General features: G+C 39.3%; 1 long non-coding RNA gene across 1 annotated transcript; it reads left to right on the forward strand.

Moving 5' to 3' along the window:
- Positions 1-3,491: 3,491 nt before the first annotated feature.
- Positions 3,492-24,155, forward strand: LOC103875684. Its single transcript, XR_004176023.1, has 4 exons — positions 3,492-3,582; positions 7,799-7,987; positions 11,771-11,936; positions 24,129-24,155. It is a non-coding gene; the product is annotated as an uncharacterized LOC103875684 (long non-coding RNA).
- The last annotated feature ends 47,934 nt before the right edge of the window (positions 24,156-72,089 follow it).

Genomic DNA, 72,089 nt, shown 5'->3' on the forward strand with positions numbered 1-72,089 from the left:
TGATTGCCCTGGCCAGAACTTCCAACACTATGTTGAATAGGAGTGGTGAGAGAGGGCATCCTGTCTTGTGACAGTTTTCAAAGAGAATGCTTCCAGTTTTTGCCCATTCAGTATGATATTGCCCATCCCTATTTTCTAAGTTCAGTAAATAGATTCTGAGCATGTGAGGTATCAGGGTCTGGGCTGGTCCCACTGCCCTGTCCTATCATGCCCATGGTGGGAGCATACGTGGGGTTGGTAGCAGGTGGTGAGAATGGGTTTCTCTAATTCCACTGGACTGAATCCTCCTACCTACTAGCACCTTGACTTCACTCTATGGACAGTCTTCTTCCCTTGTTCACCTGCCTAGTTGTCCATGTACTTATTTGTCTTCCTTTCTCCCATTTTGCAGAAGACAACAGGAAGCAGCTCATTCATCTAAGAAGACATTCTGTGTCAAGGGGTGCACATGTGCATGCGCGCACACACACACACACACTTTAGGAAGATTGTCCAATCATGTTTACACTAATGTGAATAAACTGAAATCCCTAAAATGTAGCATTTACCCTAAATATGAATTTAAATGACACCCAGGGAGGAGGAGCAAAGGTGATCTGTGTACATGGATGAAATACTGCAGTGATGGTTACTGGGTAAGTAGATCTAGTTTAAGGGCTGTAGGTTGGAAAAATAGTGGCACCAGTAGGTGAAAATGTGCCAAAAACAAATTACTGAACTCTGTAGCTTTTTTTCCTGGGATCCTTGTAGGAGCAAGTAATCTAATAAAAATAATATATGATTTCAATGTGATTTGGGATACAGTCACACAATGTATGACATATGTATGTGAATTAGTTTAATACAAAACTATGTAAATAAGGGATTTATTTAATACTATACTGCTCCTTGATAAGGAGATTCACTACCACTGTGTAGACTAGTGCAGATTCAGACTATGAACCAAAACTTGGCAATTCCCACAGTTGCCATTTGCCGAGTCAGCATTGAATTTTTATGTGCAGCCTGTAAAACTCACCTATAAAAGCAGTCAAAATCTAACTTTGGCCTTAACAGTACAATAAAATCCAAATAAGCCAAATTAAGTTTTAAAATACATGTTGATATTTATAAAATATGATGTGCAATCTATAAATTGACCCAAACCATCTAACCAAATAAAGCTGATCTAATTTAGGAAGATCTGTTCAGCATCCTGATTCTGTTCTTAGACAAGTGAAAACATGGTGGAAAAAGATAGCATTTTGCTCAGACAAAGCACTAACCTAATACATGTTATTTTCAACCTAACTTCTCCTAAAGGAGGAGTAATTACATATGTTAGTTTTCAAGTTTCTCCTTTTAGGCTATGAGTTATCTGTCAAGTAAGTATAAATATACACAGTCAGTCCTCTATTTCTGTGCATTTTGCATCTGTGGATTCACCCAACAGCAGATCAAAAGTATATATATTTTTTAAATGAATGGTTGCATCTGTACTGAACATGTACAGACTTTTTTCTTACTATTATTCCCTAAACAACACAGTATAACAGCTATATATATAGCATTTACATTGCATTAGGTGTTACAATAATCTAGAGATATTTTAAAGTATACAGGTGGTATGTGTAGGCTATATGCAAATATTACACCATTTTATATCAGGGACTTTAGCATTTAAGGATTCTGGCATCTGCAGAAGGTCCTGGAATCAACCCCCCATGGATACCAAAAGATGACTATACAAGGCATCGACTAATTTAATTAAACAGGGTAGGTGCTATCAGTCATCTATAATATTACTAATTGGCTCTGACTTCTCTGTCTAGGTGTTCTGTATGACACACTATGCCCCAAACCAAGCTTATTATCTTGCTCACTTTCCAAACATCCTGGAGATGTTATCTCCATCTGCCTGCACTATCTCAACTGAATTGCTCAAACTGGGAGCTTTGGACTCATTCTGGATTCTTCCTTTCCCTCTCTCAATATACTCAACCAACCATTGCATATTATCAAATGCCTCTTGCATCCATCCCCTTGTCTTTTCAACAATACCGGTATAGACTCCAATCGCATCTTTCCTGAACTACCCAAGGAGCCTCTGACTGGTGTTCCCCTGCCAGTGCATTCTGTATAGTACCCCCCAAATTATCTCAAGCATAGATGTAATTGTTTGGGTTCTCTGATACCCAGAGAAGAAAGTAAAAACTTATTAGATTTGCTAAGACCCTTCATGATCGGGCCTAAGATAAATTTCATTATCATCTGCCACTATTTTCAGCAAGCCCTGTGATCTAACCACAGCAGGCTACTAGACACTTCCCTATGCCACCCAGGCTTTGTTTGATTTAGTTGTGTCCTCTGCCTAGAATGCCATGTCCTCTTTTGTCCAGTGGAAAACTCCCACTTATCTGTCTAGGTTCAGATCAGGCATCATCTCTATTTTGTAGTTTTTCACGACCCCCAGTGGCCCCTGCTTCCATCCACCTTTCCATCAATGTTTTCATGTATCTCTATTTTGGTACTGATTACATTCTTAAGGCAAAGCTGATATGCAAACATTTGCACTGTGGCCATCCATACTAGCTGTATATAGCCAGTCTCCATTCTGATTAGTGGGTACTTGTTCAGCACAAGTATGAAATAGTATGAATAACACCCCGATTGCTGGCATTATTTCAAATCTATCTTTACCATGATGGCATGAGATTAAGGGCAAGGGCTGTGCTTTATTCATCCTATTTCCAGGGACTGGTATAATATCCTCATATAGTTGTGCCCCTTATATATTTGATAAAATGAACAAAATGTAGACAATCAGTCTTTATAGTCATTCTTTCTAAAACAGAATTACTTTTATCTAAATAATTATGAAATTTGCCTGATCTGTACCAAAATTATCATCAACCTGTTTAATGATCGAAGCTACACTATGGATTTGGTAAGTTCAGAAGTCAGATATAGTAACCTCTAGTTTGGGTAATTTCATGACTTTTCTTCTTTGAACCTGGGTGGGAAAAGCCTGGACTTTGAAATCAGACAAACCTGAAATTGAATCGAGAGCAATCTCTTAAACCTATGAGACTTTGGTAAGCTATTTAACCTCTCTGAGATCTATTTCTTCTTTTTCAAAACAGAGAAATGGATACTTCCCTTACCAGGTTGTTATGAGAACAAGTAAGACCATGTGTTTAAGGACATGGCATATAATCCCCCATGAACAGTAAGCTTTTTAGCCTACTTGGAACTAATGTAAGTTAGTAGAGAAGCTTTCTATTCTGAACAGCAATCTCTCCAATCAAAAGAGAGGAGGAAAAGGCAGATAAGGCGTATATTTCCTGGAAGCATCCTGTAGCAGCATACATAAGACATCACAATGGACTGCATGTCTGTTATTATGAGTCAGTGCTGACTGTGCTGCTGCGAAATGGTCACATGACCGGGGTTATATACTACGGATAAACTAAAGGCCCTGGGCAGTGCTTTGTCAAACAGGAGCTACTGTTATTTTATCTCCAAAGCATCTGTGTTTAAAACATCTGGATTCATTTTCAATGGAGGCATCTCTTTTGCTGATAAAATATGAGGAGCAACAAGGTAATGTAGTTGGCAAGTCAGCTGTCAAGATTGGTAATGTTATCATAGTTATGTTGTTGCTCTGACTCTTTGAACCTATTAGGATTAGGAAAAGTGATTCTGAGACAAGAAGTTGAGCACCCCCAAATCACAGAATTTAATAATGAAGCCCTTATGTTTCAAATACATTACTCTTTTGATTAAACTTCATTATCATAGGTATCCAATTCTGACATAAAACTGACAAAAATAATTGATATTATGAAGAGTTAAATCTAGTGAGAAAATACACACTTGTGTGTTGCTTAATGATGGGTGTATGTTCTAGTTCTGAGAGATGCATCATTGGGTGATTTTGGTTGTGCAAACACCACAGAGTGTACTTATGCAAACCTAGATGGGATGGCCTACCACACAGCCAGTCTATATAGGATAGGCTATTGCCCCAGGCTACAAACCTGTATAGCATGTTACTGTGCTGAATACTGCAGGCAACTGTAACACAATCTAAGTATTTGTGTATCTAAACATAGAAAGACTACAGTCAAAACGTAATATAATGTTATGGGACCACTGTCATATTTGAAGTCCGTCATTGATCGAAAGATCATTATGCAGGACTTGGCTATATTTACTTTTATTTACACCTGACTTCCTTTATTCCTCCACTTCTATCTTATCCTCATCCATGTGGAGGGACAAAACCTGGTCTCATTGGTCCCACAGCCAACAGGTCTGAAATGTTTCTTCACTGAGGAAGAGGAAGATTATATGGTAACTCCATATGAATTTGCAAGATCTAACTAGGATGCCAGAGTGAACAAAAAAAAGAATTCCAGGCAAGATCTTGGTGCGGTTTCTTCCCTTCACTTCCAAGTACTGTCTGCTTCACATATTCTACAGCCACAAATAACCCTGTCTATGTATCTGTGTCAACAGAGGACAGTCGTGACAGGGGATATTATGAAAAGCTGACTTCCAAGCTTATCATCCTATGATGTAATAATTAAATTAAATCAGCTGTTATTTTTCATACCTGTTAATCAGTAAATTGCATACAAAGTTATAACTCACTTTAGATAAGTCTGTCTCCAAATGGTGATCTTGCTCAGAAGCCTATAAAGAACCAAACAAAACACTTAGATCATGAGAAAAGTGGAATATTCAACAGGAGACCTCAAAGTGCAGAAACATTAAAACTTCATGGCCTCTGAATAAGTTTCTGAAGTTGCAGATGGCTTCTCATGAAACCATACATCTGGAAAAATTTTTTTTTAAAATATGACAACCTAAATTTTGTATTTAAATAAGACTGTCAATATTCTATAAGCAGAGTTATGTGAAAAATCATTTATATTTGATTTACATAATCATTTTTATAGTATCTGTTAATTATAGAATTTTAGAGTTAGGAGATAGCTTGCAATGCTAACTTTGAAATGCACACCAAACCTATACCTGAAAACCGTTGTCACATAATATATAATAAGTTATTTAAACAGTTTTATTTATTTATTTATTAGAGAGTAAGTCTCACTCTGTTGTCCAGGCTGGAGTGCAGTGGCATGATCATGGCTTACTGCAACCTTGACCTCCAAGGCTCAAATGATCCTCCCGCCTCAGCTTTCTGAGTAGCTGAGACTACAGGTTCATGCCACCATGCCTGGATAATTTTTTAAAAAAATTTTTAGTAGAGCCAAGGTCTCACTATGTTGCCCAGTTGGGTCTTGAACTGCTGAGCTCAACCAGTCCTCATTCCTTCTGCCTCCCAGGCAACCACACCCAGCCAAAAATATCTTTAGCCAATATAGGAACACAGATTTTATTTTTACCCTTTTTAGTCCCCTTGCTCCTATTTGAGGTATCATATCTCATTCTTAAATGTGCCTTGGATTTCCCTATATCATTTTGAATCTCAATGATTGAATTCTAATATTTTGTCCTTGTAATCTTGTACCTGGGTTAATGCACCAGCCTCTGCTGGTAGAGGGAGCCACAAGTGCAGAGATCTGAGATAGGACCTGGCAAAGAGCCTACCAAGGCTGGGAGAGGGAGCAAAGAGAGTGATGGGGACGTGCTCAGGTAGTGATAAGAGATGAGTGAGAAGCGATGGAGAGGCCAGAGCCTCAGGGTCTTATCAGTACAGGGGGAGGACTTTGACTTTCCTCTGAGAGAGAAAGAAAATCACAAGCCAGGGAACCTTGAGCCAATGAGTGTCACGATCTGGCTTGTGTCTTTAAAGGACTACTTTGGCTTCTGTGTTGAAATTAAGAGAATAAGAAGCAGAGAGACCAAAGAAGATGAGACTGCTTCCATCATCCAGGGAGAGCCTATGGCACCAGCCTCCAGAATGTGTTGATGGAAGTGATGGGATGTGTTCAGACTCTGGATATAGTCTGAAAGCAAGTCTGGCAGAATTTTCCGGCAGCTTAGATATGAAGTGTAAGAGGAAAAGAGAAGACAAGATGACTCTAGGGATTTAGACCTGAGCAACGTGAGGAATTGAGCTGCCAATTTATATATATCAATAATATATGTGATTAATATATATGATGTATACAATATATTTACGATTTTTCTCACTTAAAGTACAATTGAAACAATCAAAAATTAATTGTGAGGTAGGCTAACTGGTTGACCCAAGGTTGTTTTACTAAGAAGGGACAAGCTTGGCCTTGAGCACTGCTCAGTGTAACCACTGAACCTGTTCTCTTCAAGCTGTGGCACATCAGCTCCTACACACACCTTTGGTTTTTGGTCAGCAAAAGTCCCATATGATGTTTTGACTTTCAAGAATTGACTTCTAATGCACAGATTTTATATGCTTGAGGACATTTGATAGACCTAATCAGGTATGCAGAATCCAGGTTGCCAGCTCTAGTCCGGAACTCCAGAACTCCAAGGCTCCCATCTTGCAAACGTGACTACATGTAATGCTTTACCAAATAGTAAAGAAACGCATTTTAACAACTGGTTTGACATCTGCAAAGAATGATTCCCTTTAAAATACAACAGGGTTAAAACTTATTTGGAGACTTAAGGAACATAAAATCGTAGCTTCAAAGTCGATTATATCATGATGGTATTATTTGCATTTGTTTTCTTTTGGCCACCTGGAAAATGTATATTTTCATTATAGACTGGGGTCTAATGCTTATTCAGTAAGGAGTATTTTTCTTTGGCTGAAAAATACAAATTTGGCCCTAAATGTGAGTTCTAAAATATTTTATTTATTTATATCATATTTTCGAACTTCTTTGTCTCAAAAGAAATACTAGTTGAAACACCTCTCAAGTAAAACGGATTATACTTGCTGAAAGCATTACTGGTTTTTATTTAAGTTGCTGATTTTTTAATAAAGGGTCTGACCTTGAGGACCGCTGCCAGTTGGCAGAAAGCACAGAGGAGATGAGAAGAGAGCCTGGGGCCAAAATAAACACCTGAGTCTGACAGTTGTGTCCCATGGACTCTTTCATGTGTCTGTAAGACATTCAGGGTCTTGAATTTGAACATTTTTTCATAAAGGCTCACCCTCAGCAAACTCTCTGCTATTCCAGTTTCATTGGCAGTCTAAAAAATCTGGCAGCATCCTTGGGTTCTGCTTGTTAAGACTTGTGAAATACTATGGACTTGGGCTGCAACCTTCAGCTGAATTTAGATGTAGGAAATTAGCAATTACAAAGTGTTCTTTGTGCCAAAAATCACATGCCGCTGCGATTACCTTACTCTGTGATGAAACAGGTCATTTTAATCCTTTGTAGTAGGTGGAACATTATGTACTTGACCAACCAAAAGGAAAAAACTTCTTAACTCAAGGGAGATATTTTCAGCAACCACATGTAGGCTTATGCACATAATAGGAAAAGTAATCCTTTTCCCCCCAGGTAAAACCTTTTAAAGTAATTTTGAAATGCAATTGGCAAAACCCTCTTCACTTTAATAAAAAACTTTGTAAATTTGCCAAAGTTTAATACCAACAGACCACAGTAAACTAGGTTTCCAACAGCCAACTCAAAAGATGTGATGTCTAATTAGGAAACTGTGTTTTACCTGACCTTTAAGTTATTGCCTCAATTATCTTTTTTTCATTGGTGAGTTATGCATGGCTGGGGTGACACAAGGTTCATTTTTTTGTGATGTTGATTAGCATGGGTGATTTGTATGATTAGTGAATCCAAGAATTCTATAACTGAATGAGATCACAAACATTAGCTAGTTCAACCTTCATATTTTACAGATGAAGAAACTAAGTCACAGAGGATGAACTCACTTGCCCTCAGTCATTGGTGCCGTTGGTGACAATTAGGTCTGGAATTCAGTTTTCCCATCTCACTGTCTTGAGGAGAAGGAAAAGGCCCAGTGTTCTATGTCATTTGGATGTTGGTATCTCCCTTTCTGCTTGTAAGGATTATCTAAACCTTTGGAGGTAAAGCACTAGGGGAAGGGTAGTGTCAAAGGCAGTAGACTTTATACCGTAAAAGTACTATTTTGATTTTTTTTTTCTTGTTTTAATATTTTTTTTCTCTTCCATTTGTTTTATGATGAAAACTCCCCATGGTGATACCTCTACCTGCTCAGCTACTCAAGCCAAAAACCGAAAGCCATCACCCCATCCACTAGATCACCAACTCTGAACCACTCTGCTGCCTAAACAGCTCTCAGGTCCTGCTTCCCTTTCCATTCTCACCAACGCTGCCTTCATGCAGCCCTTGTTATCTCCCACTGAAATATTGCAGTAGTCTTTTTATTGGTCTCCCTTGCTTCCAATGTCTTAGTTCTTAGTAGCAAAAAGTGCCAGTTGTCCTCCACTTTCATTTTTTCTCCTCCCAGTTTACCTTGCCTTTGGGTGTGACCATGTGACTAAGTGCTGGCCAATGGGAGGTAGGTTGAAAAGTCATGCGGCACTTTCTGAAGATCTTCTCGGAAAGACCATTGGCAGGCACGCTTTGCCCTCTTTTGCTGTGTCCCTGCTTAAGCTTGCTGCATGGATTGTGGATACTGCCCTCCTAGACATTAGATTGAGGCTGACATGGCAAGCAACAATATAGGAAGGGACTGAGTCTCCCATATGACGGTGAACTGGATCTCTGGACTAGCTTTTTTAAGCAGTGAGTTACTGTCAGTCAAGCCAATCCTAACACTGACTGTACAGCTAGTGATCTAAATTCCACAACATCTTGAAGGTTATATTCCTAAAACACAAATTCCTTGACAAACCACACAGCATGCCCTTTGTGACCTGACTTAAGACTTCCCTGTGGCTTCCTCTCTCTTCAGGCTTCCCCTTGTGATTAAAGCTCCAGCAGCATTGAACCACATGTAGTTCCCTTAACCCACTGTAAGCTCTGGCTTTTGCCTATCCTGTTTCTCTTGGCTGGAAAGTTTCTACTCAATCTTTTAAAACCATCTTGGATGGCTCCTTCTTCTGTGATGTCATTTCTTAACACACAGAACTCTAATAGAGTGAATTTCTCTCGCCTCTATGTGATTTTCACCTGTTCTTGCTTCTATTATTGCCCTTGTACTCTATGTTGTCTATACACATGTCTTCTTCCTGGACTATTTTCTGTGCCAGTTTGTTCTATTATTACTATAAAGAAATACCGGAGGCTGGGTAATTTGTAAGGAAAAGAGGTCTAATTGACTCACTGTTCTGCAAGCTGTGCAAGAAGCATGGTGCCAGTATCTGCACAGCTTCCAGGGAGGCCTCAGGGAGCTTTTGCTCACAGCAGAAAGGGAAGCAGGAGCAGGCATATCATATGGCGCGAGGAGGAGCAAGAGAAAGGTGGGAGGGTGCCACACATTTTTAAACAACCAGATCTCATGATAACTCACTCACTCTTGTGAGGACAGCACCAACGGGATGGTGCTAAACCACTCATGAGAAATCTGCCCCCCATGATCCAGTCACCTACCAATGGGCCCCACCTTCAACACTGGGGATTACATCCCAACAAGAGATTTGGAGAGGGTATCCAACTATATCGACTATAATCCATTGAAAAAGAAATGACTATTTTTTTCTTCTTTCTTCCTTTTTAATGGTTAAGGGAGGGCATATTGCCTAGGCCCTCAATAATTGTTTGTTGAACTGAAGTTATATGAATTAAATTCAGAGCGTATTTTAGGAAAGATCAGAAACAAGAAAGCTAGGTGAATATCAGTAAATTTTTTAAGAAATTAACTCACTTATATGTAATTGGCAATGTCCTTGGGCCCTAATTATTAATATTTACCAAGCACCATGGTCTTGGGCAGCAAATTTGTTTACTTATAACTTATCTAGTTGTTTCATACTAAGAACCGGAAGTTCTTCTAAGGTACATAGTTAGGCTACTGGTATTAAGGAAAAAAGAAAATAAAAGAACTGGCCATGGCTCAGAGATAGTAAATGTGAAGTGTGGGTATATAAAAGTTATTTACTGATTATACTAAATGGAAAATGTTCAGGAATAAGGTAGCAATAAAACAAAAATAGATCTGCTACCATAGCAACTCACTAGAAATTTAATCATATCTCCCAACTCATCTGGAATTAACATGGAGAGATTTGTAAATTGGAGTAAAATGGAAGACATAAGTGGAATTAGATGAGTATTAGTTTGTTTTAAGTTTATTTAAGTTTCAACTGAGATAATACCATGTAAATCTGAGTTATAGGCCAAGCTGAGCTGTAGGGCTAAAATAAGACGGACCACAAATTCTGGACACTTTAAGATGAGTTATGAAATCATGCTAAGTTTCACAAGTATAATATTGATGTAAAGAAGTAAAAACCAAAAGTATAAAAATAATATACAGTTCAAAATGGACCGCATTAAACTATATTGTTCAGGGATGTATACATAGTAAAACTATCAAAAAAGCGATTGTCAAAAGAAAATCAAGGTAATGATTCCTTCTAGAGCAAAAGATGGGACTGAATTAGCAAAACATGTGGGGTTTCCAAGGTCCTGGAAATATTTATTTCTTGTCTTAGGTTGTCCTTACACAGATATTTCCTTTAAATTGTTTATTAAACTGTACATAGATGTTTTATGTATTTTTGTACATTATTTCACAATTAAAAAGGGAAGAATGCCTATATATCAATAAGTAAAAGTCAAATACTCAGAAGAAAATAGGAAAAAAATCAGAACTCAATGTGCTTTAAATGTAGGAAACATGCTCAACATTATTAGTAGCCAGGGAAATTCAAATTAAAATCACAATGGGGTACTATTTAATACTCATAAAATATGTTTTAAAAGTCACAATAAGATGACATCAAGTCTTAGTAAGGCTGTAGAGGAACAGAAACTCTTATGTTGCTGGAAGTCAAATTAGAAAACAACTAGGGATTATCTAACAGAGCTGGAGACATAGATACCCATAACCCAGCCATTACTGTCCAAGGTACATGTACAATGATGTTCATAGCAACATCATTTATTATAGCAAAGTTCTGGAAACAATCCAAATGTTCATCAATAGGAGAAAGAATGTCTATGTATATAACAATCAGAAATAACTTAATTAGAGTTGCACACACCTACATGAATGAATCTCATACACATGTTAAAGAAAAGTCATTGGGAAAAAATATGTGTTTTACATAAAATTAAAAACTTACAAAATTATATGCACACATATATATGCACGTTAGGGATACACACAACAGTGGTAAAACTGCAAAGGAAAGCAAGGAATTGATAAATAGAAAATTCAGGATAATGGCTGAGATTGCCTTTTATAGGGGCTGGGATTGGGGATGGAGGGAGACACAGGTAACTTCAAGACGTAGTTAATTCTGTATTTGTTTTGTTTCTTAAGCTGGGTGGTAGGTATGAGTTTGCTCATTTTACTTGTTTTAAAATTACACATACTTTACATATACTTTTCTCAATATGTTATCTATTTCATCTTATATTTTTTACATTAAAAATTAGGAATCTGATTATTGTTTTGATGCTCCAGACAAGCCAAATTTCCAGGAAGGGATGATAAGATTTAAAATCTTCATGGTACAAATATTCTCCACAGAATAACTATAAAAATGCTTTCTTGTCTACAAACTAGGCTGAAGAGAGTGTAGATGGTACAACTTAATTATTCATTGTGTAGATCTCTTAGAACCAGTTACTCTGTGAGTATCTGCATTTGCAGAAAAAGAATTATCCACCAAGGCTGAGTTTGAAGTAGCCACCACCTGTCTCACCCCATTTGCTAGGTACAGGGAGTTGGCACATTTGTGGGAATTACAATCTCAGAGAAGGGGCAGAGCAAGACAGTGGAAGAGAAGTCTCCACCAATCATGCCCCCTACAAAGACACCAGTTTAACAACTATCTACATGCTATACACAAAGGAAGCACCTCTATAAGAACCAAAAATCAGGTGAGTATACACAGTGCTTGGTTCTAACTTGATATTGCTGAAAGAGGCACTGAAAAGCTAGGAAAAACAGTCTTTAATCACCGACACCAACCATCCCCCACTTCCTGGCAGCAGCAGTGTGGTGAGGAGAGTGTTTCAGTGTGCATGAGAGAAGCAGATCACAGCATTTGTGAGGCATTGAACTCAGTGTTGCCTTATTATAACAGAAAAAAAAAGACCAAGTCTATTGGTGCCCACCCATGGAGAGAGCATTTAAAGCAGCCCTAGCCAGAGAGGAATTTCCCGTCTCAGCAGTCTGAACTTGAGTTCCCAAAAGCCTTGCCACTGCAGGCTAAAGTACTCTGGGGCCCTTAATACACTTGAAAGACAGTCTAGGCCACAGAGACTGCAACTCCTAGGTGAGTCCTAGTGCTGGACTGGGCCCAGAGCCAGTGGACTAGGGGGTCATGTGACCTACTGAGACACCAGCCAGGTGTCTAAGGAAGTGTTGGCATCACCCCTTCCTTAGCCCCAGGCTGCATAGCTTGTGGCTTAAAAAGAGACCCCTTGCCTCAGCTTGAGGAGAGGAGAGGGAAGAGTATGGAAGACTTTGGCATCTTGAATGTCAGTCACAGCAGGATAGAGCTGTGATAGGCAACTCAGCCCACGGCAGGATAGAGCACCAGTCAGAGTTGTGAGGCCCCCTTTCCGGGACTTAGCTCTCGGAAAGGGAGGACCCTCGACTGGAAGAGAATCTGCTGTATTGAAGGGAAGAACCTAACCCTGGAAAAATTCATCATTTGCTAACTGAAGAGCCCTTGGGCCCTGAATAATCAGCAGCAATACCCAGGTACTATGTTGAGGCCCTTGAGTAAGACTCTAACACTGGCTGGCTACAGTAAGACTTAGCACATGCTGTAATGGCTACAGAGTGAGAGTCCTTCTACTTGAGAAAAGTGAAGGGAAGAGCAAAGGAGACTTTGTCTTGTACCCCAGGTAAGAGCTCAGCCACAACAGGGTAGAGCACCAAGCAGGCTCTTGGGGTCCCAGATTTCAGGACGTGGCTCTTGGATGGCATTTCTGGACCTGCCCTAGGCCAGAGGGGGTTACCAGGCAAAGATTCTTGTTTTCTTCCCTTACTTTTTCCCAAGTGAATGGAGTGTCTCACTCTGTTCTGAGCCACGTGGAACTGGGGGTGGTATGACATAAGCACCCCTGTGTCTAGCACCACTAGCACTGCACTGGAAGGCAGCATTCACCACAAGGTGGCTGAAGAGCCCTTGGGCTTTAACAGCAGTACTCCATGTGGGCCTGTGGTGGTGTTGGCCACAGGGTGAGGCTCCTCTGCCTTTAAAAAGGGGATGGAAGAGGCGGAAGGACTGTGTCTTGTGGTTTGAGTGCCAGCTCAGCTGCAGAACAATATAACAAAACACTGGATAGACTTCTAAGATTTTTGATTCTAGTCCCTGGCTCCTGGATGGCACCTCTGAACATGCCCAGGGCCTGGGGAAACTCATCACCATGAAGGGAAGAACATAGGCCTGGCTGGCCTTACCACCTGCTTTTATAAAGCTCTGGGGCCTTTAGCAAATATAGGGCATAGCCAGGGAGTGGTTACAGCAAGCCTTAGGCAAGACCCAGCTGTGTACTGGCTTCAGGTGTGACCCAGCACACTCCTAGTGGTAGTGGCCACAGGGGTGCTTCTGTCACACCACCCCCAGCTCCTAATGGCTCAGAACAGAGAGAGAGAGAGAGAGAGAGAGAGAGAGAGAGAGAGAAACTCTATTTATTTGGGAGAAAGTGAGGGAAGAGAACAATAATCTGCTTGATAATCCAGATAATTCTTCAAGATCTTGTCTAAGGCCATTAAAGTAGTACCTCTATGAGTCTGCAAGAACCTCAGAGCTATTGGGCTTGTGGTGTCTCCTAAAGCAGATACAGCTTAGATTATAACACTTAAGTTCTCTTAAATATCTAGAAAGCCTTCCCAAGAAGGACAGGTACAAACAAGCCTAGAGTGAGAAGATTACAAAGAACACTTAAGTCTTCAGTGCCCAGACACTGAAGAATATCTACAAGGATCAACATCATCCAGAAAAACATGATATCAGAAGGAGAGGATCATGGTGGACAGGAGGCAGAACTAGACTGCAGCTCCCACTTGAATGGACAGAGCAGCATGTGGAGGCTCGCATCGTGAACTATTGCTCCAGAATGACTGCAGACATACATTAGGAAAGCCAAGAGAGCCCACAGAACCTCTGAAGGAAGTAGATTGCTCCTGCAGGACTCGGGGGACACCCCAAATACTGTGAGTGCCCAAACTATGGAAGTGGGAAAGGGAGATCATTTACCCTGGAACACACACCCCCACTAGGAAACCTGAAGGTCTAGAGTATGGCAGAAGATTCTGACCTTACCTTAAGTTGAATCAATTTAGAGAGCCAAGCAAAATACAAGGGTAGAGGAAGCAGCGGGAAAAGCCCTGTGGACTCACTGGGTACCCTGGCAACCATTTCTGCCCTGCCTCACAGGGGACCTTGTGGAGGGCAGTCAGAGGCACTGGAAAAAGGCCACAGGGAGAAGGAAACCTCTAGCTGAACTTTTTAACAGTTTGAACTGATTGAGAAGTCTCCTGGCCAGAACTCAGGGAAGGATATGAATCCAGTGTGCAGACTCCACAGGCCTGGGAAGAACAAACATCCTACTTGGTTTTGCAGCTGCAAAGTGGGTAGCCTGGGACAAGTTCTCAGCCCTGCTTGCCCACTGCCTGAAAACAGACTTGTGCCATTGTAGGGGTGGGGCCACAGTGGGAGTGAGACCAGCCCTTTGGGTTGCATGGGAGCTTAGTGAGGCCTGTTACTGCCAGCTTTCTCCCACTTCCATGACAACTTGCATGACACAGTAAAGGCAATCATAATCCGCCTAGGAACATAACTCCATTAACCTGAGAATCTTACCGCCAACCCCTACAGCAGCTGCAGCAAGACCCACCCAAGGAGAATCTGAGCTCAGGCATGCCTTACCCTGCCCCCACCTAATGGTCCTTCCCTACCCACCCTGGTAACTGAAGACAAAGGGCATATACTCCTGGGAGTTCTAGGGCCCCACCTACCATCATACTACTATAGCTAACGCTTTATTGAAAGCTCCAATCCTGGCAAGAGGCCAACCAGCAGAAAAATAGTGCATTAAGCAACCAAAGCCAAGGACCCTCACAGAGTACCTTTTCGTCTCCTGCCACCTCCACCAGAACAGGTGCTGGCATCCATGGCTGAGAGATCCACAGATGGTTTACATCACAGGACTTTGTGCAGACAACCCCCAGTACCAGCCCAGAGTCTTGTAGAATTGCTAGGTGGCTAGATCCAGAAGAGAGATAACAATCACTACAGATCAGCTCTCAGGAAGCCACATCCCTAAGAAAAGGGGGAGAGTACTACATCAAGGGACCATCCCGTGGGACAAAAGAATCTTAACAGTCTTGAGCCCTAGACCTTCCCAAAGACACAGCCTACCCAAATGAGAAGGAACCAGAAAACTAACTCTGGTAATATGACAAAATGAGGTTCTTTAACACCACCTAAAAATTACTCTAGCTCACCAGCAATGGATCCAAACCAAGAAGAAATCCCTGATTTACCTGGAAAAGAATTCAGGTTAGTTATTAAGTTAATCAGGGAGGCACCAGAGAAAGGCAAAGTCCAATCTAAGGAAAAAAAAGAAACACACAAGAAGTGAAGGGAGAAATATTTGATGAAATAAATAGCATAAACAAAAAATAATCAAAACTTCAGGAAACAATGGACAACACTTACAGAAATGCAAAATGCTCTGGAAAGTCTCTGAAATAGAATTGAACAGCCAAAGAGAGAACTTCAGAGCTCAAAGACAAGGTCTTTGAATTAACCCAATCTAACAAAGACAAATAAAAAAGAATAAGAAAATATGAACAAACCCTCCAAGAAGTCTGGGATTATGTTAAACGACCAAACCTAACAATAATTTGTGTTCCTGAGGAAGAAGAGAAATCTAAAAGTTTGGAAAACATACTTGGGGAATAATCAAGGAAAACGTCCTTGGCCTTGCTAGGACCTAGACATCCAAATACAAGAAGCTCAAAGAACACCTGGAAAATTCACTGCAAAAAGATAATTGCCTAGGCACATTGTCATCAAGTTATCTAAAGTTAAGATAAAGGGAAGAACCTTAAGAACTGTGAGGCAAAAGCACCAGGTATCCTATAAAGGACAACCTATCCAATTAACATTAGATTTCTCAGCAGAAACCCTATGAGCTAGAAGGGATTGGGGCCCTATCTTCAGCCTCCTCAAACAAAACAATTATCAGCCAAGAATTTTGTATCCAGTGAAACTAAGGATCATATATGAAGGAAACATAGTCTTTTTCAGACAACTAAATGTTCACAGAATTTGCCACTATCAAGCCAACACTACAAGAACTGATTGAAAAAAGCTCTAAATCTTGAAACAAATCTTGAAAACACATCCAAACAGAACATCTTTAAAGCATAAATGTCACAGGACCTATAAAACAAAAATACAATAATAATAAAAAAAAAAAACCAAGGCATACAGACAACAAATAGCGTGGTGAATAGAATGGCACCTCACATCTCAATACTAACATTGAATGTAAATGGCCTAAATGTTCCACTTAAAAGACTCATAATTGCAGAATGGATAAAAATTCACCAAACAACTATCTGCTGCCTTCAAGAGACTCACCTAACACATAAGGAGGCACATAAACTTAAGGTAAAAGGGTAGCAAAAGGCATTCCATGCAAATGGGCACCAAAAGCTAGCAGGTGTACTATTCTTATATCAGACAAAACAAACTTTAAAGCAGCAGCAGTTAAAAAAGACAAACAGGGACATTGTATAATGATAAAAGAACTTGTCCAAAAGGAAAATATCACAATCCTAAATAAATATATGCATCTAAAACTGGAGCTCCCAAATTTATAAAACAATTACTAAGAGACCTAAGAAATGAGATAGACGGTGACACAATAATAGTGGGGGAATTCAATACTCCACTGACAGTACTAGACAGTTCATCAAAACAGAAAGTCAACAAAGAAACAATGGATTTAAACTATACCCTGAAACAAATGAACTTAACAGATGTATAGAGAATATTTTACCCAACAACCACAGAATATACATTGTATCCAAAAGCACATGAAACTTTCTCCAAGATAGACTATATGATAAGCCACAAAATGAGCCTCAATAAATTTTAAAAAATTAAAATTGTGTCAAGCACTCTCTCAGACCACAGTGGAATACAACTGGAAATCAGCTCCAAATGGAACCTTCAAAACCATGCAAATACATGGAAATTAAATAATCTGTTCCTTAATGATCATTGGGTCAAAAATGAAATAAAGATGGAAATTAAAAAATTCTTTGAACTGAATGACAGTTGTGACACAACCTATCAAAATCTCTGGGATACAGCAAAGGCAGTGCTAAGAGGAAAGTTCATAGCCCTAAATGCTTTCATCAAAAGGTTTGAAAGAGCACAAACAGATAATCTAAGGTCACATCTCAAGGAACTAGAGAAACAAGAACAAGCCAAACCCAAACCTAGCAGAAGAAAGGAAATAACAAAGATCAGAGCAGAACTAAATGAAACTGAAACAACAACAGCAACAAAAACATACAAAAGACAAATGAAACACAAAGCTGGTTCTTTGAAAAGAAAAACAAAAATTGATAGACCATTAGCAAGATTAACCAAGAAAAGAAGAGAGAAAATCCAAATAAGCTCAATTAGAAAGGAAATGGGAGATATTACAACTGACACCACAGAAATACAGAAGATCATTCAAGGCTACTATGAATATCTTCACATGCATAAACCTAGAAAACCTAGAGGAGATGGATAATTTTCTGGACAGATAAAACCCTCCTAGCTTCAATCTGGAAGAATTAGATACCCTGAACAGACAAGTAACAAGCAGTGAGATTGAAATGGTAATTTTAAAATTACCCACAAAAATAGGTCCTGGACCAGCAGAATTCTACCAGACATTCAAATAAGAATTGGTACCAATCCTATTGACACTATTCCACAAGATGGAAAAAGGGGGAATCCTCCCTAAATCATTCTGTGAAGCAGTATCACCCTAATAACAGAACCAGGAAAGGACATAACCAAAAAATAAAACTACAAACCAATATCCCTGATGAATATAGATGATAAAATCCTTAACAAAATACTAGCTAACCGAATCCAACAACATATCAAAAAGATAATCCACCATGATCAAGTGGGGTTTCATAGCAGGGATACAGGGATGGTTTAACATTTGCAAGTCAGTAAATACGATACACCACATAAACATAATTAAAAACAAAAATTACATGATCATCTCAATAGACCCAGTAAAAGCATTCAACAAAATCCAGCATTCCTTTATGCCACATTTACAGTAGAATAATATATTCAGCAAAAACATTCTTCAAACATGAAGGAGAAATAAAGGCTGCTCCAGACAATCAAAAGCTGAGGGATTTCAACACCAGATCTGTCCTGCAAGAAATGCTAAAGGGAGTACTTCAATAGAAAGAAAGGATTTCGATGATCAAAAAGAAATCATCTGAAGATACAAAACTCATTGGTAATAGCAAATATACAGAAAAACACAGAACATTCTAACACTGTAACAGTGGTGTTTAAGTTACTCTTACACAGAAGGACTAAAGGACGGACCAATTCAAAATAATAACTACAACTTTTCAAAACATAGACAGTACAATAAATGTAAACAGAAAACAAAATGTGAAAAAAATGGGGACATAGTTAAGGCACAGAGTCTTTATTAGTTTTCTTTTTACTTGTTAGGTTGTTTATACAACAGCGTTAAGTTGTTATCAGCTTAAAATAATAGGTTATAAGATGGTATGTGCAAGCCTCATGATAATCTCAAAACAAAAAACAGATAATGGATACACAAAAAATAAAAAGTAAGAAACTAAATTATATAACCAGAGAAAACAATCTTCATTAAAAGGAAGACAGAAAAGAAAGCACGAAAAGACCACAAAAAACCCAAAAAACACATAAAATGGCAGAAGTCAGTTCTTAGTTATAAATAATAATATTGAATGTAAATGGACTAAACTCTCCAATCAAAAGATATAGAGTGGCTGAAACACACCTCACGTATAAAAACACACATAGGCTACAAATGAAGGGATGGAAAAAGACATTCCATGCCAATGGAAACCAAGAGAAGAGCAGGCAGAGCTACATTTATATCAGACAAAATAGATTTCAAGACAAAAATCTGTAAGAAGAGACAAAGAAGGTCACTATATAAAGTGGTCAATTCAGCAAGAGTTTATAACGATTTAAAATATATATTCACTCAAAACTGAAGCACCCACATATACAAAGCAAATATTATTACAGATAAAGAGAGAGATAGACTCCAATACAATAATAGCTGGAGACTTCACCCCACTTTCAACATTGGACAGACCTTCTGACATAAAATTGACATCAGACTTGATATACACTGTAGACCAAAAGGATCTAATAAATATTTACAGAACTTTTCACCCAATGGCTGCAGAATACACATTCTTTTCTTCAGCACATGGATCATTCTCATGGATAGATCATATGTTAAGTCATAAGACAAATCTTAAAACTTTCAAAAAAAATCGAAACAATGTCTAGCATCTTCTATGATCACAATGGAATAAAACTATAAATTAATAATAAGAAAAATTTTGGAAATTATACAAATACATGTGATATGGTTTGGCTGCGTGTCCCCACCCAAGTCTCACCTTGAATTGTAATAATCCCCACGTGTCGTGGGAGGAACTTGGTGGGAAGTAATTGAATCATGCTGTTATTGTGATAGTGAATAAATCTCATGAGATCTGATGGTTTTATAAAGGGAGTTCCCCTGCACATGCTCTCTTGCCTGCCACTGTGTAAGACAACACTTTGCCATTCCTTTGTCTTCTGCTATGATTGTGAGGCCTCCCCAGCCATGTGGAAATGTGAGGCCATTAAACATCTTCCCTTTATAAATTATCCAGTGTCGGGTATGTCTTTATTAGCAGCATGAGAACAGACTAACACAACATAGAAATTAAACAATATGCTCCTGAATGACCAGTGAGTCAATGAAGAAATTAAAAAGAAAATTGAAAAATTTCTTGAAACAAATAATGGAAACACATATACCAAAACCTGTGGAATATAGCAAAAGCAGTACTAAGAGGGAATTTTTTAGCTATAAGTGCCTACATCAAAAAAAGAAGAAAAATTTCAAATAACCAGTCCAATGATGCATCTTAAAGAACTAGAAAAGTAAGAGCAAACCAAACCCAAAATTAGTACAAGAAAAGAAATAATAAAGATCAGAGCAGAAACAAATGAAATTGAAATGAAAACAATACAAAAGATTAATAAAACAAAAAGTTGTTTTTTTGAAAAGTTAAACAAAATTGACAGGCCTTTAGCCAGACTAAGAAAAAAAGAGAAGATCCAAATAAATTAAGTCAGAGATGAAAAAGGAAACATTAACATTGATACTGCAGAAATAAAACAAATCATTAGTAGTTACTATGAGCAACTATATACCAATAAATTGAAATATCTAGAAGAAATGGACAAGTTACTGGCCATATATAACCTTCCAGGATTGAGCCAGAAAGAAATCCAAAACTTGAATAGACCAATAACAAGTAACAAGATTGAAGCCATTAAAAAAAAATGTCTCCCAGTAAAGAAAAGCTCAGAACCCAACAGCTTCATTGATGAATTCTATCAAAAATTTAAAGAAGAACTAATACCAATCCTACTCAAACTATTCTGAAAAATGGAGGAGGGAAAACTTCCAAACTCATTCTACGAGGCCAGTATTATTGATTACTATTGTGTCTTCGCTAGGCAAAGACACATTAAAAAATGAAAACTACAGGCCAATATCTCTGACAAATACTGATGCAAAAGTCCTCAACAAAATGTCAGCAAACCAACTTCAACAACACATTTAAAAGATCACTCATCATGACCAAGTGGGATTTATCCCTAGGATACAAAGATGGTTCAACATTTGCATATCAATCAATGTGATACATCATATCAATAGAATGAAAGGAAAAAAATGATAATTTCAATGATGCTCAAGAAACATTTGATAAAATTCAACATCCCTTCATGATAAAAACCCTTTAAAAGCTGAGTATAGAAGGGACATACCTAAACGTAATAAAAGCCAAATACGACAGACCCACAGCTGCTATCATTCTGAATGGGGAAAATAAAAAAGCCTTTCCTCTAAGATCTGGAACACGACAAGCATTTTACCACTGTTATTTAACATAGTACTGGAAGAAGTCCTAACTAGAGCAATCAGATAAGAGAAAGAAATGAAAGGTATCCAAATTTGAAAGGAAGAAGTCAAATTATCCTGGTTTGCAGATGATATAATCTTAAATTTGGAAAAACCTAAAGACGCCACCAAAAAACTATCAGAACTGCTAAACAAATTCAATAAAGTTGTAGGATACAAAATTAACATACAAAAATCAGTAACATTTTCATATGCCAACAGTGAATAATCTGAAAAAGAAATTTTAAAATAATCCTGTTTATAATAGCCAGAAATCAAAATTAAATACCTAGACATTAACTGAAGAAGTGAAAGAGTGCTATAATAAAAACTATGAAACACTGATGAAAGAAATAGAAGTGGACACCAAAAAGTGGAAACATATTCCATGTTCATGGATTGGGAGAATAAATGTAGTTAAAATGTCCACGCTACCCAAAGCCATTTATGGATTCAGTGTAATCCATATCAAAATACCAATGACATGCTACACAAAAATAGAAAAAACAACCCTAAAATTTATATGGAACCACAAAAGACCCTGAATAGCCAAAACTATGCAAAGTAAAAAGAACAAAACTGGAGGAATCATGTTACCTGACTTCAAATTATACTACAGAGCTATAGTAACCAAAACAGGATGGTACTGACATAAAAACAGACACATAGATGAATGGAATAGGATAGAGAATTGAAAAACAAATCCACATACCTACAGTGAACTCATTTTTGAAAAAGGTGCCAAGAACATACACTGGGGAAAAGACAGTCTCTTCAATAAATTGTGCTGGGAAAACTGGATATTCCTATGCAGAAGAATGAAACCATATCCCTATCTCTCACCATATACAAAAGCACAATCAAAATGAATTAGACTTAAATCTATAATCTTAAAATATGAAACTACTACAAGAAAACATTGAGGAAACTCTCCAGGACATTGGTCTGGGCAAAAATTTCTTGAGTAATATCCCAGAAGCACAGTCAACAAAAGCAGAAGTGGACAAATACGATCACATCAAGTTAAAAAGCTTCTGCACAGCAAAGGAAACAATCAACAAAGTGAAGAGATGGCTCACAGAATGGGAGAGAATATTTGCAAACTGTCCATCTGACAAGAGATGAATAACCAGAATATATAAGGAGCTCAAACAACTCTATAGGAAAAAGTCTAATAATCTGATCAAAAATGGGCAAAAGATTTGAATAGACATTCCTCAAAAGAAGACATACAAATGGCAAACAGGCATATGAAAAAACGCTCAACATCATTGATCATCAGAGAAATGCAAACCAAAACTACAATGAAATACCTTCTCACCTCAGTTAAAATGGCTTTTATCCAAAAGACAGGCAATAAGAAATTCTGGTGAGAATGTGGAGAAAAGGGAACCCTGGTATACTTTTGGTGGGAATGTAGATTAGTACAGCCACTATGGACAACAGTTTGGATATTCCTCAAGAAAATAACAATAGAGCTACCATATGATCCAGCAATCCCACTGCTGAGTATATGCCCAAAAGAAAGGAAATCAGTATATCAAAGAGATATCTGCACTCCCATGTATGTTGGAGCACTGTTCACAATAGCCAAAATTTGGAAGCAACCTAAGTATCCATCAACAGATGAATGGACAAAGAAAATGTGGTACTATACATAGTGGAGTACTATTCAGCCATAAAAGGAATGAGATCCTGTCATTTGCAACAACATGGATGGAACTGGAGATCATTATGCTAAGTGAAATAAGCCAAGCATAGAAAGACAAATATTGCATGTTCTCACTTATTTGTGAGATCTAAAATTCAAAACAGTTGATCTTAGAAGTTAGAGACTAGAGTTACCAGAGGCTGGGAAGGGTAGTGGGATGGTGGGGGTTGTGGGAGGTAGGGATGGTTAATGGGTGAACAAAAAGATAGTTAGAAAGAATGAATAAGACCTAATATTTGATGGCACAACAGGTTGACTATAGTCAATAATAATTTCATTATACATTTTAAAATAATTTAAAGAGTATATTTGGATTGTTTGTAACTCAGAGGATAAATGCTTGAGGCGATGGGGATGGATACCCCATTTTACATGTGTTTTTTAAGCATTGCATGCCTGTATCAAATCATCTCATGTACCCCACAAATATATGTACCTACCTACTATGTACCCACAAAAATTAAAATAAAAATTTTTTTAATCCCAGAGAAGATTCCATTCTAAAACAAAGCTTTTGGAACACAAGATACAAGTTTATAAAGAAAGAAAATCAATACGCAACCATCACCTTATGCTTCACAATTGCTGCAAAATAAGTTAATCCTTTTCTTTGACTTATTTAATGTATTTATTTACTTTTTAATCAATATATAATAGTTGTACATATTTTGGAGGTACATTTAGTATTTTGATACCTGTATGTGTAATGATTATATCAGGGTAGTTGGTAAATCCATTACCTTAAACATTTATCATTTCTTTGTGTTGGAAATATTACAAATATTTCCTTCTAGCTATTTGAAATGTACAATAAATTATAACTTTTCTACCAAAAAGTCTTAATGCCTACTTTATAATGTTATAAACCATGTTTTAGGTTATAATGCCAGAAAATGTGATTATGTCTAACCATGCTTTTTTAATATTTAGAAATTTTTCTTAATTAATTAATGGTACCAGAAAGAAGGGGTACTGACTGGGCTATAATTTAATATCTTTTAGCCTCTTCATAAATCTCTCAGAAAAGCATGAAATCAGACCTGTAATTAGACAGCATAACTCTGGTTGCAACTTGTTAATTTTAAATTTTTATTTTCTTTCTTTTATTTCTTTAGGGGGCATGCACCCAAAGAAAAAAGAAAGAAAGGAAAAAAAATCTCAACCTTCCTGCTAACTGTTCTTCAATCACATTGTATTGACTTTCTTCTGTTTAGGTGGAGAAGGAAGGGGACATGAGAAAAGGGCAAAGTAGCAGAAAGCCCAAAATGTACCTAGTGGGAAATAATTGATTTTTTGTTAAATCCCCAAGTGCTGACATGGTCAGGAAGTCATAGGACTTCCTTTTCTTGGCAAGTCCACAACTGCCTCAGACCCACATGAAAGAGCTTTCTCTGGGAATTTTTCTAAAGGGCTTTTAATTGCGGACAGTCAAAGGATCCAGAAGTTTACTTCTCAAGAAACACCAAGAGTAAAAACTCTTACTTCTGATCTGATGTAACTGCCGTTAGACTCCAATACATTTGGATTTTTCTGGAGGCTACAGTTAAGCATGTCAACTTGTGATACGACTTTTAGTCCCTGCTAATTTCAGTCAGTGGAGAACTAAAGGCAGATGGGAAGAGGAGAGAGAGAGAGAGAAAAAAAAAACAATCAGCTAAAACAAATGAATAATTCATGCTTATTTTTCAATGTTAGTTGCTCTGGTTTTCTTCTTGTTTTATCTAACCTATTCTAACAGCCCTTCCTTTGAATTTTATACAATGCACGTTTCTATAAATTCATACTGAAAAACATCTGGAGCACTGGCAGCAATTTGCCAAACAGAAACCTGCAGCACTGGAAATGTTCTGTAAGACTATAAAGTTCAGGAAGAAATGGTAGAGGTGAGTGGTAAAAATTTCTGATACATCACAATAAGATGTTCCCCTTGTGAAGGTTTGCCAGGGTTCATTGCTTACTTCATTGATGATGTTCTTAATTATACTATCTTCAACTTTGTGGAGCACTTGATTTAGTGTCAGTTAATTTCATAAGAATATAACCAGATGTACAATTCCTTTAATATTCAAAATTCTATCAGGAACATGTGTGCTGAGTATCTCGATAGGAATGTTGCAAAAGTGTTTGAAAAATAGTTATCTACCCTTTTTTTAAGATGGGATCTTACTATGTTGCCCAGGCCAGAGTACAGTGGCTATTCACAGGCGCAATCCTACTACCAATTAGCATGTGAGTTATCTACCTTTTGAAGTCTGGTTTTAAACACTTTCTTACAGAACCAGTTTGACATTGGTATATCTGACTGTTTGTACACATAGTCAATATGGGGATGAGGAGGTATTTTGTATTATTAATTATGAAATAAGTTCTAGGACCAGATTAATACACCTTTTTTTAAGTTGGAAGGCCTCTAAGAGGTTAGTGTAGTATTTTCATTCTAAAGAAAAAGATTTGTTGAAAAAGTAAAGAAATTCTGTTTTACTAGGTCTTACAGGGGATCTAATAATACAGAGACAATTCCTATCCTCATGAAGCTGACATGCTAGTATGTAAGATAATAAATATACACAAATAACATAGGGTAGAATAATAAGGGACTTAAAATGCATAAATGAAGTCTGCAGTTTTGGAATGGAACCTATCTATTTGTGGTGGTATCTGAAGTGGGGAGAAGGGAAATTTTTCTCAAAAAGTGACATACGATTTGACCGCTGAAAAATGGCATGAAATTTTAAATGGGGAAACTTCAAGTCAGGGAAATTGTAGATACGAGAAATACCAGGGACACATATGAATATTGGGAGGGAAAGCTGGACGAGTGGATCAGTCTTACATGTCAGGCTAATAAAGAGCTATGCAAACAAACAAGCAAGCAAACAAAAAGAACTTCATGACTGAAAAGAATCATATTTGTGAATCAACCCTATCATACTCCCACAAAGGCGTCTAGTTTAAATGGCCACCTCTAGTGACAGAGAATCTGCTACCTCTTGAGAGTACCTGTCCCAACTTTGTTTAGTTCTATTTTTTCATTATATTGACTTAAAATCCTTTTTCTTACTACTCTCACTTCTTTGTTTAAATTCTACCACTTATGGCTGCATGGGACAAAAGAAATCCTCTTCCAAAGGACAATTACTCAAGTATTGAAGTCAGCTTTAAACATTTTTAAAACCATGGTTCCTATGGCCAGAATGTCTCTGTTTATTTAACCACTCATTATAGATAACATGATCATGGATCTTTCCCCATTCTCTTCACTGTACTCTAATTAAACTCAGTGTTTCTTACATACCTCTTTAAGCGAAATACCTCCATTGGACACAGTTCTGATGACATTAAGTGCAGTGGATCAGTCTACTACCTTTTTTATTCTAGATATTGTAGTATAACTGACAAAGTTTATGACCACCTTCATCTAGATTCTTTTTTCTTTGCCTTTTTTAAAATTTTACTTTAAGTTCTAGGGTACATGTGCACAACATGCAGGTTTGTTACGTATGTATACATGTGCTGTGTTGGTTTGCTGCAACCATTAACTCATCATTTATATTACGTATTTCTCCTAATGCTATCCCTCTCCCATCCCCCCACCCCATGACAGGCCCCAGTGTGTGATGTTCCCTGCCCTGTGTCTCTCACTGTTCAATTCTCACCTATGAGTGAGAAGATGAAGTGTTTGGTTTTCTGTCCTTGTGATAGTTTGCTCAGAAGGATGGTTTCCAGCTTCATCCATGTGGCTACAAAGGACATGAACTCATCCTTTTTTATGGCTGCATAGTATTCCATGGTGTATATGTGCCATGTTTTCTTAATCCAGTCTATCACTGATGGACATTTGGGTTGGTTCCAAGTCTTTGCTGTTATGAATACTGCCACAAGACACATACGTGTGCATGTGTCTTTATAGTAGCAGGATTTATAATCCTTTGGGTATATACCCAGTAATGGGATGGCTGGGTCAAATGGTATTTCTAGTTCTAGATCCTTGAGGAATCGCCACACTGTCTTCCACAATGGTTGAACTACTTTACACTCCCACCAATAGTGTATAAGCATTCCTATTTCTCCACACCCTCTCCAGTACCTGTTGTTTCCTGACTTTTTAATGATCGCCATTCTAACTGGTGTGAGATGGTAGCTCATTGTGGTTTTGATTTGCATTTCTCTGATGGCAAGTGATGATGAGCATTTTTTCATGTGTCTGTTGGATGCATAAATGTCTTTTTTTGAGAACTGTCTGTTCATATCCTTTGCCCACTTTTTGATGGGGTTGATTTTTTCTTGTAAATTTGTTTAAGTACTTTGTAGATTCTGGATATTAGCCCTTTGTCAGATGGGTAGATTGTAAAAATTTTCTCCTATCCTGTAGGTTGCCTGTTGACTCTGATGGTGGTTTCTTTTGCTGTGCAGAAGCTCTTTAGTTTAATGAGATCCCATTTGTCAATTTTGGCTTTTGTTGCTTTTGCTTTTGGTGTTTTAGACATGAAGTCCTTGCCCATGCTTATGTCCTGAATGGTATTACCTAGGTTTTCTTCTAGGGTTTTTATGGATTTAGGTCTAACATTTAAGTCTCTAATCCATCTTGAATTAATTTTCATATAAGGAGTAAGGAAAGGATCCAGTTTCAGCTTTCTACTTATGGCTAGCCAATTTTCCCAGCACCAGTTATTAAATAGGGAATCCTTTCCCCATTTCTTGTTTTTGTCAGGTTTGTCAAAGATCAGATGCCTATAGATGTGTGGTATTATTTCTGAGGGCTCTGTTCTGTTCCATTGGTCTATATCTCTGTTTTGGTACCAGTACCATGCTGTTTTGGTTACTGTAGCCTTGTAGTATAGTTTGAAGTCAGGTAGCGTGATGCCTCCAGCTTTGTTCTTCTGGCTTAGGATTGTCTTGGGCTCTTTTTTGGTTCCACATGAACTTTAAAGCAGTTTTTCCAATTCTGTGAAGAAACTCATTGGTAGCTTAATGGGGATGGCATTGAATCTATAAATTACCTTGGGCAGTATGGCCATTTTCACAATATTGATTCTTCCTATCCATCAGCATGGTATGTTCTTCCAATTGTTTGTGTCCTCTTTTATTTCATTGAGCAGTGGTTTGTAGTTGTCCTTGAAGAGGTCCTTTACATCCTTGTAAGTTGGATTCCTAGGTATTTTATTCTCTTTGAAGCTATTGTGAATGGGAGTTCATTCATGATTTGTCTATTTGACTATTACTGGTGTATAAGAATGCTTGTGATTTTTGCACATTGATTTTGTATCCTGAGACTTTGCTGAAGTAGCTTATCAGCTTAAGGAGATTTTGGGCTGAGACAATGGGGTTTTCTAAATATACAATCATGTCATCTGCAAACGGGGACAATTTGACTTCTTCTTTTCCTAACTGAATACCCTTTATTTCTTTCTCTTGCCTGATTGCCCTAGCCAGAACTTCCAACACTATGTTGAATAGGAGTGGTGAGATAGGGCATCCCTGTCTTGTGCCAGTTTTCCAAAGGGAATGCTTCCAGTTTTTGCCCATTCAGTATGATATTGGCTGTGGGTTTGCCATAAATAACTCTTATTATTTTGAGATACGTTCCATCAATACCAAATTTATTGAAAGTTTTTAGCATGAAGGGCTGTTGAATTTTGTCAAAGGCCTTTTCTGCCTCTATTGAGATAATCATGTGGTTTTTGTCTTTGGTTCTGTTTATATGCTGGATTACGTTTATTGATTTACGTATGTTGAACCAGCCTTGTATCCCAGGGATGAAGCCCACTTGATCATGGTGGATAAGCTTTTTGATGTGCTGCTGGATTCGGTTTGCCAGTATTTTATTGAGGATTTTTGCATCGATGTTCATCAGGGATATTGGTCTAAAATTCTCTTTTTTTGTTGTATCTCTGTCAGGCTTTGGTATCAGGATGATGTTGGCCTTGTAAAATGAGTTAGGGAGGATTCCCTCTTTTTCTATTGATTGGAATAGTTTCAGAAGGAATGGTACCAACTCCTCCTTGTACCTCTGGTAGAATTCAGCTGTGAATCCGTCTGGTCCTGGACTTTTTTTGGTTGGTAGGCTATTAATTATTGCCTCAATTTCAGAGCCTGCTATTGGTGTATTCAGGGATTCAACTTCTTCCTAGTTTAGTCTTGGGAGAGTGTAAGTGTCCAGGAAATTATCCATTTCTTCTAGGTTTTCTAGTTTATTTGCATAGAGGTGTTTATAGTATTCTCTGATGGTGGTTTGTATTTCTGTGGGGTCGGTGGTGATATCCCCTTTATGATTTTTTATTGCGTCTATTTGATTCTTCTCTCTTTTTTTCTTTATTAGTCTTGCTAGCGGTGTATCAATTTTGTTGATCTTTTCAAAAAACCAGCTCCTGGATTCATTGATTTTTTGGAGGGTTTTTTGTGTCTCTATCTCCTTCAGTTCTGCTCTGATCTCAGTTATTTCTTGCCTTCTGCTAGCTTTTGAATGTGTTTGCTTTTGCTCCTCTAGTTCTTTTAATTGTGATGTTAGGGTGTCAATTTTAGATCTTTCCTGCTTTCTCCTGCGGGCATTTAGTGCTATAAATTTCCCTCTATACACTGCTTTAAATGTGTCACAGAGATTCTGGTATGTTGTATCTTTGTTTTCATTGGTTTCAAAGAACATCTTTATTTCTGCCTTCATTTCATTATGTACCCAGTAGTCATTCAGGAGCAGGTTGTTCAGTTTCCATGTAGTTGAGCAGTTTTTATTGAGTTCTTAGTTCTGAGTTCTAGTTTGATTGCACTGTGGTCTGAGACACAGTTTGTTATAATTTCTGTTCTTTTACATTTGCTGAGGAGTGCTTTACTTCCAACTATGTGGTCAATTTTGGAGTAAGTGTGATGTGGTACTGAGAAGAATGTATATTCTATTGATCTGGGATGCAGAGTTCTGTAGATGTCTATTAGGTCTGCTTGCTGCAGAGCTGAGTTCAATTCCTGGATATCCTTGTTAACTTTCTGTCTCGTTGATCTGTCTAATGTTGACAGATGGGTGTTAAAGTCTCTCGTTATTATTGTATGGGAGTCTAAGTCTCTTTGTAAGTCTCTTAGGACTTGCTTTATGAATCTGGGTGCTCCTGTATTGGGTGCATATATATTTAGGATAGTTAGCTTTTCCTGATGAATTGATCCCTTTACCATTATGTAATGACCTTCTTTGTCTCTTTTGATCTTTGTTGGTTTAAAGTCTGTTTTATCAGAGACTAGGATTACAACCCCTGCTTTTTTTTGTTTTCCATTTGCTTGGTAGACCTTCCTCCATCCCTTTATTTTGAGTCTCCGCATGTGAGATGGGTCTCCTGAATACAGCAAACTGATGGGTCTTGACTCTTTATCCAATTTGCCTGTCTGTGTCTTTTAATTGGACCATTTAGTCCATTTATATTTAAGGTTAGTATTGTTATGTGTGAACCTGATCCTGACATTATGATATTAGCTGGTTATTTTGCTTGCTAGTTGATGCAGTTTCTTCCTAGCATCAATTGACTTTACATTTTGACATGTTTTTGCAATGGCTGGTACATGTTGTTCCTTTCCATGTTTAGTGCTTCCTTCAGGATCTCTTGTAGGGCGGGCCTGGTGGTGACAAAATCTCCCAGCATTTGCTTGTCTGCAAAGGATTTTATTTCTCCTTCACTGATGAAACTTAGTTTGGCTGGATATGAAATTCTGGCTTGAAAATTCTTTTCCTTAAGAATGTTGAATATTGGCCCCCACTCTCTTCTGGCTTGTATGGTTTCTGCCAAGAGATCCACTGTTAGTCTGATGGGCTTCCCTTTGTGTGTAACCCGACCTTTCTCTGGCTGCCCTTAGTATTTTTTCCTTCATTTCAACCTTGGTGAATCTGACAATTACATGTCTTGGGTTGCTCTTCTTGAGGAGTATCTTTGTTATGTTCTCTGTATTTCCTGAATTTGAATGATGCCCTGCTCTGTTACGTTGGGGAAGTTCTCCTGGATAATATCCTGAAGAGTGTTTTCTAGCTTGGTTCCATTCTCCGTATCACTTTCAGGTACACCAATCAAACATAGATTTGTTCTTTTCACATAGTCCCATATTTCTTGGAGGCTTTGTTCATTTCTTCTCAGTGTTTTTTCTCTAAACTTCTCTTCTTGCTTCATTTCATTCATTTGATCTTCAATCACTGATACCCTTTCTTCCACTTGATCGAATTGGGTAATGAAGCTTGTGCATGCGTCCTGTAATTCTCGTGCCATGGTTTTCAGCTCCATTGGGTCATTTAATTTCTTCTCTACACTGTTTATTCTAGTTAGTCATTCATCCAATCTTTTTTCAAGGTTTTAACTTCTTTGCAATGGGTTCAAACATCCTCCTTTAGCTGGGAGAAGTTTGTTAATACCTGCCTTCTGAAGTCTACTTCTGTCAACTCGTCAAAATCATTCTCCATCCAGCTTTGTTCCATTGCTGGCAAGGAGCTGCAATCCTTTGGAGGAGAAGAGGCACTCTGGTTTTCAGAATTTTCAGCTTTTCTGTTCTGGTTTCTCTTCATCTTTTTGGTTTTATCTACCTTTGTTCTTTGATGTTGATTACCTACAGATGGGCTTTTGGTGTGGATGTCCTTTTTGTTGATGTTGATGATATTCCTTTCTGTTAGTTTTCCTTCTAACAGTCAGGTCCCTCAGTTGCAAGTCTGTTGGGGTCTGCTGGAGGTCCACTCCAGACCCTGTTTGCCTGGGTGTCACCAGCAGAGGCTGCAGAACAGCAAATATTGCAGAACAGCAAATATTGCTGCCTGATCATTCCTCTGGAAGCTTCATCTCAGAGGGGCACCTGGCTGTATGAGGTGTCAGTCAGCCCCTACTGGGAGGTGTCTCCAAGTTAGGCTACACTGGCATCAGGGTCCCACTTGAGAAGGCAGTCTGTCTGTTCTCAGAGCTCAAACACCATACTGGGAGAACCACTGCTCTCTACAGAGCTGTCAGACAGGGACGTTTAAGTCTGCAGAAGTTTCTGCTACCTTTTGTTCAGTTATGCCCTGCCCCCAGAGGTGGAGTCTACAGAGGCAGGCAGGCCTAGTTGAGCTGCAGTGGACCTCACCTAGTTCGAGCTTCCTGGCCACTTTGTTTGCCTATTCAAGCCTCAGCAGTGGTGGATGCCCCTTCCCCAGCAAGGCTTGCTGCCTCACAGTTTGATCTTGGACTAGCAGTGAGCAAGGCTCTGTGGGCATGGGACCTTCTGAGCCAGGCATTCTGTATAATCTCCTGGTGTGCTGTTTGTTACGACTGTTGGAAAAGTGCAGTGTCTAGGTGGCATTGTCCCAATTTTCCTGGTCCAGTCTGTCACGCTTCCCTTGGCTAGGAAAGGGAAATCCCCTGACCTCTTGAGCTTCCTGGGTGAGGCGATGCCCTGTCCTGCTTCAGCTTGCCCTCTGTGGGCTGTACCCACTTTCTGACCAGTCCGAGTGAGATGAACCAGGTATCTCAGTTGGAAATGCAGAAATCACCCGTCTTCTGCATCGATCACGCTGAGAGCTGCAGACCAGAGCTGTTCCTATTCAGCTATCTTGGAACAGACCCCACACCATCATCTAGATTTAATTTATTGGACAACACAAGGCTATGAATGCTTTTTACAGCTGGTAGTGGGTTAAGTATGGATTGAAGAAAGAGAAGAATGAAGATGAGGGGATGATTAGGAAACTAGGATTGTGGTCCAGGAGAAAGGCAATGAGAGGCTGAATTGAAGTGGTTATCATATAGATGGAAGTCGAGGGGACCCAAGGGGTAAAGGAGACACCATGGGGCTTGGCATCTTACTAATCGGGGGTCAAGAAGAAACGACAGAAACTTCCAAGGTTATTAATTTGGATTGGGAGAATAGTGGTCTCATTGATTAAATATAAGGAAGTCTCAAGACTCAGCTAGCTTCAGAAGAAGGTGTTGGATTTGGTTTAGGCATAAGAAATTTGAGAGGACAGCAGAGGCTCAGACTGAAGGAAAATTGGGAAGCCACTTGTCTTTAACAGTCACAACTGTGGAACTGAGAGATTCTCAAGTAACGTCTTTAAGAAGAGCAGAGACCCCTTGTGTAACACCTATTTCTAGGGGCATGCAGGAGTCAAAGAAGCGGAGAAGGAAAGTGAAGAGAACAAAGGGAACCAGTATAAAGCATGGCAGGACGTCAAGGGAAGGACAAAGGTTTAACCTCAAATACCAGGGAAGTCAAAGAGGACAAAAATTGCAGCAAAGCTATCGCATTTGCTGATTAAGAAGAAATGTTATTAAAGGGCAATTTTAGTAGCATACTGGAGACAGAAATCACATGTTTAGGTGTTATGATATGATTAGATCATGAGGGCAAGGAGATCACAAAGATAATTTTTAAAAACATTACTAATCAAGGCAAGAAGAGGATTAACAGGATCAAAGGAAGCTTTCGGTGTTTTGATGGTTTTAGGAGGGATTGTTTTATTTGGGATGGGGACACTCAAGCACAGGCTATAAGGAATACAGTGATGAGGAGGGACTAGGATGAAGGAAGTTTGTCCACACTGGAATCCTTGACTATGTAGCTGAATTCAGATGGTTGAGTTTAATCCCACTCATCATTTTACTCAGGTATAATGGTTTAACTCCAGTGTTCCAGTATTCCGTTTCAGAACATTTATAGTATATTGCCTTAAAGAACAAAAACATGAGAATGCTTCCAAAATATGATTGAGAAGTAAAGGATTGACTCCCTTTCTCTCTTTTTCTCTCCTGTCTCTTACTCATACACATACATACACATACACACACATACACACACGTGCATGCGCACACACACACACTCATAGCCATGAGTACTACTAAAATATTTATTTGATTTTATTTTTCCAGTCAAGTGGTCTTGGAAAATAAGCCTGATCTCATTTCCTTAGGAAGCAATAACAATGCATTCAGAAGTTAGATTAGAATGGACCTCATTTTATGCCAGTCTGATTTAAATGGTTCTTTATACATTTGGATTTCCTTTGCTCACCAGTTCTGATCCCTAACACATCCTCTTTGATTGCTTTTTCTTTATTCTGTGTGGTGGAATTTAAGGATAAACTTCTATCCATTGGAGTATTTTCTTCATGAAACAGAAAAAAATTTTCCATCCAGAGATAGAGTGCTTATTAAGCTTGTTTTACCATCTTAGCCTTTAACATAATTCTATCTATTCAAAGGTTTTTGTGTGTGTTCAGTGAGGTAGAGCACTTTTCTTTTCACTGCCAACTAAAGAAATAAGAAAAATACTGTGGCTTTAGATGGAGAGATAGCAAAATTAAAATTTTTTAGAGTAACTCAAATGTTTCTTGTTAAAACAAATGAATGAACAGCCTGAAAAAAGTATATCATTTCCTACAACTAACCAGTTCTGTCTGAAGTCTCTAAGGTCCCTCACACACACACACACACACACACACACACACACACACACACACACATACACCACTCTGTCAACAACACTGAACTGCTGCTCACAGCCTGGATGGAATTCACTGTGGATTTCACACTTCTAGGCTTTGGACCATCTCTGTCCCTTTTTCTAGAATTCTTTCTTTTGATATCTACCTAACAAACTCCTACTGCTATTCAAGGCTTAGGTCAAGCAATTTTATGTCTAGGAAACCTTTGCTGAGTCACTCAGGTAACGTAAACTCTAATCAGATCTTTTTTTTACCTTCACCACTGTTATCTGCTTGTTGTATGCCCAGTACCTAGCATGGTGCCTGAATCTCCATGATGTCTTTTGGCTGAATGAATGAAGCTCTGATGAACTGATCTAAATGCAGGGAAACAGAAAAAGGAGTCTAGAGCTGGAATGACTTCATATGTGTATGTGTGTGTGTGTGTGTGTGTATATATATATATTTTTTAATGTCCCCCATGTATAGAGTTTAAAGGCTACCATATGTGGTAGGTTGAATAATGGCCCCAAAGACATCTAGGTCTTAATTTCTGGAACCTGTGAAAGTTACCTTATATGGCAAAAGTGACTTTCAGATGTGAGTAGATTAAGGATCTTGAGGTAAGGTGATTATCCTGCATTCTCTGAGTGGGTCCTGTGAGGCAGCCTCAAGTGTTCTTATAGGCAGACAGAAGGAGATCTGCTAGAAGAGGAGGAAGACAATGGGATGATGGCAGCAGCAGAAGAAAGAGCGATGTCATGAACCATGGAATGAGGACAGCTTCCAGAAGATGGGAGAATGCAGTGAAAGGGATTGTCCCCTGGAAGCTCTGGAGGAAGTGCAGCCCTGAAGACACCTTGATTTCAACACAGTGAGACACTCATTTTGGACTTCTGACGTCCAAAACCTTTAAGAGAATAAATGTGTGTTGTTTTAAGGCATGAAGTTGGTGGTAATTTGTTATAGCAGCAACAGAAAGTCAATGCACCACACAAGTCCTGTTCTCCTTCTAGATGTTAAAGCACTCTTACTACTGGTTCTGACACATGACGGGTAGAAACGAAATCAAGGTTAGCTTAGGAGCCAAAAGACCTGTGTGTGTTTTGACTCTACCATTTTTTTAGCTAGATCTTTTAGTGGGAATCACTGGGCCTTGTTTTCTGAGGTTAAAATGATACCTGTCCAATCTACTTCTTGCAGTTGTTATGAGCATTATATGGCATAAATTACACAAAAGCGTTATGTAAACTACAACAAAAATGTTAACTCTATGATCATGACTTACTTCTTTGGACCTAGGAATTGAAGGCTTCTGGCAAAATGTAAATGAGCCTCATTTGATAATTAACATTGTAGTGCAGTGCTCTGAATAGTGTCTGGCACATAAAACCTTATGCATATTTGTTAAGGGAATGAGCAGATGATTGAATACATGCATAAATTAAATTAGCTTATTAGAAAAAATATTTAATATCAATAGAATCTTGCTGTCAACAGGTCATAGGAAAAGTAAACATTGGAAAGAGAGAAAGTATCTGGAAATACTTTCACTTTTTTCACAGGACCCCACCTACGAAAGAGATGGATGATGTGGGAGGAGGGCGTGGAATCTAAAGGGGCTCCTTTAGAAATGGGATTCAAGCAGATTCCTAAATAGAGCTGGCAGCTGAAGGGCAACAAAGGGAGAAGATGGGGGGAAATATTGGGAGAGGAGACAGAAGGACAAGGGGAAAAGCAGAGAGGAGTATCATGGACAAAGGAAGAGAGTGGTTTCCAAAATGAAGGAGAATGACTATTAATGTAAATTGTTGCTGGTGGGTTAAAAAAAAAAAAAAAAAAAAAAAAAGACAGAGTCTAAAAAAAGTGTCCATTGGGTTGATAGAGGCAAGTCATCAGTGGCCAGTGGGAATAGGGAGATTGATTGAAGAGGGGGTGAGGGATGTCCTCTTTTTTCTGTCTATTTCTTGTTAAGCTTCCTACACATTTTTCTAGTTCTCTTCTGGCCTCATCAATTGCCTCTTCTGCTCCATTTCCAACTTCTCTTGCTCTTGCCTCCACCAGCCCTGGGGATTTCTATAGCTCAGTGCTTGGTACTGAGCACAGACACATTCCCTTGATGAGCCCCCTACATCCCAAATCCTCAATTACCAGGCCTCTGGGTGACACCTTAAATGCTGACCTCCAGCTCAGCACATCTGGAGAAGCTGCTTCTCCACACATCCTGCAGAGTGGTCATCCATGAACTGAGTTCAAGATTAGAGTTTAATCTACCCTCCACGATACTGTCACTTGCAATAGACTTTGTGCCCATTCCTTTTGGGGTGTTTTCCTCCTAAAGGTAATTTTTAGAAACCCAGAAGAGAACAGTGTTCCTCTTCTGTTAACAGAGGTTAACTACAGTAGAATAGACTTGGCAGATTGTAGAGTCTAGCACCTTGGGAGACAGAATCAGACTTGAAAGTATGCTTGGCAAATAGAGAAAGCGGCTATATTAGTTTGTTAAGGCTGCCACAACAAAGTATCACAGACTGGGTGACTTAAACAACAGAAATTTATTTTCCCATACTTCTGGAAGCTGCAAGTCCAAGACCAAGGTATTGTTAGGTTTGGTTTGTTTCTTCTAAGGCTCTTCTTGGCTTAAAGATGGGCATCTTCTCCCTGTTTTCATACTATCTTCCCTCTGTTGATGGCTGGGTTCTAATCGCCTCTTCTTATAAGGTCATTAGTCATATTGGATTAGGGCCCAATCTAATGACCTTGTTTTTAATTAATTACCTTTGTTGAGACCCTATCTGCATCACCATAACATTCTGAGGTACTGGGGGAAAGGACGTCAACCGATAAGTACAGGGGGGCACAATCCAGCCCATAATAGTGGCCAAAGAAAATGAGGCTCAGCTAAAAGGGAGAAACTTGGGTAGCAGAACAAGCTTCTTGCTCACCAGATAAGAGATGGAGATGGGTGAATGCAGAAGATGAGGTCACTGTGGGTCACACGCTGACCATGAGTCAGCAACACGGTGCAGTAAAACGCGTGAGCACAATTCCTGGATATAGAAATAGGAGAAGCAGAATAGAGTGCGTGAGATAATTCCGTTCCCTTTGCAGTAACTGGAAGCACCTTTCCAGTTCTGAACTCCAAGCCAGAGAAGGATGCGAAGATTCTGGACAACATTCAGAAGAGAGCCATATAGTAAAACCATATACTTTTTTTTTTTTTTGAGACATGGTGTCACTCTTTATTCTTGTCGCCCAGGCTGCAGTACAGTGCCATGATCTGGGCTCACTGCAACCTTCGCCTTCCAGACTCAAGCGATCCTCCTGCCTCAGCCTTCTCAGTAGCTGAGATTCAGGTGTGTGCCACCACACCCAGCTAATTTTTCTATTTTTGGTAGAGATGGGGTTTCAACATGTTGCCCAGGCTGGTCTCAAACTCCTGAGTTCAAGCAATCTGCCTGCCTTGGCCTCCTAAAGTGCTGGGACTAGAGGTGTGAACCATGGCGCCCGGCCTAGTGTCATAAATTATTAATGTTAGAAATTGAGTTGTCATAAGAAAATATTAACAGTGGGAGTTGTTAAAACTGGAGTTAACTAAGGTAGATTTTTAAAAGATAAATTATTCTTTATTTCAGTGATTTTAGCATGATTCTGCCTGAAGTTATATATGGAAGATCATTATTCACTCATATATATTCAACACACATTTATTAAATGCCTACCAAGTAGCAGGCACCATTCCAGACCCAGTGGTGAACCAATTAAGTTCCTGTCCTCATGAAGTCTACTTCTAGTAGGGGAGACAGACTACGCCTTACCACACACACACACACACACACACACACACACACACACACATACACACACAAAATGTGAGATAGTGAAAAGGCCTATGAAGTAAATCAATAAAGCAGAATAAGAGAAAGAGGGTAACATAGCTGACTATTTTTAGATAGGGTGGTAGGGGAAGAGTCTCTAAGAAAAATATTTAAACAACAACTTTGATGAATCAATAAAAATAGTCAATATTTAGGCAGACATTGTGCTAAGCTCTGTATCATTTAATCCTTGCAATAACTTATTTTACAACAACTCAACAATGAAAAAGAATGAACTATTGACACATACAACAACCTGGATGAATCTCCAAAGAATTATGTTGAGTAAAAAAAAGCCAATCCCTAAAGGTTACATACTGTATGATTACACTTACATAACATTCTTGAAATGACAAAATTATGGAAATGAAGACAAGATTCAAGTTTGTCAGAGGTTAAGGAGGGGGCAGAGTAGAAGGGAAGTGGATCCTGGTGGTGACGGAAATGTTCTGTTCCTTGACCAGATCAATATTTGTAACCTGGTTGTGATATTGTACTGCGGTTTTGTGAGATGTTACCATTGGGGAAAAGTGAGTAAATGGTGTAGGGGGATCTGAGTTATTTCTTAAATTGCATATGAGTCTATAATTATTTCAAAATAGGCCACATATGTTATGAGTTCCCTAAAGCAAAACTATAGGGACAGAAAACAGATTTCTGCTTCCCAGGAACTGGCAGTGAGGTTGACTTGTAGTTGACTACAAAGGGGCACAAGGTGATTCTTTGGAGTGACAGGAATGTTCTATATCTTGAATCTAGTGATAGTTACATGAACATGGGATTATCAGAACTCAGAACTGTACACTAAAAAGGATGAAGTATACTGTGTGTAAATTATACCTCAATATAATTTACATTATGTAACTCAATATAGCTGTTTTAAAATAAGGACTAATTTATTTCACAAAGGAGGAAATGGAGGCTCAGAGAGGTAAAATAACTTTCTCAACAACTTACATGGCTAGTAAGACTCACAAGCTCTGAGTCAGGCTTGCTCTTTCCCTAGCTGCTAATACTGACTTTAATTAGCTATAGTATTTAATGTTAATGTTAACTTTATGTTGAGGCCCTGATAGGCCCAGAATTTCTATGTATTCACTTTAGTGGGTAGTGCCTAGGTAACAGGTGAATTTTACAGAGATCCAGTGTCCCTATGCAGTCTTGGGTACTATCTGCCTCTTGGTTCCGAGGTGCCGCCAAAACCAGACACTTCACTGACATCAGTCAAACCTGTAAGGCAGATACCTGCTGTAGACAAGAGGGGGATGTGATCTCTTGGACAAGTGGAGGGGTTGGCCTTTAGCAGGAGAATGGGCAACTTTTCCACAGTAACAGAGTGAAGGAAGGGTACACTGACACAGAGGCAAGTGGCAGGTAGAGGTGGCAGGAGCTTGCATAAGAGCCCATCTGACAGTTTCTACTTTTCTAGAGAGTGAAAATGGGAAAGGGGTGACAAAGAAAAACATTCAAAACGGTAAGAATTGATAGATATTTCCTTAACATAATATAATGATGATCTTCTTTCAAAAGTTCACCATGCTTAACAGAAAATGATCATGATGGGAATATAGACAAGAGACTCTATCAATTGCAATGCCACGTGATACATAGGTAACTAATATTAATCTTGATTGAGGGTGTGTGAGGACAGAGAAAGGAGTGGTTTATTCTTCTTGCATGAGGCAAAAGAGATTTGACAGAGCAGGTGAAATTAGAAGCAGTACTTGAAGGATACAACAGTAATGAGGATGCCCTGTTCTACGTATTTAATATTCATAAGGGTCCTGTGAGAGGTAGGTGTCGTTGTTGTCCCCATTGTACAGGAAAAGGGTTGATGTACAAGCTCACACAGCCAGTGTGTGCAGCACTGTCACAAACTCAACTCATCTGACCCCAGAGCCCCCTCTCTCAATTATTTCCCCAATCTCTACTTTTTCTATTATCCCCAAAATTTAAAAACTTCTTTTGTAACTTCCTATTTGTCTCTCTGTGGCTGTGTGTGTGTCAGATAAGTGTGGGGTTTTACTTACAATGGACATTTTGATTGATCTCAGCCAAGCCTGCCCATTAGAGTCACTAGGGGAGCTTTTAGAAAGTTCCAAGTGCCAGGCTATACCCTTGGGAATTCTGATTTAATTGCTCTTGATTGGAGTGCAGGCATCAGTCTTCTTAGAATCATTCCCCAGGTGATTCTACTGTGCCACTGCAAGTGCGAACTACTCACTCAGGTGAAAGAAAAGCGTTTTAAGGGGCAGATAGAAGAATTTGATACTTGCAGTACCCTTAGTGATACTTGCAATACCATTGCTTTGGGTTAAGAATTTTCTCCTTAAAATGTAGATTGCTCTTTAGGTTGGAGCAACATGTTAAGACTCTACAAAGACCTTAGTGGGAGTGACTTTATAACTCTCCTTTCTCCTTGTGATGAGACTGTGGGAGGGGCTGGCATTAGCACACCTAGGCCTGGAAAGGAAAGGGAACGTAGGAATCGGAGAAGCCAACGTTGAACAGAAAACAAGAATTTGCTCTATACTTGGTAAAATAATTTAACATCAATTTGAATATTGAAAATTTAATAATTGACTCTAAGACCAAACCAGCTGCTAAAATGATCTAATTAATGGTAAGCCTTAATAAGCTTCAACATCATATTTTGGCTAGTAAAGTACGAAGATGGCTAGGCTATGAGCTTCTTGCCTTATCCATTGTACATGGTTCAGTACTTAAAACCTAATAACCATTCATTAAATTTCACTGAATGAGTGAAATTCATCAAATGACTTAATCAATGTGAAACAATTTACCCCAAAATAGGAAACAGGTTTGGTGATGGGTTGACAGTCTTTGCCATGCCATTGTAAGAGCATTCTATAATTTGCTTCAATTTATTTACTCATTTCCCCATTCAGTGACATTTAGTTCATTTTCAATTTCTTTACTATTAAAAAAATACTGCAAAGAGCATCTTTGTATGTGTTTGCCTGTGTACTTGTACAGGAGTTTCTCTAGACTATATCTGTAGAAGTAGAATTGCTGGGTAAGGGATACATGCTTTTCAACTATATATATATAGAGCTAACTAGTTTTCCAATTTTCCACTCCAAATAAAACACAAAAAGCAAAACCTAAAGGAAAAGATTATCAATTTGACTTAAAATGTAAAAGTTCTATATGCAAAACATACAACAAACTTAAAATACATTGTAGCCCTTTTCACTTCTTTCCAGTGCATGTCAAATGCACCATAAACAAAGTTCAATTTCTAAATTTACCTTTTGTAATCAGTTCACAAGACAGTTGAGAGAGGCCTGGGCCCTCTTTTCTTGTCTGCATTTGTTCTGTGAAGTTTAAGAGAATATTTCCATCTCCAGATTGTTCCTCAGGGCAACTTGGCTGATGGTAGGCAGGCTGTGATCCAGGAAAGAATGATCTAAGACTGCAGGTGCTTGTTCTGCCATTTTCCCAAAGCCAATTCCCAGTGCTTCGTGGGCAGGATGGCAGGTGGGGCTGGAGCCCCCACAGCCACCTCTGCCTCTCCCTTCCCTGCTCATCCCCCAGGGACGGACTAGTTTTGGCAAAATGGATGGTCAAACTGTCTTGGGCATAACTAATGCAAAAGAATTCTCACCAAGACTGATCACAGATTTGCCAATTCCTCCTTTTTTGAAACATTCGTTGTAAGACTTTTATCCTACATGTAAATTCTGGCTTTAATAACTCAGAGTTTGTGTCCAGCCCTTCAAGGGAATCCTTTGAACTTAGTATCTCCAAAAGCCTTAGCTTTATAAATATTCAGATGCGTAATATATACATATGTGACCATGTTATTCCATAATTTAGACTCTCTTTTAACTCTGCTTTAAATTCGGGTGTACTACACTAAAAGAGCAAAAAGGGACTAGCTACTGTCACAGTTTAAGTTACAACAGAGCTGCTCTTCCAGAGGAAACTATATTTTCCCACAAGTGACTGCATTTTAGATGGAATAACAACGCCTATCGTGATTCCCCATGCAATCTTTTCAAAGTGCATTTCAACCAAAAAAAAGTCCTTTTTTAATGTTAATGGAACTCCAAAATTTTCTAATCCCATTTATTTCTGTTCTCAATTCCAATTTTTACAGTTAGCAAAACAAATTTTATAACTTACAAAATTATAAAATATACTTTTAAAATACAAGTATTTTAAATATATAATTTTTATAATTTTAAAATGATACAATAAATTTCTATTTTCTCTTTTGTTGTTTCTCTGAAGGATGAGAAAGCTGGTAAATTATACCTTTTCAATATAAATGCTTCTTTTCTTCAACAAGATGGAAGTACATTTTCTAGCTTTTCTTGCCACATCAAAAACTCCGCTGCTGTTATGTGACTCTTCCATGTCTCTGTGATCCAGACATACATGAGTTTCTCACAGAGCAAGGCCTGTTTTCTTTTCTATGAACTGATTTTCTTTCCTTAGGTTGAATTCGAAAGTGCTAAACTGAGCACTGCAACTTCAGGCATTGGGTCCTTGCTTCTCTCCTAAAGCCTCCTGTGGATTGTACTCCACTCTATAGCCACTACTGTTTAGCTTCCATATTTTCATTTACTCTATTAATGTCAATATCTATGAATTCTTGCCACATGTTAAGTGCTTTATTATGAGCTCTACCATTGTTCTATCATAATCCCCACCAACACCTCGCAATAGGTGTGTTACCCCAACTTTACAGATGGAGAGAAACCAAAGCAACCAAGGCTTCAGTAACTTTGTTGAACATAGTCTGGTAAGTGGCAGGAAAGAGATTCCAACCCAGGAGAACTGACATCAGACACTGGGCTCCTAACTACTGTCCTTATCTGCTGTCTTCATCTCTGTTCATTGCCTGTTGACCTTCACAACAGGCGGTTTCTTCTGATTTGGTCACTGGAGTATTCCAAGGGCCTGGAACAGTGCCTGGCTTAGAGTTAACACACGTCAACTAATAACCACATCTATTAACGTGTTAATACATTGGCAGGGGTAACTTTTTTTATTTAGAGAGAAAGAGAGAACAGGGTCTCGCTCTGTCGCCCAGGCTGGAGTGCAGTGGTGTGATCATGGCTCACTGTAACGATGAACCCCTGGGCTCCAGCGATCCTTACACCTTAGCCTTCCAATGTGCTGGGATTACAGATGTGAGTCGCTGCACCCAGCCATGTAGCTTTTAAAACAAATTTTATTTTAAATATTTGATTAACAAGTAAGGGTTATATATATTCAAGGTATATAGCATGATAATATATGTTTACATTGTGCAATAATTACCACAATCACATTAATAAACGCATTCATCACCATTCATGCTGTGCCTTAGATCCCTAAAACATGTTTCTATTATATCTGAAAGTTTGTATCGTTTGACCAACACCTCCTCATGTTTCTTAAATGAATAATTCTGTGTCCCTATTTTTCCTCTCAGTTATTCATTTGTTTGTACCTTAAACAAATGTTGATTAAGCCCCTAAAACACGGCCTTATTCTACACACTTGAGATATAAAAATGAATAATCAAAGTCTCTCTGTCAAGAAGATCACACTCTTGTGGCAGGCGACAGACTAATAAATACGGTCAGCAGAGACAGGGAAGAGAAGTGGCCCACGGAGAGGACTTGCACTTTTATGCTGAATGAGATGGGAAATCCACAGAGGGTTCTGGAAGGAAAGCTGATGTGATTGCCTGCATAGGAAGAGGATCGCCCTGGCTGCTGTTAGAACAATGAAAATTATTGCAGTATTCTGAGCCAGAGGCAAGTGGGTTGGATCAAGATAGTAGCAATGGGGATAATGAGAAATACTTAAATTCTATACCTTTCAAAAATGATATGATTTGCTAACGGAGCAAATGATGGCTATGAAAGAAAGAGAGGAACAGCCCCAAGGTTTTGGGCATGAGAACGGGGCATCTCTGGGGAAGGCTGCAGAGGAACAAGCTTGGGATTGGAGGGGAGTCGGGAGTTTGGGTTTCGAATATGCCTCTCATCATCTGGTATTGCCTTGTATGATAAAACACTCAATAATGATTCAGGGTACAGCAAACAGCTAACTTCACCGTATGACTTAGCCAAGTGTAAAACAACAAAGCAGTGGTGCAGCCTGTGAACTGGAGAGTTCGTGCATGACCCACAGGCACCAACATAAAATGAAAAGTTGCACTGGCCACTGTTGCCCTTGACCTTGAGTTTGTGAACCCCCTGCAAAATAATATCAACATCATTGACTTTTATCCACATTGCCCTTAACACTTACATATTTTCTGCCTTCTACTAAACTGTGTATGCAGCTGAATTTAGTAGAGCAGAAACTGCACACTCTGCCTCATTCATCATTATATTATTTGTACAATGAATATTTAGTAAGCCTTTACTCTGTGCCAGTGACAGTCCTACAAATGATGTGACAGCAAATGTATAGTGTCCAACAACATTTAAGATTACACTCTGACCTCACGTATTCAGAGGTGATCCCTCTGAAGCACAACTATGAAAACAAAACAAAACAAAACACAAAGGCGCCAAAAGGGTCCTTAGTAGGTAAAATAGATGTTTGAAGTCCGATGTCCACACACTAAAGTTTCTGTGCTGAATTCATAAGACATTTTGTCAGGATGGCCTCTTTTATTTTACATCACATCTTAACGAGCCAAACATCTGTTTTTCTAGCCCCAAACAGATAAATCAGAAATAAGCTGGCGGACGAGGGGGAAGGCGAAAAGCTCTAATAGAGATGGGCACACTGAGAAGAGTTAGATGTAATAAGAAATGCTGTCTGCCTGCCAGAGGAAAAAAATTAGACACACAAATAACACAAGAATTTTTTTTTAATGTGGCAGTTTGAGAAAACTCTATCATTTCCTGTATGGGCAAGAAGCCTGTCAGAGCTCAATAAACCTGAAGGTGTTGCTATTTTAAAGCACAGTACAGTCAGGGCTGGTCATCTAGTAAAGTTTACATTAAACTCATAAACTCTGCTTAAAAAGGAGATGGGTCGGGCTCGGTGGCTCACGCCTATAATCCCAGCACTTTGGGAAGCCAAGGTGGTTGGATCACTTGAGGTCAGGAGTTCGAGATCAGCCTGGCCAACATGGTAAAACCCCGTCACTACTATGAAAATACAAAAATTAGCTGGGCATGGTGGCATGCACCTGTAATCCTAGCTACTCCAGAGGCTGAGGTGAGAGAATCGCTTGAACCCAGGAGGTGGAGATTGCAGTGAGCCAAGATTGCGCCACTGCACTCCAGCCTGGGTGATAGAGTGAGACTCTGTCTCAAAAAAAAAAAAAAAAAAAAGCAATCCACTCAAAAGGCATCCCTGAAAATGCTGAATGTATGCATTTAAAAGAATTTTGTTCTGGGATTTAGAAAGTCCACCCAAGTGAAATGCTTCATTCTTCAATAACTTTGGATATCTGCTACCATCCCACACTCTTGCCTGTGTGCCACACCCATGGCCAACAGATGCTAAAAAGACACCCCTGGACATGCCTTCCTGCTTACAGAGATGGTGGCAGACCCTCTTATATCACCTGCCTCCTTCCTCTCTCCCATCTGCATTCCAGGGTCTAGCCAGCTTTGGACCTGACTTCCATGGCCTGCTCTTTGCTGCCTGTACTCACAGGTTGGACTTGATGGCAGAATCCAGCTTCCCTGGTTCTGACTTGGGTGCTCAGAATTCATCATCTCTTGAGTATGATGTGTGCACATAGGTATTAATCATCCTTTCCTCCTGGGACTGTGTGCCTCAGAGCCCAACCTATCTTTGGCATAAACTTGGCTTATACTTGGATTGGACCTCCAGCAATACTCATTGACTGTTCTTATCTTCAACATGTACTGAAAACACCTTTCACATATGAAAAAGGCACAGCCATTGTACTGTCAATAGGGATGCAAGATGAACTGTTCTCAAATATAAGTGTTCTTTTCAGAAGTAGTCAACTCATAGAATCATAAATCTTTGAGTTAAAATAATCCTTAAAGTTTGCCATCAGTCTTAATCCGAATATTGCCTACAAAGCTATCAAACTCTCCTGATTTTCATTGGTTTCCCTTATTTTCAGAAATGCTCATTTATGAAACAGATAACTAGGAAAAGGTACCCATTCCATAACTGTGATATAGAGCAAAGCTAAAGCTAAAGGATTAATATAAAGACTAAACCAATGACCTTGGCTGTTAAAGTAGAAAAAAGAGCTCACCAGCCACAGCTAGACAGCCTGATGGTATGGATTTATATGAACAGCCCACATCACCCATTTTCGCTTAGAAAATAAAGTACTGCTTCTCAGTTACAGGACTTTTAGGAGTCATCACCTATCATTTGAGTAGGCAGAGTCACTACTATAAAGTGGCACATTCAAATAGAGGATAAAGTTTTGGTAAGTTTTATAAGTTTCTGAAGTTATTGTAATTGTTGTTCAAGGTAAAGGGGGATTGCACTATTATTATTTGCATTATTTAGTTGTGTACTCATTAGCTTAGGATTAATTACATTTAACCATGTGACCTGGGTTTTAAAATACCTCCAGACCACAAAATCACTTCTACAAATAAGTTACTGGTATCCTCCATCTAAAGGCAAATACAAAAGCAAGTATCCCAGCATTCACAAATTGCCCTTGCAATGCAAACTTTTTATTATTTTTCATTGCTATGTAGAAAAACTGAGTCCTGTAGACCAAAAGTGAATAACAATAATCACATTATTGCATTACAATAATCACAATAGAGCTAACAGTGTTGGGCACACATGTACACACATGCACACATTACACATATACCACACACACACACATATGTCAGAGCAGAATGTTAATGGGCATAGCTCTGGAGTGAAGTCCTTTTCGTTTTTGCCTACTCCTCATTTTTTCTTATCAACTGAGGATAAAGTGAGCATGATGAACTCTGAGTAATAATATGACTATGATTTCACACTGACCCTTCAAAACTCCCTCAACCAATAGCTTTCAACACTGCCTCATCCTTGGTTTCAACTTGCATTTTTCAGGCCCCTAAATTATATATAACATCTTTCCACCACAACTCATTAGTACCAGATGTAAAAATGTTCCACTTGAGTAATAATAAAGAACAGAACGAGCTCTGAAAGCCAGGAAATGGGTATTCTGGGTGGAGTTTCACCATCGACACCCCTGCAAATGGGGACATCCCTTAGGTCTGTGTTTCGGTATCTATGATGTCAGGGTGGTCACTGAACAATCATGGGTCCTATACCTACAGCTGGTCTGCTGTCTCTGGGGGGTTCTAGAACCTTCCATGCCTTCTCCAGTTGAGCCCCCTGCTCAAGTGCCTTCAGGTCCTGTGTAGCCTCTTAAGCCAGTTCTCTTCAGACTCCCCAGCTTACTACTCATCTTTCTGTCATCATCTAAGTAGAGGACTTCCTTTGTCCCAAAAGTTTTTCTGACCTGATGGCTGCCAGAGCCCTGCCTGGCTGAGGTTTGTTGAAACCCGTGACTGCTGCGCCTTGGCCTCACCACCACCAAGACAGGCCTGAGTGACAGCTGGAGTGACAGCCCAGAGCCTGGGATGGCACCTCTGCCTCCTCGTATGGTGGCCTCCTGCGGCCTGGGCTGTGCACAGCCCTTGTTCCCCAAGGTCACACACTTAGAGGAGCTTTCAGTTTAAATGAATGATTCAGGCCTCTTCACAAATTGGTTATTTCTCTTGTGGTTTTCTATAAATTCCTCCTTCTTTACTGAATGGAAAAGTAGCGTTATATTTATCTCTTCTTCCCTTTCAGGGAAAAAATAAGGTGGCATGGGGCTGTACTTTTTCATCTGTTTGAAAGTGTATGACAAATACTTTGGGTCTCTCTAAACTGTCTAAAAAAATGTGTCAGAAAAACAGCTATTCGATTAGCCTTTCACATTTCTAAACAAGCAATATCAAATTCCTTTTTAAAAGATTTAATGAGGGAGGTTCCTGAGAATGCTGTGTCTAGACGTAGGTGCTGGTTCCACAGATGTGTTAAGTTTGATAAAATTAACAGACCCGAATATTCATGATTCATATATACAAAAAAAATTCTCTATTTTTTTGTATATATAAAAATATATATTCCTTCAATAAAGACATTCTTAAAAGTGAACAGACCATGATTTGAAAATGCTGGCTATCAATGACATTTTCTCTTATGCATTATAAACAGTAAGTATAACTCTTACTTCCATAAGAGTAGGGATTGTTATGACCTTTTTTTGTGAACTGAATTCAGTATAATTTGACTAATATACCTAGTGATTCTTTAGGCTGAATTTCCTAACAGTACTCAGTAAAAGCTAAAAGTTTTGTCCTTTCCTGAAAAGGGAATGCACATAATATTTAAAAGATAGGATACAATGGAGATTGGAAACCTTGTTCTATAATTTTTTAGCATGCATTGCACCTACTACTTCTACATGTTTATTTCTGGGCTGGGGAGTTCTAGGCAGTTGATAGAACTTTCAGCAGAATAAACAAAGATCGCTCCCACCCAAGCGGAAACCTCAAACACCTATTCTCAATGACCTTGACCATCACTTGAGAATACATCAAATAATGTTTTTCCTTGATTAAAAAGATTTATTTTGTGATTGTTTTAAAGGAGGCCTTTAAATGCAGTCGTTTAAGAAAATGTTTGATGCACTCTTGCACTGCTTTTATAGAATAGTAGTAAATCAGTAAGTCAGGCAAAGAACATTCTACAGTAAAAAAAGGATCTATTCCACAGAAACCAGTTCTGCACCCAGAAAACACCATCACACTACCTTTTTTTCCCCACTCTCTGAGCTGATACCACAAAGGTAATTGTATACCTAACAAGAAGTTAGGTCAAATCTGGCAGTGTATTCTAGCCCTGTCAAGGGCCAGATTCTTTCTCTGTAGCTATTGTTTTTAACTCACAATAACTTACTGTTCATCTTCTTATTCAGTGATGAGGATGAGCCTCTGAAAGGCATCCATGGAGGGAGGATTGTTCTTTTTTTCTTTCACTTCTTTTTTCTATTTTAGTGAAACGGTTTTGAAAAACTCTAAGCGCAGACATTGTTGTTAAAAGGAGCTGTTCCAGCTTTCATGATGACTTTTTTCCCCAAAGCGCTGTGTGCAATCATTAATCAGTTCTTCTCATGGGCCATTTTATGTCATAAGAGAAATGTTTGCGTGCCCTGAATGTCCTTCAGGTGCTGGGGGAAAAAACAACCCTAGAGAAAAGTGCTGGAAGGGATCACGCTTTGTAAACTCGAACCAGTGAAAATATTTTGGGAGAGAGATCCTCACATGTCACACACAGTTAATTCACCTAAATTTTCCAGGTTCCTTCTGAACGTGTGGATGCTTTCTCTCATCTGGTATCACCACAGGACACATTATCCATAAATGAACTAAATGTGCATATGCTTATTCTACAGCACATGTGGTAATAACTACATTTTATTGCATATATTCATGAACATGAATTAAATTAACTTTGGGGAAAACATCTTTCTTGCAGCCAATCCTTTTCTTTAAAAGGCAAAGGATGATATAAAAGGTGAAATTTGAATACAATGATTGAATTGCATATATTACTTTAAGTTGACTTCAGGTAGTTAGTTTTGATAAAAACCAATCTGTGCCTCCGCAAGTCACCATTTTTATATCTGTGTTTCAGAACAGAATTCATAAATAATACGGATTTTATTATTATTTTTTGGATCATTCAACTATATCCCGAAATAGGAGTTCAGAGGCCTAATTCTAGCTCTATCTCACACTAGCTGAATGATTTTCAGTATGTTTGTAACAAATCCTAGCTATGTTTTTTTTCATCTAAAAAGACTAGATCACCTTCCAAACATTAAAATTGTAGATTCTATTAATCACTCCCCCCAAGATGTTTGCATACTAATTCCTGGAACCTGAGAATGGTACCTTATATGTGATCAAGGTTAAAATCAAGTTAAAATCAGGTGTGATCAAGTTAAAAATCTTAAAATGGGAGACTCTCCTGAATTACCCAGGTGGGCCTGACAGAATCACAGGAGTCCTTATGAGAGGGACACAAGAAGAGTCAGAGAGAAGGCCATGCGACAATGGAAGCAAAGATTTGAGTTATGTGGCTACAAGCAAAGGTAAGCCAGCCGCCTCTAGAAGCTAAAAGAGGCAAGGGATGAATTCCCCTCGTATCACCAGAAGGAACCAGCCCTGCCAACACCTTGACTTTAGCCTAGTGAAACTGATTCTGTGCTTCTGGCCTCCAGAACCGTGAGAGAATAAATCTGTATTGTTTTAAGCCATCAAGTTTTTGGTAATTTGTTAAAACAGCCATAGGACGCTAATTCACCATGTTAGGGAGAAGCACTTCCCAAAGGTGGTATGAGAAGCTCTGCGGACACTCTTCCCAGCAGAACAACTACAAATAATGAAATATATAAAAACAACCACCATTTAAAGTCTCTGGAAACTATCCTAACAACATACTGAAGATGTAGAAATGTTTATTAAAGGCCGGGCGCGGTGGCTCAAGCCTGTAATCCCAGCACTTTGGGAGGCCGAGATGGGCGGATCACGAGGTCAGGAGATCGAGACCATCCTGGCTAACACGGTGAAACCCCGTCTCTACTAAGAAATACAAAAACTAGCCGGGCGAGGTGGCGGGCGCCTGTAGTCCCAGCTACTCGGGAGGCTGAGGCCGGAGAATGGCGTGAACCCGGGAGGCAGAGCTTGCAGTGAGCTGAGATCCGGCCACTGCACTCCAGCCGGAGTGAGACTCCGTCTCAAAAAAAAAAAAAAAAAAAAAAAAAGAAATGTTTATTAAAGAAAATTAAATCTTATTAAGAAAAGCGACTCTCTGGCATTCGAGCATAACTTGCTCTCCACCTCCAAGTTCAGTGTGATGGAGGTTCTATGGGGTGTGGCCAAGAGCATGAGTTCATTCTTCTTCTAAACGATAGTAGAGTTACAGTTTCTCACAGACTGGCCTAGATCACCAATATTTCTTACTTTCTCCTATCTCCTTACTGCAGAAACTGTACTTCAGATAAGTGCAAACAAGAGGTCTGGGGCTCCTGTTCTTCACCAAGCCCCTAACTTGTAAAGTGGAAGTTTCACTTCAGGCTTGATAAGTCAAGACTACTGAGTCCTAATCAGCCTCAATCCAAGTTGCTTTTAGGATGAAAAGTTTCATACCAAGAGAAACAATCCAAGAGGACCAGTGGCTACCAACCTTACTAAGTGTCCTATTCATAGACTCTGGTGTCAATCCAAGGGAAGTAGATGCTGTCCCTCCTACAGTTCCAAATCAGCGATGCAGAGGTTATGCCTCTGGGGATTAGGCAGACTGTAAAAACAAAGAGCTCTGTATCTCTCTCTAAGGGGATTGATTTTATTTGGAACAGAGTGTGAGGAATTTCAAGCCTAAGTGCCCTATTGAAAATAATGGAAATTTTGACAGTGAGCAATTAAGTTGATTGCTATCATGGCTATTAATTCCATGATAGCAATAAACAAAATGGCAGACCAGGTAGAAGCTTAACAGAGAGAAAGAGAAATATATACAGAGAGAGAGAGAGACAGTTGAAAAGAGTCCTCACGGAGTTGGAGTAAGCCACAAAACTCACTCCAAAGAGATAACTTTAATTAGATCAGACTGTGAACTAATTTGTGACCCAGGACACAGTCATAAACAATAGAGTAATTAGCAAGCAATTCGTGGATGCTAACCAATAGAAGCCAATCAACTAGGCACTTAATAGGGATATCAGGGAAAAAAGCAGTAAAAAAGATCCTGGCTAAAACCATTGCCACTTTTGAGGGGAGGAGGAAATGAGTAGTGGTTAGGGTGACTGCACATGCTCAAGATTATGGAGCATCTAACACTGTATACTCTGGAGGAAAGAAACTTAACCAGCTAATCAGACAAATAAGTAAACAACAACAATAAGCCCTGGGAGAGGATCAGTATCTGGAGTCGCTATAATTTATTGTAATAAAGTATCTCAAATGTTCCATATTTGAGGATCATGGCAGACAGGAGGCAGGACTAAATTGCAGCTCTGACTCGGACAGATAGAGCAGCATGGGAAGGCTCACACTGTGAATTTTAGCTCCAAATCAACTGCAAGAACAAATCAGCAATCCTGAGAAGACACACAGACTCTCTGAAGGAAGTGGACTGCTCCTGCAGGACCCAGGAGACACCAAAAGTACTGTGAGTGCCCCAAATGCTAAAGTGGGAGAGAGAGACCCTCCTCTCCCAAGCACACACCCCCACTGGAGAAACTGAAGATCTGTTTGCGGGAGAAGTTTCCAACCTTACCTGGAGCTGAGTCAATTTAGAGAGCTGAGCGAAATACAGGGGTCGAGGAAGTAGCAGAAAGTCCCTGGGAGCTCACTGGGTCCACCAAGTAGCCTATTCCCACCTGGCACCACAGGGATCCACTGGGAGGGCGACCAGAGGAGCAGGGGGAGGAGGCAGAAAACTTCACAGGGAGAAGGAAATCTCCAGCTGAACTTTGTAACAGTTTGAATGGGGCGAGAAGCCTCGTGGCCAGAACTCGTGGGAGGGCACAAATCCAGTGAGTGGACTCCACAGGCAGGGGAAGAACCAAGCTCTTTTCTTTTGCAGCCGGGAAGTGGGTAGCCTGGGTAGCCAAGCTCTCAAGCCTGGCTCACCCACGGCCCAGAAACAGACTCAGGGCTCTTAGTGCAGGCACAGTAGCAGTGAGACCAGCCCTTCAGTTTGCATGGGAGCAGTGTGAGGCCTGTGGCTGCTAGCTTTCTCCCACTTCCCTGACAACCTGCATGACTTAACAGAGGCAGCCATAATCCTCCTAGGTATACAACTCCATCAACCTGGAAACCTCACGCCCGTTCCCTACAGCAGCTGCAGCAAGGCTGACGCAAGAAGACTATGAGCTCAGACGTGCCTAGCCCATCCCCTACCCGATGGTCCTTCCCTACCCACTCCGGTGCAGAAAACAAAAGGCATATAATCTTGGGAGTTCTAGGGCCCTGCCCACTGCTGGTTCTTCTGCGCACTACCACAGCTGATGCTCTCTGGAAAGCGCCACCTCTTGGCAAGAGGCCAACCAGCACACAAATAGAGCATTAAACTACCAAAGCTAAGGACCCTCACAGAGTCCGTTGCACCCACCCCTTGCCACCTCCACCAGAACAGGCACTGGTATCCACAACTTAGAGACCCATAGACAGTTCACATCACAGGACTCTGTGCAGACAACCCCCAGTATCAGCCCGGAGCTGGGTCGACTTGAGGGGTGGCTAGACCCAGAAGAAAGACAGTAATCACTGCAGTTTGGCTCACAGGAAGCCAAATCCATAGGAACAGGGGAAGAGTACTACATCAAGGGAACATCCCTTGAGAGAAAAGAGTCTGAACAACAGCCTTTGGCCCTAGACCTTCCCTCTGACAGAGCCTACCCAAATGAGAAAGAACCAGAAAACCAACCATGGTAATATGACAAAACAAAGCTCTTTGATACCCCCAAAAAAATTGTCTCCAGAATTGGTGGGTTCTTGGTCTCGCTGACTTCAAGAATGAAGCTGTGGACCCTCACGGTGAGTGTTATAGTTCTTAAAGATGGTGTATCCGGAGTTTGTTCCTTCATATGTTCAGATGTGTCCAGAGTTTCCTCCTTCTGGTGGGTTCATGATCTCTTTGGCTTCAGGAGTGAAGCTGCAAACCTTTGTGGTGAGTGTTACAGCTCATAAAGGCGGCGTGGACCCAAAGAGTGAGCAGCAAGAGTTATCCCGAAGAGCAAAAGAACAAAGCCTCCACAGCACGGAAAGGGACCCCAGTGGGTTGCCACTGCTGGCTCTGGCAGCTTGCTTTTATCCCCTTATCTGACTCCACCCACATTCTGCTGATTGGTCCATTTTACAGAGAGCTGATTGGTCCATTTTACAGAGAACTGATTGGTCCGTTTTACAGAGAGCTAATTGGTCCATTTTGACAGGGTGCTGATTGGTGAGTTTATAAACCTTGAGCTAGACACAGATCACTGATTGGTGCATTTACAAACCTTTAGCTAGACACAGAGTGCTGATTGGTGTGTTTACAATCCTTTAGCTAAACACAGAGTGCTGACTGGTGCATTTACAATCCTCTAGCTAGACACAAAAGTTCTCTTGGAGAACTAGGTTAGCTAGATACAGAGTGCTGGTTGGTGCATTTACAATCCTCCAGTTATACATAAAAATTTTCCAAGTCCCCACCTGTCTCAGGAGCCCAGCTGACTTCACCTAGCAGATCCCATGCCAGGCAGAGCTGCTTCTCAGGAGGAATGAATCTTAAGAGCTGTGAAACAGAAGCAACAGGTAACCTATAAAGGAAAGCTAGAGGAGTCCACGCTGTGTGCCCACACTCCTCAGCCCTTGGGTGGTCGATGGGACTGGGTGCCGCAGAGCAGGGGGTGGCGCCTGTCAGGGAGGCTTGGGTCACATGGGAGCCCATCGGTGGGGGGACTCGGCCATGGTGGACTGCAGGTCCAGAGCCCTCCCCCATGGGGAGGTGGCTGAGGCCTGGTGAGAATTTGAGCATGACGCGGGCAGGCTGGTAGTACTGGGGGACCCAGCACACCCTCCGCAGCTGCTGGCCCAGGTGCTAAGCCCCTCACTGCCTGGGGCCGGCAACGCCGGCCAGCTGCTCCAAATGCAGAGCCTGCTTAGCCCGCGCCCACCCGGAACTCGTGCTGGCCCGCAAGTGCCATGTGCAGCCCTGGTTCCTGCCCCGCTTATCCCTCCACACCTCCCTGCAAGCAGAGAGAACCGGCTCTGGCCTCAGTCAGCCCAGAGAGGGACTCCCACAGTGCAGTGGCAGGCTGAAGAGCTCCTCAAGTGTGGCCAAAGAGGACGCTGAGGCTGAGGAGGTGCAGAGAGCGAGCAAGGGCTGCTGGCACGTTGTCACTTCTCAAAATCACACGAGTTCACCAGCAATGGATCCAAACCAAAAAGAAATCCCTGATTCACCTGAAAAATAATTCAGGAGGTTAATTATTAAGCTAATCAGGGAGGTACCAGAGAAAGGCAAAGCCCAATCTAAGGAAATTCAAAAAAAGATACAAAAAGTAAAGGGCAAAATATTCAAGGAAATAGAGAGCTTAAAGAAAAAAACAATAAAAAAGTCAGGAAACATTGGACACACTTATGGAAATACAAAATGATCTGGAAAGTCTCAGCAATATAATTGAACAAATAAAAGGAAAATTCAGAGCTCAAATACAAGGTCTTCAAATTTACCCAATCAAACAGACAAAGAAAAAAGAATAAGAAAATATGAACAAAGACTCCAAGAAATCTGGGATTATGTTAAATGACCAAACCTAAGAATAACTGGTGTTCCTGAGGAAGAAGAGAATTCTAAAACCTTGGAAAACATATTTGGGGGCAATAATCAAGGAAAACTTCCCCAGCCTTGCTAGTATATCCAAATACAAGAAGCAAAAAGAATACCTGGGCTAATTCATTGCAAAAAGATCTCTGCCTGGGCACACTGTCATCAGGCTATCCAGAGATAAGACAAAGGAATGAATCTTAAGAGCTGTGAAACAGAAGCACCAGGTAACCTATAAAGGAAAATCTATCAGATTAACAGCAGATTTCTCAGCAGAAACCCTACAAGTGATAAGGGATTGGGGCCCTACTTTCAGCCTCCTCAAATAAAACAATTATTAGCCAAGAATTTTGTATCCAGCGAAACTAAACATCATAGATGAAGGAAAGATACAGTTTTTTTCAGACAAACAAATGCTGAGAGAATTCGCCACTACCAAGCTTCCACCACATGGCCTACTAAAAGGAGCTCTAGATCTTCAAATGAATCTTGGAAACACATCAAAACAAAAACTCTTTAAAGCATAAGTCACACAGGACCTGTAAAACAAAAATACAAGTTAAAAAGCAAAAACAAAAAATAAAAAACCCAAAGTACACAGGCAACAAATAGCAAAATGAATGCAATGGTACCTCACATTTCAATACTAACATTGAATGTAAATGGCCTAAACGTTCCACTTAAAAGATACAGAACTACAGAATGGATGAGAACTCACCAACCAACGATCTGCTGCCTTCAGGAGACTCACCTAACACACAAGGACTCACCTAAACTTAAAGTAAAGGGGTGGAAAAAGGCATTTCATGCAAATAGACACCAAAAGTGAGCAGGAGTAGCAATTCTTATATCAGACAAAACAAACTTTAAAGCAACAGCAGTTAAAGGAGACAAAGAGGGACATTATATAATGGTAAAAGACCTTGTCCAACAGGAAAATAGCACAATCCTAAATATATATATGTACCTAAGACTGCAGCTCCCAAATCTATGAAAGAACTACTAATAGACCTAAGAAATAAGATAAACAGCAACACAATAATAGTGGGGGTCTTCAGTACTCCACTTACAGCACAGACAGCTCATCAAAACAGAAAGTCAACAAAGAAACAATGGATTTAAACTATATCTTGGAACAAATTGACTTAACAGATATATACAAACATTTCATCCAACAACTGCAGAATACACATTCTGTTCAACAGCACATAGAAATTTCTCCAAGATAGACCATATGATAGGCCATAAAATGAGCCTCAATAAATTTAAGAAAATTGAAATTATATCAAGCACTCTTTCAGATCACAGTGGAATAAAACTGGAAATCAACTCCAAAAGGAACCTTCAAAACCATGCAGATACATGGAAATTAAATAACCTGCTCCCGAATGAGCATGGGGTCAAAAATGAAACCAAGATGTACATTTAAAAATTCTTCAAGCTAAACAACAATAATGACACAACCTATCAAAATCCCTGGAATACAGCAAAGGCAGTGCTAAGAGGAAAGTTCATAGCCCTGAACACCTACATTGAGAAGACTGAAAGAGCACAAACTGACATTCTAGGATCACACCTCAAGGAACTAGAGAAACGAGAATGAACCAAACCCAAACCCAGCAGAAGAAAGGAAATAACCAAGACCAGAGCAGAACTAAATGAAATTGAAACAAACAAAAAAATACAAAAGATAAATGAAAAAAAAAGCTGGTTCTTTGAAAACAAAAACAAAAACTGATAGACTGTTAGGAAGATTAACGAAGAAAAGAAGAGAGAAAAACTAAATAAACTCAATTAGAAATGAAATGGGAGATATTAAAACTGATGCCACAGAAATACAAAACTACTATGAACACATTTACACAAATAAACTAGAACACCTAGAAGAGAAGGATAAATTTCTGGAAAAATACAACCCTTGTAACTTAAATTAGGAAGAATTAGATACCCTCAACAGACCAATAACAAGCAGTGAGATTGAAATGGTAATTAAAAACTTACCAATAAATGAAGTCCAGGACTAGATGGATTGACAGCAGAATTCTACCAGACGTTCAAAGAAGAATTGATACCAATCCTACTGACACTATTCCACAAGATAGAGGATGAAAGAACTCTCCCTAATTCATTCTATGAAGCCAGCATCATCCTAATACCGAAACCTGGAAAGAACATAACCAAAAAAGAAAACTACAGATCAATATTTTTGATGAATGTAGATGCTAAAATCCTTCACAAAATACTAGCCAACCAAATCCAACAACATATCAAAAAGGTAATCCACCATGATCAAGTGGGTTTCATACTAGGGATGCAGGGAGGGTTTAACATATGCGAGTCAATACATGTGATACACACCATAAACAGAATTTAAAACAAAACTCCCACGATTATCTCAATAGATGCAAAAAAAAAAAAAAAAAGCATTCAACAGAAATGAGCATCCTTTTAGGATTAAAACTCTCAGCAAAATTGGCACACAAGGGACATACCTCAATATAATAGAAGCCATCTATGACAAACCCACAGCCAACATAATAGTGAATAGGGAAACATTTAAAGCATTCCCTCTGAGAACTGGCACAAAATAAGGATGCCCATTCTCACCACTCCTCTTCAACGTAGTACTAGAAGTCATATCCTGAGCAATCAGACAAGAGAAAGAAAAAAAAGGGCATCCAAGTCCATAAAGAGGAATTCAAACAGTCACTGTTTCCTGACAATATGATTGATTACCTTGAAAACCCTAAAGACTTCTCTAGAAAGCTCCTTGAACTGATAAAAGAATTTGACAAATTTTCCAGTTACAAAATCAATGTACATATATTAGTAGCTCTTCTATACACCAACAGTGACCAGTGGAGAATCAAATTAAGAACTCAACCCCTTTTACAAAAGCTGCAATAAATAAAATACTTAGGAATATACCTAACCAAGAAATTGAAACACCTCTGCAACAAAAACTATAAAATACTGCTGAAAGAAATCATAGGTGACACATAAACAAATGGAAAGACTCCCATGCTCATGGATGGGTAGAATCAATATTGTGAAAATGACCATACTGACAAAAACAGTCTACAAATTCAATGCAATTCCCATCAAAATACCAATATTATTCTTCAAAGAATTAGAAGAAACAATTCTAAAATTCATATGGAACCAAAAAAGAGCCCACATAGCCAAAGCAAGACTAAGCAAAAAGAACAAATCTGGAGGCATCACACTATCTGATTTCAAACTATACTATAAGGCCATAGTCACCAAAACAGCATAGTACTCTTATAAAAATAGGCACATAGACCAATGGAACAGAATAGAGAACCAGCCTGGGAGGTGAAGGTTGCAGTGAGCTGAGATTTCACCACTGCCCTCCAGCCTAACAGAGTGAGACTGTCTCAAAAAAAAAAAAAAATGTATATATATATATATATATATATATATCTCTAAAATTATATTGTGGTGACCACACAACTCTGTATATATATTAAGAATCATTAATTACATTAAATAATGTTATTTAAAATTTTATTAGTTATCCACAACATTACGATTGTAATAAAATATCAGCTTATTGAAGAAAGGTGTCTTTAATTTGAAATATATTTAGTTTTCATTTCTGTTCATTTACTCATACTACAAACATTTACAGGACATCAAAAAGTGCTTGGTACTAGCAATACTCTGATGAAAAATAATTTCTGCAACTAATACTGTGTTTGGCATATAGAATGTACTCAACCAGTATGTTTTGGATGGATGGATGGATGGTAATAGAGTAGATCTGATAAGTGCAAGAAGGTAGTAGTGTTCCATTTTTATTAATGTTCATAGGCTGTACTAATGCATCAAAATTTGAATTTTACCAAGACTAGGTAACACTGATGTGTTGATTTCCTTTCCTTTATAAGCCAAACCAGCAGTTTGACTGAAAAAAAATGAACAGCAATGACAAAATTATTGGCTGATACAGTAAGCTATATGCTATGGAAAGATTCTGGGGCTTATTGTCAGGAAAAAAATAATGGGTTCAAATATTGTCTCTGGCACTTACTACCCATGTGACCTGAGATGAGTATTTAAGCCTTTGTTCAGTTAAAGGGGAATAATATAACATCTTTCCTACTTGGTAAGATTATTAATAATGCATATTTAGAAAGCAGCATAATGGTCAATAAATGGAAATTATGATTATTAAACTTAACTTCAAATAGATTTACTTTTTATAAAAGTAATATAATAACTGCTTGTACTATTATTTATCCACAAGGGTAAACATTTAAAATGTATATTTCATATGTCACATCAAACTTTGTAATAAATAATTAAAAAATTATGAAACTCTGTGGTTCCACAAAGTGTAATATAAGAGACACACAATTTGGAAATTAAACTAAACAACTGCTGAAAATCTGGTCTTATCCATTTAGGCTTCTTTGCTTTCCCATCCTAATTTTTTTTTTTTACTCTTGAATAATAAATATGTCATTATTATTTGTACTATTACTTAAAACCATAGTAGGACTTTTCACTTTTTAAAAAGTAGCTTGAAATTATTTATACTAAAACAAATTTGCAAATTTGCAATCAGAAATTCTAAAACTCTATTTAAAAACCCAAGAGTTTTTCTTCCTGTACAGTCTCCTCATTAATCCAACCATACTCCATCCAAATGTTTAAAAAACATTTCCCCAAAGTTAGTGGAACAAATTTTATGATTTGGATGCCATTTTAAAAATAATATATGTTAAAGAGTCCAGGTAAGGAACTATAGTTTTATTTGGGGCCTTTAGAGAAGGAAGCTTATTGTTCACAATACCATCATGTTATGAACTGAATGCTTGTGATCCTTCCCCCAAAAATTCATTTGTTGAAGCTCTAATCACCACTGTGAGGGTATCTGAAGGTGGAACCTTTGGGAGGTATAGGTTTAGATGAGGTCATGAGGGTTGAGTCCCCATAATGTGATGAGATATGTCTTTATAAGGGGATGAGAAGACTGGGGCTCTCTCTCTGCCATGTGAGGGTCCCATGAGAAGACAGACAGCCGTCTATGAAACAGAAGGAGGGCCCTTACTAAGAACCCAACCATGTTACACTCCGATCTTGAATTTCCCAACTTCCAGAACTGTAAGAAATAAATGTTTGTTGTTTAATCCTTCTGGTCAGTGATGTTCTATCAAAGTAATCCAAAAGGACTAAAACACCCCATCTTTCTTTGGCCATCTCTGCTTTAGTACTGAAGGTGCCAAAAATTAACATTAGCTCTATTGGCCAAATATAACTTTCTTCTCCTTTCAAAAAATATTTAAACAACCAACCTCTCTTCTAATCTTCTTTCTCCTCATTTCAGAAAAGAAAAGCATTGAGAGCCTGTTTATTAAGAAAATTATTTTGAGTAAGAGCTACCTTAGCTGATGCTCAATTGATTAACTTCACTCTGATGCCACACCCCCAATCTGAGCTCAATACAGCCAATTGGAATTTTATATACGTCCCACAAGTCAGATTTCTCAGGACTGTATTTTCAAATCTTCTATTTAGTCATGCCATGTCTATGATATATTTTCAATATTAGAGGTCAGTATGCATTCGACAATTCAGTTAATGCAACACTCCAAGCAATGTTCTAGGCTCTGAAAATATAGCACAAGATCATAGTCTTGAAGAAGCATTAATAGTCCTTTAAGGATAAGCTTCTCAAGGATCTCATGATCCTTGGGTGAGACAGAAAATAAACATATAACATGGTAATTTTAGATTGTGATAAGTCATACAGCAAGTCATGACAGAAATATAAATATAACTTATCATTTATGATTATAATGGGATAAGCTGGGGAAGCCTTTCTAAACAGATGACAGTTGAGTTGAATCCTGCATGACAAGAAGGAGCAAGGCATGCAAAGAACCTGAGGAAAGGCATTCAGTGGAAGCATCCAGCAAGGCCAAAGACCCTGACAGCTGGTGGGTTTGAAAAATAGAGAGGAGGCCAGTGTGCTGAGTAAGAAAGAAGGAATGGCATGAGATGAAAAAGATTAGCAAGGGCCCGATGAGAGAGGGCTTTATAGACAATAAGATATAGGATAAACAAGGAAGAGACTTACATATTCCTTTTTAATAGCAAGGAAAATATCCCAGGAAGTTCTATAGCAGATTTTCTTTTCAACTCATTGGTCAGAATTGTGTCACATGTGCATTCCAATTTTTAAGCCCATTGCTGACAATAGAAATTGAGCTACCATGATGGGGCCATGACTAATCGAGTGTCACTTGGACAACCAGTCACCCTGAAGACCATGGTCCCCTGGGAACTGCATAAAATCAAGGTTCTGATGGCAAAGAAGAAGGGAGGAGTGGCTGTTGGACAGGCTCCTGATGGGAAGTGCCAGAGAAATCAATGTTTGTTATCAAGTGGAGGTACCAGTAATCAGTTGATTATGAGTCCGAAATTCAGGGTGTCGGATGAATGACAAATGCAACATAGCTAACATTAATGGTCAGGAACTGGACAAGATCTCCTGGAGAGACTGCACATAGATTTAGAAGTCAGTCCAGTATTGAGACATGCTCTGGCATTATCTCAATATTTTGAGATTAGATAAAGTAAAAGAAATAAGAAATGATTGGCCAGAGCTAGATATGGGAAAGTGTTCATCATAAAAACCAAAAGAGAAAAGTTTCCAAGAAGGAATTGGACAGTTGGATCAGAGGTGGCTGTGAAGAAGGTGAGAACAATGAAAACAGGAGGAGTGCACATAGGATCTAGCAATAATAAGATTGTGGTGGCCCTGCCACTGCAAATTCAGTGAATGGTTAAGTAGAAGCTTGAAGCCAGTGTAATGGCTCATGCCTGTAATCCCAGCACTTTGGGAGGCCAAGGCAGGAGGATCACTTGAGCTCAGGAGTTCAAGAGCAGAATGGGCAACATAGTCATATCCTTTTCTCTAAAAAAAAAAAAAAAAAAAAAAAAAAAATTAGCCAAGCATGGTGACACGTGCCTGTAGTCTCAACTAGTCAGGAGGCTGAGGTGGGAAGATTGCTTAAGCCTAGAAGGTTAAGGCTGCAGCAGGTTGCCACTGCATTCCAGCCTGGGCAGCATAATAAGATCTGTCGCAAAAACAAACAAACATACAAACAAACAAAAAACAACAACAACAAAAAACCACACACACAAACAACCACCACCAAAACAAAGGGAAAAAAAAACAAAAACAAAAACAGAATCTTGATAGAGTAACCAAAAAAGAGAATGATGAAAAACAAGGAAGTATTTTAAGGTTTTTTTGGTTTTTGTAATTTGGGAGTTCACAGAACTTGCATATGTGTTGTCTGGAAAGGACATCATGTGGAGAAAGCCATAGATGTTGCAGAATAGAAGGAGTTTAACTGTAAGAACAAGAATCCTTGGAAAGGTGAGGGTGGGTAGGATCAGAGTAGGACTGGAAGGATTCACTTCTGATAGAAGCAGACACATTTCTCCTATTTCAAAAACAGGGAAGGCAAAGACAATATGGGCGCAGAGACAATATGGCACAGACACTGAGGTACATAGATTTGACTAGATGAAGGCACTCTTGTCTGATCTTGGATTTTTTTTTTTCAATGAAGTATGAGTCTAAGTCATCAGCTATGAATAGGGAGTGAGAGAGTGTGAGAGGTTTTGGGAGAGAGGAAATGTGAAATAGTCATTTCAAAGACTCAAAGGGGAACTTTATTAGGGAAAACTAGTAGGACTCTTCCACAGTACTAAGGGCCTATTTGAGGCCTGAGATTACAAATTTAAAGTACAGCCGGGACAACAGATGTGATTAATCTCTAGGCATAGAGAAAATGGGTAGTTAGGCTCATGAAGAGTTGGAGTCTAGCCAGGTAAGTACAGGGAGAGTGGGGCCAGAAAATTGAGCATGTTTTCAATTAAATGATTTTGGAAATGGGTCATGAATTGTAAGCTGGGCAAAAAGAGAAGCAAGGTTTGGAGAGTAGTGAAAATTGTGAAAGAGTGACAGCATCAATGGACTAGAGGTTTCAATGATTAAGGAATAATTGCAATGGTGATGCGAGGGTAAGGGAGTTGAAAGGAGAGGTGGTTGTGACCATTAGACATATTTTCACTTTGAAAGGTTAGGTTGCTCATACATTATTACTGGATGTTCACTGCAGCCTTTAAAAAAAGATCAAAGTAACTGCTGAGCCCAGCTTGCTAACATAGAGTAGAATTATGTGTGGCTAAGAAGCAGCCATGTGATTAGGAAATTGATAATGTGCTAATTCAGTGATGCCAGGGCAAAATGGGCCACAGAACATTAGATCTGAACAATACAGAAACATCATAGCATAAGGAAGAGAGCTGGGGCCTGCTTCAAACCCAGCCATGACATGTAGCAGCTGTATGTGTTTCAGACTTTCTGAACCCGTCTGCATTTCGGATTATCCTTTTCAACTGGGATATGGCTACCTCCCTCACAGGGTTGTTACGCACATGAAGAAGGATAATGTATATAAAGTGCCTGTCAATAGCAGGTTCTCAGTAAATATTAATCACTGAGAAAATAAGGAGCCATGTCCCTACTGCTGCATGGCAGTTTTGAAGTCACTTTGGGAAGCTTGCAGGTGTTGAAGGAATGTGACACTCAGAAGGACAACGAAAGGATTCTCCTTGTAGGGCCCTCATGGATGAGGAAAAATCCTGGGTTGGTTATTGCATTGTATCTAATAATTCTGATGATAGGATTGAAGTCCTGTTTGTTGGCTATTGACAGTGTAGAAGTCAAAAATAAAATCACAATACCGGAGTTAATTTTTTAAAAATAAATAGTAAACCCCAAGCTAGGAGAGATGACATTGTTCAGGATAGTATGGGGTGGAAGACCTATCCCTTGCCCACCAAGAACAGGCCTGTTGTTCAAAGACAGCATATGGAAAGTAGAGCTCAGTGTCCCTAAATGGGTTCCGAAACCATCCTAGTCTTTACCTTCCTCTCAGCTCCCTCTCGTCTCTCCTGGCCCTCTCCCATCACTCTGGCCCCTCACCTGCTCCCAATTTGTCATTTGATTGTTCTGTCTTCCCAGATTCATCTTGGTTTCCAGCATCTGATCTCTCTTTCCAATGGTCTTCTGCTTTCCTGTAGAATTGGACTGCCAGTATCCAACCTAGCCCCAGGATCATTTATTTTATCTTATGCTTTTCTCAAAGCCCCTTAGAGGGGCAGCTGGGTCAAGAGGGGTGATGTCTGCCACTCATGTGTGTTAACCCAAAGTCCCCGGTTCTTCAGTACTCCCTGGCTTTGATGATTGCTGGAGTAAATGGTAGCCTGGAAGTATGCAGAAAGAAAGCATCAACCATACTTCAGAGATAGGTCACCTCCTATCGAACAGGTGGCCAAAACAAAATTCCAACGGTAGTAAGCTGCCAATGTTTAAAAATATAATGTCCTGGTGGCCTTAGAAAATCTTTAAAAGGTAGGTAGGGATCTATTGGAGCTTAGAAAATGTACATGCAAACCAGCTTTTTGCCAGCAATTTTGCTTTCAGAGTATTTGCATTTTAGTCTTTCAACTTTGAAATTCAAATAAAATGAAAACTTCTCTATGACATGGATTTATTAAATTCGAGAGGTTGTTGATATACCTTGTTTAAGACCCACCAACTAATAAAAAGCGAAATTAAAGTGCCACACTTTTAAAATGTCTTTCCTAGTATTCTGAGATGATAATAATTTGAATTTTCTTCCGGTGACTTCTCAAATCCTTAAAATGTCATTTTCTAAAATGATCGAATAGGTTTTTGATGCCTTTATATCTAATAGATCATTTGACTATTTAATGTTGTTGTGTTGTCTACAATAATAAATATTTTTCTTATAAAATTTCTACAATCTGGCTGGGTGCAGTGGCTCATACCTGTAATCCCACCAAGGCAGGTGGATTGCTTTGAGCCCAGGAGTTCAAGATCAGCCTGGCTAACATGGCAAAACCCATCTCTACCAAAAATACAAAAAAATTGGCTGGGCATGGGGCCTGTGCCTATAGTCCGTCCCAGCTGCTCTGAAGGCTGAGGTGGGAGGATGGCTTGAGCCTGGGAGGCAGAGTTTACAGTGAGCCGAGAACAAGCCACGGCTCTGCAGCCTGGGCGACAGAGCCAGATCCTGTATTAAAAAATAATAAAAATGAAAAATGAAAAAATAAAATTTCTACAATCTAGCACAAATCATTTTTGGAAGTAGTTAAAAAATAAAATGTGTAGTTAAATCTGTGTTCATTTATTCGTTCTTTTATCTCTAGCATGTCGCATGGTTTCTAACATTTACCAGTCAAATAAATACATAAATACACCAGTTATGAATTCATCATCTTCTGAGTTCTCAGTATTATATATAAAAAAAGCATTTGCTATTATTTTAAATTAAATTTATTTCATTTGAAATCTTGAAACTGGGCAATCTGTCTCTAGTTGACGTCTCAGTAATGACAAATATGACCACTTTCTAAAGTGTCAGGTGTTAGTATAGAAAGGAAATGAGGGAAACCAGTGAATTGCCTGATGGGGAAAATCCAGCATTCATTTCTCACTTACTATGGTGGGTCTGGTCTCTGGAAACGCCGATGTCTCCCGCTCTCACTGGCTGTTGCATGTAGTGTCCTTAAGCTTCTTCTGTTATGCTCAGCCCCGGAGATCTGGCACACGGAGCCATAGTAACAATGCATTCAGCCAGGTTTCCTTAGCTACACACTAGTGACAGGACAGGACGCTGCCCTGAAGTGCCTGCCACTGACTCAGGGAGGAGGCTTGGAACACACAGCAGGAGGTGGGAATGGCTCCTACCTCACCCAGAGGGGCTGTCGTCTCAAAAGAAAGTCACTCCATGGTCTTACAGATCTCAAGCCTTGGCAGGGATCTAACAAGATTTTATGGGTTTCATAGGATCTTATCTGCTTGGTAACCCAGTTTAACCACACAGAAAGTTTTTTTTTCTTTTTAGTTTTACCCTGTATGAATTAACCAGCAGCAAAGAACTTTCAATGATATTTTCCTAAATGAATTCCTTTTACATTCCATATTGGGTTAATGAGTTCAGTGTCATTTCAACGATATGTGTGTGTGCCTGGGGGTTTTTGTCTTCCTGTGTATACGCTGCGTTTCCTGATTTCTCATTTCATCTGGCTAATATGTTTCAGGCACAGTGCTCAGTGCTAGGGGATCTTAGAAGGGACTCTGTAATCTCTCTCAAGAACTGAAGTGCCAAATACTGTAGGCATTAGCTACATGTGGCTATTTACTTTATTTATTTATTTATTTATTTATTGTAATAAGAGTCTAGCTCTGTCGCCCAGGCTGGAGTGTAGTGGTGTGATCTCGGCTCACTGCAACCTCCGTCTCCCAGGTTCAAGCGATTCTCTTGCCTCAGCCTCCCAAGTAGCTGGGATTACAGGTGCCCGCCACCATGCCCAGCTAATTTTTCTATTTTTAGTAGAGACGGGGTTTCACTGTGTTGGCCAGGCTGGTCTTGAACCCCTGACCTCGTAATCCGCCCGCCTCCGCCCCCCAAAGTGCTGGGATTACAAGCGTGAGCCACCGCACTCAGCCATTGATTTTTAATTAATTAAATGCAACTAAAACTTTACTTTCTTAGCCACACTAGTCACATGCCAAGTGCCCAACACATGTAGCTAGTGGCTACTATACCAGATAGCACAGACACAGAACATTTCTGTCATTGCATACTGTTCCATTGGACAGTGCTGGTGGAGATACTAAGAGAATATCGAGCCTGTTAACAAATTATGTTTCTGAATCTATAAAATTGGATCCACCTTTCCAAATGTTTTGTTAATTCTCCTTTGTAATGGTTTTGTAATTACACAAACTATTCTGCAAGGAAGCTTAAGGAGATAAGCTTTAGGAAGAGAGTAATGAATAGCATATGCTCATTGTCTCGGCAGGTCTCCAAAGGTCCCCAAACTTTGTATAATCGTACACCATTATAGGAAGCATTTTAAAACAGTCACTCCCAATACAAGTATTTGCATTAAAAAATAATTAGTATGTGCTACTGTCAGCTAATATTTCAAAGCACAAGTATATATATTTAGGGCTCATTAATGAGAGTTGGTATAAAACCAGATTCCAATAATCTTCTTGATAATCTTGAATCTCAGTCCAACTACTTGTCACATCATATGTCTGTGATACAGATTGGTGTAAGTGTAAAGTCAGAATCAAGAATAGTCTATATTCAATTCCACTACTTTCATTATTTTCGGTTATACGCATCCACCAAAACTAGGTTTAACGAGCATAGTAGAAAATCTTTATAATGAATAGATAAGTGTAGTTCATAATTAGCAAACCAACAAGCCACCTTAGCACTGCTGAATTTCCACTTCTGTGGCTGTGGCTAGATTTAGATATAAACAGAGAACACTTGCAAATGATTAGATTAAGTCAGTAAACTTTCCCATTATGAATTTCTTTGTCTTTTTTTCTTTCTTTCTCTTTTTTTTTTTTTTTTTTGAGCTGGAGTCTCGCTCTGTTGCCAGAGTGGAGTGCAGTGGCATGATCTCGGCTCACTGCAACCTCTGCCTCCTGGGTTCAAGCGATTCCCCTGCCTCAGTCTCCTGAGTAGCTTGGACTACAGGCGCACACCACCAACCCCCGCTAATTTTTTGTATTTTAGTAGAGACAGGGTTTCTCCATGTTGGTCAGGATGGCCTCGATCTCCTGACCTCATGATCCACCCGCCTCAGCCCCCAAAAGTGCTGGGATTACAGGCGTGAGCCACCGCGCCCAGCCCCATTATAAATTTTAAACATCACACTTGCTTCGCAAATTTCTTTTCTATCAATGGAACTAATTCAATCCTTAATTTGTGAAACTCCAAATGAACAGAATTATTGATTTACTCATTTTCATTTAAAAGAAATATGACAAAAAATACAAAATGCAGTTAGAAAGGAATGCGACATGGATTTATATATACAGAAAATCAGCTAATTAGAACAATGCTTTTCCATGTTAGATCTGTTTTCTTCTTTATTATATTGCTATGAAGTGGGCAAAGTAACTCTTTAACTCTTTAAAAATTCTGTGATAAGTGTGTCAGTGCCTCTCCTCCATAAAATTAAGTCTTTCATAAATTCAGTTTTTTTTTGTTTGTTTGTTTGTTTGTTTGTTTTGAGACGGGGTCTTGCTCTGTCACCCAGGCTGGAGTGCAGTGGCCGGATCTCAGCTCACTGCAAGCTCCGCCTCCCGGGTTCACGCCATTCTCCTGCCTCAGCCTCCCGAGTAGCTGGGACTACAGGCGCCCGCCACTTCGCCCGGCTAGTGTTTTGTATTTTTTAGTAGAGACGGGGTTTCACCGGGTTAGCCAGGATGGTCTCGATCTCCTGACCTTGTGATCCGCCCGTCTCGGCCTCCCAAAGTGCTGGGATTACAGGCTTGAGCCACCGCGCCCGGCCAAATTCAGTTTCTGTCCTAGTTTAGTCATCAATTTACAGAGGAAAACAGACCTTAGCATGCCACTTGCTAAGAGCCTTGGACCTTTCTTTGCTCCCCTGTCTAATAAGGGAATTGGAATATATTATTTTGTAGGTGCTTTCCAACTCTTCATTCTCAATTTTTAAGAATACAGAGTAGTTTTAAACTACATTATTCATCTTTTTATAGAAAATTATTTTTAAGTCATATGGAGCTTATACATTTTTATTTTAATTAATTAATTTATTTTTAATTTTTTAATTTTTTTCCCCCCGAGACGGAGTCTTGCTCTGTTGCCCAGGCTGGAGTGCAGTGGTGCAATCTTGGCTCACCACAACCTCCTCCTCCTGGGTTCAAGTGATTCTCCTGCCTCAGCCTCCCGAGTAGCTAGGATTACAGGCACACGCCACCACATCTGGCTAGTTTTTGTATTTTTATATTTTATTTTATTTTAGAGACGGAGTCTCCCTCTGTCGCCCAGGCTGGAGTGCAGTGGCGCAATCTCGGCTCACTGCAAGCTGCACCTCCCAGGTTCACGCCATTCTCCTGCCTCAGCCTCCTGAGTAGCTGGGACTACAGGCACCCGCCACCACGCCTGGCTAATTTTTTGTATTTTCAGTAGAGATGGGGTTTCACCGTGTTAGCCAGGATGGTCTCGAACTCCTAACCTCGTGATCCACCTGCCTCAGCCTCTCAGAGTGCTGGGATTACAGGTGTGAGCCACTGGGCCCAGTCTTACACATTTTTATTGGCTAAGAAATCAATTATGCATTCAGAAATTTTAAAAATTCAATCCACACATCTCCCTCTACAAATAATAATAGAGAGACATACCAGCCCATGGTACCAGGTTCCTATATGGTACCTTTATAAATCATGCACTGATTTCTTAACTCAACGAGGTCCTTCAAGTTATGCTGTGATTTTCAGTATTATGAGAGCAAAGGGCATATTCAGTGAATTTCCATGGTTGATTCTGTGCAGGCTATTCTGCATATACAGCAAGCTGAATCTATTTAAAGGCCAGAATTCATTCACCAAAGTCACCTTCACAAATTTTAACAAATGTATAAGTTTGAGCAATGCTTACAGTACATTAGATTGATTAAAATTAAACCAAACACCTTGAAATTGCACCTAATTTTGAACTAAATATGAATTTACAAGGCAACAGATGAGACTGAGCACACCCTCTCCATGCTGATTATATCAGGTGTCTGAGACAAAGCAGCAAAGGGGGTCATTAGCTCCTAAAGGAGCAATTAGGTAAAAGTGCTGTAATTTACCACATGGATAATGTATGAGGCTTCTGGAAGGGTTTCAGTCTATGCAAAACAGGTCGAAATAATAACGGATGTTTCTTCAGGGGGCACTAACACAATTCAATAATCTATCTATATCTAAAGTTCCTTTCCTATAGGATATTATATTGGGCAATTTGGAGATGATATCTTGCAGCCAAAAATTATTTTTTAGTGCTCATGAAAATATATGATTACATAATTTAAACATTCTATGACCTGAATTTCTTATATCTTCCCTTTTTTGGAGAGCAGCCTTTTCAGTGCAATAGTGTCAACATGCTTCACTCCTTACACGGTGAAAGCACTCCTATAGCCTGATGAGCGTGGAGGATGCCTCGGCTACGAATAATCCCACCAAGCCAGAAGGACAGCCTTTCAGACCCTGGGAATTTCCCTCCGGAGGGACTTGAAAGAATCTGCAAGCTGCTAAGATAAAAAGAGACGACAGGTGGTAAGAAAACTGGTGGTGAAAACACACCACTCGTTTTAGTGTATTGGCTTTGAAGAAAAGATCATTAGAATGTGAAAAACAATAGGTAGAAATTATTCCCCCAGAATCTCATGTATGGAGCCCATCAAAGGCAGAAAAGAAGAAGCCTGGGGAGAGGGGGATATTGCTCATACTAAAGACAGGGCAAACCTGTGAGGGAACAGATGTGGGAGAGCTGGGGGCAATAAGTCAGCACAAGAGGCACAACAGCCTTGGCGATGGGCTCCCCTTCCTTTGAAAGAATGTAAAAAGCGGGGAGTGGAAGAATAAGAAATGTGTATTTATTGAGCTGGACACTCTGCATGGTACCGTACATAGATTTCATCAACTGGTCATTACAAGCACCCTGAGTTGGATGGTAGTCCTCATTTTACAGAAGCCTTTAAACAAATCTATTTTATGCCTAAATAATTTATTAATATGCCATTCTGCTAATAAGTGGCAGATCCCATCTTTTTTACCCCAAACCCATGATTTTTCCCCATTTTGCTATACTGTCTCCCAGACAAAAAGGCAGAGGAGTTGGTGGAGAGAGACTGTGGGGATAGAAAAAGAAATGGAGGGTGAGATTGGCAGAGGCTTACTTTCATCCTGGCATTCAGAGGACATGAAGCTGGAGGTTTAAGGAGACTGCAGAAATTCTCATCTGTGATATATACAAATGAGTCTCTCATGTAGTTTTACTTTAATCTAGCTCTTACAGAATAGCTGTGGCTGAATGAACTTTGGAAATCAAACTCTGCTGTTTAAATATGCTTTGTCCTTATGTCTGCATAACTTTCAATTAGTAATGTTCTTAACACTGTTCCTCTGCCCCTCCATCACTTTGTCAGTAGTTAAGAAATGCACCAGGAAGCTTCCATATGAAGGAACACTTGAGTTTTTTCCATAAATAATTTAATTTTAAAGCCATTAACTCATGCAATTCATGTGTCTTAGTTTAGTTCTTTTTCATTGAGTTTTCTTAGAGACAACCTGACTTATAAGAAGACACTACAATTTGGCAAATCAAATCAAATCAGTGGCAACAGATCTTTATCGAGCACTGACATCCCTGTTGCAACTTGGCCAGATTCATCTGGTTATGTAAAGATGGTGGAGTGTATCAGGACATTTAATGGCATATGAAAAAAATTCACTAAGGAAACAATGACCTGAAAGG

The sequence above is a fragment of the Papio anubis genome, chromosome 9 (assembly GCF_008728515.1).
Source record: "Papio anubis isolate 15944 chromosome 9, Panubis1.0, whole genome shotgun sequence".
In the NCBI taxonomy this organism is placed as follows: domain Eukaryota; kingdom Metazoa; phylum Chordata; class Mammalia; order Primates; family Cercopithecidae; genus Papio; species Papio anubis.